Here is a 71,225-nt window from a genome sequence, read left to right on the forward strand (position 1 = left end):
CACCAAGTAAGACCTCCAGTGCCAGGAATGGGGGTTACATCTTATTGAGTTGTGTTGGCCAAAGGGGTCCCATAGACCTCTCCCCAAATACCACAGGCTACTGCCAAGACTACTGGTTGTTCTATACAACCTAATGGTATGGCCATTTTAGCAAAAGACATCATTGACTTGTGTCTTTGAACGTGAAGAAACCAAACTGGAGCTCAGCTGGAAGCTTCACCCCTACAGACTAATATTCATGTTTCTCTTCATGCTACTGGAGGGAAAAGCCATCATCCATATCACCCAGCTACAAATCCTGAGATCTACAACAGAGACCTACTACAAGGTATACTAGTGGAACAGTGGTACAACTGTTAGGGAAGTTACCAACCACTTCACTACTTGATTTTAGGTCCGGTCCATGAGATGGAATCCATTCAAAACATTACTAAAGTAGTCAAGAACGAAGACTATATAAGTCATGGACGCTAGGGAAAAACCTACTATTATTCTGCTAAAGGACTCCTAATGATGTATTGCAATACCTACAGATCAGCACATTGCTGGACCCCCATCAGAGAAGCTTTTTCTTAAGTAGATGGTGACTAACACAGAGACCCACAACTGGACAATGTGTAGAGCGTGATAGATTTTAGAACACTGGGTCCTAGATATAATGTCTTTATCAAACCCCTCCCATTAAGGCTCTGGGATCTAAGAGGAAGAGGAGGCAGAAAGATTCTAAGAACCAGAATTGATAGCTGACTCCAAGGAATCATTATCTTTCAGACACTACTGGACTGATGCACATAGGAACTCAGAGAAACTCTGAGAGCATGCACAAGACCTGCCCTGATTCAAACCAGACAAAAATTCCAGAACTGAGAAAAAGATGCAGACACAAAGCCCTATCCTTAACCAAATAAATAAATAAATAAATAAATAAATAAATAAATAAATAAAAATTTAAAAAAATTGCAACTCATACCTGCTGGGAAAGGGAAAAAATCGGTTTTCTGCACTGGAGTGTCACTGGATCTGTTAACCTCACATCAGGGTAGGCCCCCCTGTCCAGGACCAACACAAAATTGACCAACACAAAACAGATGCCATGTTTTTTCTGTGGTTTTTGGTTTGCTTTTTTGTTGTTGTTGTCATTTGTTTGTTTGTTTTCTGGTTTTACTGGCTTTGTTTATTTGTTTTGATTTTCATTTTTTTGTTTTTGTTTTCAGAGAGAAATCATGACGTTGAGTGGGTAGAGAGGCTGGGGGAGGATCTGGGAGGAGTTGAGAGAAAAGAAGAATATGCTCAAAATGTATGAAAAAAAAAATAGTCTGAAGCCTCTTCTGGAATGCAAAACAATCTCTAAATTTTGAACTCCAGAGAAAAGATTCCCTCTCCAAAGGGAAAGAGTGAGGGCAAAGCAAGGAAAGACAGGACACAAGCAAGACTGGAACCAAGGGGAGCAAACATTAAATCCTGAAGCTTCACGTCAAGTGGCTGAGGCTCATGATGGAACCATCTGGGCTCCAGATCATCCTAATCCGTCCAGTTCTGCTTCTTGTAGCACCTACAGCCTGTCTCTCGGTGCCACCCCACTTAGGTCTTACAGACTTTTCTCACCTGACAACCATGTTCTTAACATTCCCAGCACCCTGGGATTTTGTTGTAGCTTGGACTCCTTCTTCCTGGCCTTAAGCCTATCAGGTCATCCTTGCTGGAGTTTAACATTGTCTTGTCCCGTTGGCCTTCTGAACCTTGGTGTAGGCCACTATAACCCTCTTACTTTGTATGTTGCTTGCATGCAAAAGAAAAACTATGTAAATGACATTGCCCAGATCTGCTACCAGCTTGAGATGTGGCCTGCCCTACCCCTTGGACCACAGCTGCTGTGCCAGTTGTATGCCATTCTGGCTTGTTCTGGGGAAACAAACTACTAGGTAAACATTTAGGAGCTGGGAAGTGCTATGGTGACTATCTAAGTACAGATTCTCTTTGATAAGTCATCTCTATGCAGGTGAAATGAGCCAATTCAAGCCAAATTAAAGCACATAGACACAAGTTTATTAGGAACTGCTCTCGGGCAGGAACAGGGCCAGGGAAGTTGCTAAGGGGAGGGAAACAGAGGAGGAGGGGAAAAGAAAGAAAGAGTGTGTGCACGAAAGAAAGAGAAAAAGCAGGGGTGGGGGTGGGGGGATCAAAATGTCTGGATTATATAGGAAAAAGCCTCTGGGGGAGAGGAAATCCAACCCCTGGGGTAGGAAGTTCAGGATAGAGGGTGGGGTATGAGGAAGTTCAGGTAGAGACTGAGGGATGCTGGGAGAACCTGGAGGCCAGGTCCACCTTAGTCTGTTAAATATGCACCTCAACTGTTTGTCCTGGTTCTGAACCCCAACACTCTTCTTTCTACTAATCTACATTTTCTCAAGTTGGAGCCTTTGGTGATTAATGTGGTCTTGCCACAGGGCAGTCTTCCTAGAATGTGGGTTTCTTTTTAAAGTTGCTAATCTCATTAACAGCTACAGATGTGTTGTCTTCTGGTTCACAACCTTCTGGTTCACAACTTCAAATCTCGCAGGAGCTTTTCCTCACCAAACTGCATACTTTTTATATCGCTCCGCACTCACCGTGGAACTGAATCCAAGCGGCGACACAGCTTGACTGCTTCGCTGTCTTGAAACTTCTTCAGCCAAACATTAGTCTGCTGCTTTTGAATTCAGCCTAATATAAACCTGAAGGGATGGGCAGAGTGAAGCCAAACTGTTGTTGGAGTAGAACACCAATGGCCCCTAGCCCAGGTCCTGAGAGCCTTTGTTCCCTCTGAAACATGATTTTTCTCGGCATTCTCCCACAAGCCTGGCCCATGGAGCTCAGCTTACAACATTCCAGAGATTCTGGATTTTTTTTTTTTTTTTTTTTTTTTTTTTTAAAGTTCCAAACTCTTCCACATGTCTCCTTCAAAGTTTCAAAGACCTTCAAGGTCAAGTTATAATTACAGCAATAACCACACTTTTGGTACCACTTTTCTGCAACATAGACTTAACTTGTTGCTGTGACAAAAGACTCATGTGGTGGTGCAGAGGGGTGGGTGTGGGGGGGGACCTGGCAGGCCCATACCAAGGTGCCCCTCTGAGAAATCAGGCTACATCACACACTTGGTATAAAGGAGGCTTATTTGGAGGAAGGGGAGAGAGTGAGGGCCTAGAGAAGGGAGAGAGGCAGACAGATGGGAGCAGAGCCATGAGGGCTGAGAATGGGGATGCAGAGAAGAACAGAAAGGGGAACAAAAAGAAAGGAGGGAGCAAGGGGGCAAAGGGGAGAAAGGGAGAGGGGAAGAAGGGGGAGAGGAGGAGAAGGTGAAGAGAGGGAGGGGAGGGAGGAGGGGAAGAGGGAGAAGAAGGGAGGAAGGGGGAGGGAGGAGGGGGAGAGGGAGAAGAAGGGAGGGAGGAAGGAGAGAAGGAGAAGAAGGGAGGGAGGAAGGAGAGAGAGAGAGAGAGAGAGAGAGAGAGAGAGAGAGAGAGAGAGAGAGAGAACTGGGGTGGGAGCAGTCCTTTTATAGGATGTCACTGCACTTGGCAGAAGAGGTGATGGCGGCTACATGACGAAACCATGTAAGCTATTGCTAGGTCCCTGGAAGGAGCCTAGAGGAATCTCAGTATCCTAACACTAACAAGGGCGACTTAAGGCATGAAGGGCTTCCTGTGCCTCAGTTTGAGGGTACTGTGTGTTTTATATATATGGGAAATAATAATGTTAGCTGTATGGGGCGGCTAGTCTTACCAGACCTGCAGACAAGATGCAGAGAAAGACTCATTTTATTATTTGGCTTGGGTTCTCTCTTTTTAATTTATTTTGGGATCCTAGTCCAAGGGTGGTACCACTCACATTCAGTGAAGCCACTACCTTTAGTTAAACCTTTCTGGAAACACATCATGGGCATACCCAGGGGTGTGTTTGCTCTGTGATTCTAAAACCAATCAACTAAAAAAAAAAGTAATAATCAGGAGAACGGATTAAAAATTATTGCAACGATTTTGTGATGTTTGGCGTGTCCTTCAGAGTGATATACTAGAAGAGAAGGGAAGTGGTTGTCAACCTAAAATTGACAGCCATGTGCTAATTATTCTTTCTTTTTTAAGTTTTTAAAAAATTTATTTATTATATTTATATGCACTGTATATATTATGTACACTGTAGCTGTCTTCAGACACCCATATGAAGGTATCAGATCTCATTATGGATGGTTGTGAGTCACCATGTGGTTGCTTGGATTTGAACTCATGACCTCGGGAAGAGCAGTCAGCGCTCTTAACAGCTGAGCCATCTCACCAGCCCATGCTGGTCACTCTTGAATCTAAGTTAGGAGTGTGGAGAGCTTCATTCCATTAGCTTCTCTACTCTGAGAACTATTTGAGTATTTCTGTACTAAAAAGATTAAAAGGCGATGATCTCTCTGTTCTTTCCCTTCCAAAAATAAGTGTTGAGGATAAGTCCTGTCAGCTCTTCTACAGAAGGGGAAGTGGAGTGGTACCTGAAGTCAGGATACAAGAAGGTTTCAGAAGTGTGAGTCAGTGGAAAGCCATCTGGGGCTTGGTTTGATGATCAAAAAATTCAAAACCCAACAGGAGGTTGTGGCACACACCTTTAATCCCAGCACTCAGGAGGCAGAGGCAAGAAGATCTCTGAGTTCAAGCCCAGCCTGGTCTACAGAGTAAGTTCTAGGACAGCCTGGGCTATAACAGAGAAACCCTGTTTGTTGGGGGGTGTGGCAGGGATAAAAGAAAAGGAGAGGAAGGGAAAGAAAAGAAAGAGTAAAAACCAAGAAGTTGTGCAGGGTCTAAGAGCTCAAAAGCATCAAGGGCTGCCCCATTAGTCCTTTGGACTTTTCTGAGAGACTGGTTAATTAATCATGAGTTCTGTACCTCGGAATAGTAAAAGGCCACTTTATTCATATAACAAGCTCAACATACTGCTAGTTGAAGTAGGCATGTGAAAAGAGCAACAGAGAAATCCTGGCCCTTATGAAGGCCCCAAACCCTATTTGGAAATCAGTATCAGTTGCATGAAATTAATGTGTGTACATATTATGCACAAGTGACATGGGAAGCAGAGATTCCGTTAGCCTAAGGTCAGCCAAAACAGGTTTTACAGAAGAAACAGCTGAGGGGTTAACGTTTTAAGACCAACGTAGTGTTTGCCAGAACAAGAAGCAGAAGGAAGAGGTCATTTCAGGAAGAAGGAAATAATGTGTCTGACTGCAAGAAGCCACAGCGATGTGTTCTGGGAACTATGAGTATTTGCATTGTTGAAGCACAGTGCCACGGGTTCTCAGGATTGTTTCTCAGGCCTAAACACACCATCTTATTCTGGGTCTAAAACAGGGCAAAGGCCTTAATCTGGCCTTTAAAAAGTGCTTGACTGAGGGTGGGTGGATGGGTCAGTGGTTAAGAACCTAGGATAGATTCTAAGCACCCATATGGTGGCTTGCAATAATCTATAACTCCAGTTTCAGGGATATTCAAGGGGCACCAACCATACATGGTGCACAGACATATATGCAGGCAAAGCACTCACATACATAAAATAAAAAATAAATTACTTTAGTAATGGGCGTGGGAGAAGAGGTTTAACTTCAAAGCTTCTCCTGGCTGGAACCTGGGCTGTGTCTCATACCACAGATACAATCCAAAAGACAAAGAGAAACAGGTCCAACCTAAAACATATAGTCTGAGCAGCAAGAACCTACTTCCTGTAATTACAGACCCTTGTACAAAGAAGGAAGACCAGTGAATCGATCAGAAATCAAAGCCCTAAACTTCATTTCCATCTCCTTAGTGGTATGCTTGGTGGAAGTAAGTGAATGAAATATGATTTCACGAATCACACAGTTTATTGCCACACAAAGGGAACTTTTGCCTTTTGCTCACACTGATTAAAGAGGGGGAAACAACATGAACAAACCTAACAGGGAACATGGTTTGTAGATGTGGCACAACCTCATAGTGAGTAAATTTTGAAATCATGAGTTCAGTTGCTCCATTGGGATAGAAGCAGGCCTCTGCTGAAAGTCCAGTATAATTAAAGACTTGGTGTACCTTTATATAAGTGGTTCTCAGGAGAAACTGGTTTGACCAATACAGCAGAGATCTGTGAGGTGACCTGAGGCCCCTCAGATATAGAGGATAATGTAAGTCAGGCTTAGGGATGAGTTGAAGATCTGTCACAGCATATGCCTGTGTGTGCATGTCTTCAGAATAGTGCCTGGCAATGCACAGCTATGCTATAAGCTCTTAAGTGACTAGTTCTTAGGCTTAAAAGTATATTTTGATATTCGGTAACTCATATATGAAAAGGTATTTTAAATGTATTTCCATATTTGGTAACTCGTGTGTAATGTCTCCTCAGCGTTCAGGAGAGATCTATGTTTATTGGGGTCTAGTAAGACTTCATATTCTTCAAAAGAAATACCTTTCAAGTTCTCAGGGATGTAGAGTATCTCAAATCTCAGCTCAACCCAAGTTTTTATACATGTATTGAACTATGTTTAGTGTGTTCAGGATCTTTTAATGGTACACAGAAAGTATCCACCCACAGTGTTATTCTAGGACTATCAGCCGGCATTTATTTCCAAACAAAATTTCCCCCTTTTTTTCTTTTGATTAACGTAGCACCTTCGTCTTCGTCCAAACAGAGGCCTACGCGTCACAATAAACTAAGGAAAAAGGTCAAAGCGAACCATTGAGAAAAGAGCAACAAAGAATCAAATCTAATTACAAAGTTGGTAACAAAAGGCATCCAGACAGCTTGACTTTGTTTTTGTTTTTTTTTAAGTGGTTTAAGCAGCCAGGGCTTTGCCGCGTGCCTAACAAAGCCAACTCCACCCTCTGAGAGATTTTACACAACCGCAGTCCCACGCTTGCCAGCCTGGAGCGCACAAACTTCCCCAGACTTGGGGACTCTGGCAGCGAGGTTGCACAATGCACAGCAACATCTCCAAGTTCCTGCTCCGCCGCCCACAGCCCTGCAGCACAGACCCTCGCGCCTGCGCACTCCTCACGCCCGCGGGCAGGGCCCCACCCCTTCCATCGCCACGCCCCAGTCACGCCCCTCCAGGTGCGCGTGCGCCCCGGGCCCGCCCCCGCCGCTCTCGGTGGTCTCTCGCGAGCCGCGGCCGCGTCCTCAGAGCTATTGGCCGGCCTGGAGCGAGCGGCCTCGCTCTGCCTCGCGCTCTTCTTCCTCAGCAGCCCGGCCGTGCGGCCATGGCGGCGCGGCGGCGGCGGCCCGCGGGTGGCGTGGGAGCCCGGGACGCGCTCGCAGTGTTGGCGCTGGCCTTGTGTGCTCCCGGGGTGGGCGGCGGGGCGCTCGAGTGGTACTCGGCCATAGTGAGCATCGAGTACGTAGACCCGCAGTCGAACCTCACGGTGTTGAGCGAGTCCGAGAGCGGCCGCTTCGGCGACAGCTCGCTCAGGGAGGACAGGCAGGGCCTGGTGGGCGTCCCGCGCGCGCCCGCGGACGCGGAGGGCTGCGCGCCCGACACGCGCTTCGTGGCGCCCGGCGCCCTTGGCAACGCGCCTTGGGTGGCGCTGGTGGCGCGAGGCCGCTGCACCTTCAAGGACAAGGTGCTGGCGGCGGCGCGGAGGAACGCCTCGGCCGTGGTGGTCTACAACCTGGAGAGCTATGGAAACGCCACCGAGCCCATGTCGCACGCAGGTGAGCAGGCAGGGCGCTGGGCCGCTGTCCACGGCGGGGGCGAGCCTGGTGGTTTCCCGGGTGGTGTGGAGAGGGAAGTGCGTGCACACGCTGGATCGGAGCTTCACCTCGGGAGGGTGCGAAGGCAGGGAAGGGCCCTCGGTCCGGGAGTAGCAAACTCACTGGAGGAAGGTCCCACCGAGTGCAGTAAGTTTCCAGATTCCCGATCACGGGTCGCTTTATAAGGTCGGCTCGCTGTCTTCCCAAAGTTGGTTGAGTGGAGAGTGTGTAGGAGTGGACGGGCTAGCGCACGCCAGACTCGCATTGTCTTTTCACCAACCTAAAGTGATGGCTTCGTGGATCCTCATTTTGATTTCTTTCTCTCGACGAAGGTTCAACCTCCCCCCCACCCCCACCCCACCGAAAACCTGGGTTTTCTTGCTAGTTTCTCTGAACGACGCAAGTAGGGTGATCGCACATTGTTTGGACAGTTCTGCATTCAGATGAAATCTTTTTACTGTTTTCATTGAAGAAAAGAAAGGCCTTGCTACCTCTGTCAGGAGGCCGCTCCTAAACTCGCTATTCCAGGGACAAACAGGGATGAGTTGGCAAAATGTCATCCTTGGGACACAGCTCTCTCCGGGGACCCAGAATTTGATTGTGCCTTCAAAGATCACATTAGCTTTAAGGCTAATTCGGTTGACTGATTCTGAATTTCCTGTGATTACGGTTTTTGTTAAGTTTCTGCCGCTAGCTAAGACATCCTTTTTCCTGACCTGCATTTTTGTTCTCGTTCTGTTTTGGTGTGCTTGCGACACAGAATTTATAAAGACAGAAAGGGGACATTGGATGTGACCATTTTTATACACGGTTGGGAATGATGACCATTTGATGGCAAGGAAGTGAGCTACGCTTTACAGATCAACTCTTTTTTTCAAGGTTGACTCCAGATTAGGAGAGAAATGGGTATAAATTGCAGAAGCATAGTAGGGTGGAGTAGGAGAAGGTAAGGAACATTTGAATTGGTGTGAAAGTAATCTGCTAGAATGGAGAAATGCCCAGAGAAGTTGGATGTCTTTGAGAACACAAGAGCTGGATGGCTTCGGACAACAGTGGTGGATAAGAATAGACCAATGTCCCCACGGTGGTGTTGAGTCAGACAGTTAGTCTAGTGATTGCAAGTCAACCTAATTGTCAGTGTCCACACGCCCTCTTTCCATAAGGCTCCTGAGAGATCCTAGCATTCCAGATATATGTTCCCAAGTTCAGTTCTGTCAGGGAAGAGAGGCTGGGGTGCTGCAGCTGACTCCTCATGTTGGGTGTGTACATGTGTGGATGCACACACATCTAATATAGATGGTTTTCTTTTCAATGACAGGCTCATTACCCTACAATTTTCAAACTCTACCCTTCTGCATTTTTTGATAATGACCTTGACATCCTCCCAAGCAGACACCTCTTGTTCTAAACATGGCTCAGCAATCTTTCTTGTTTATATTGTTGACATACTGTTTATCTGGACCCAGGAAAACACCTCAGTCATGTTAATTAGAATCTTCTGTGGAGGTACACTTCTTTCCCCATTATCTGCTTCCTTTTTAGCCGTTCTAGCATGATAATAATTCTATGTTGTTGTTTGTTTTTTGTTTCTTTAAGAGAGGATTATCACCTTTTGGTAAATGTGTGAAAGTACCCATGCAAGTGACTGAATCTTCCTGAGGGCCCTTTAAGTTAGATCCCTAAAGAAACATACTCAAAAGCATTTTAAAATTTGGTCAAGGTCACTTGGGGACCTATAGGATGTTTAGCTACATTCCTGTCTTCCCACACATTCTAGAAGTTTTCCCCACAATTGTAACAACCAGAAATGCCTTGAGATTTTTGCCAGAACTTCAGGAAGCAACAGATTATCTGGCATTTTGAACCACTGACCAAAGGAAAATTAATTTGGTAGCAGTATGATTGAGAAACAGGAAAAGCTGGAAAGAAATAAAGTTAGACCCTAGGTCTTAGCTGTAGACACTGTAGACCCTTGGTCTTTAGCTGTGACACTGTAGAGATGGAAAAGTTAACTCTCCTAGAACTTAGTCCATTTGGGGAAGAATTAAGAAGATGGGAGAAGCCAGCTTTGACAGACTTTATTTATATTTGGCTGAAGGTTTTATTTTTGTTTGTTTGTTTTTTTTTTTTGTTTTTGTTTTTTTTTTGTTTTGTTTTTTAGAGCCACTGAGGCTGTTTAGACTTAGGTTAGTTTCCTCTGTTAAGTCAACATGTAGCTAAAGCCAGGAAAACCCACGGATTGAGCTGTTCTTAGTGCTGATGTGTAACACTGAATTTCTATGAAACAGGTAGATATTTGCTTCTGAAATTGAATACTGATAACTTTCCCAAGTTGTGGGGAGAAGTTTTCCAGTTCTGAAACTCATTGCTTCTCTCACTGGAATCTAGCACTAGATAGCTTTTACATTTTAAGTCATTATTGAAGTTAAGGGTTTTAAAGAATCAATATTTTAAGATCACACTCTCAGAACAGCAGCATTACTTCCAGTTACACCTTGCATTCTAGCTTTAGCAGACCTAGGTTTAGCAGCCCCTTTGGGCTAAGCATTGTACCTGCTTGTTGGAAATACCTAAGACAAGTGTCTGCCTGTCATTGGTTTATGGTCTGTCAGGAGTGATAAACATAACTTCACAGGACAGAAAAGTTTATACTGAACTGAATTATAAGCATGGGTGCTTAGACAGCCTATCGAGTGGCTGGGTGTTGGTGCCCAAGATAAGTTGTAGAAATTATCTTGACCAAGATAGGTGAAAGAAGATAAAAGCCAAGTCATTAAAGTCTTAGAGTTGGTCTTACTGTAGTTCTTTTAGGTTAATAAGTAACATGCTCCTCCAGCTGAAATTTTGCCATGACTTTTTAGGTATGACATTTTACATCCTTGACTCTTATTTACTAAGTGCTAAACAATTGGCAGAGGGGTGGAGAAAGGGCTTGAATTGCAATAAGTCAAAGGGCGTTTCAGAGATGTAGAAGAATACCCAACTTAGCCAGCCCCTTAATCTGCTTACCCGAATGCTGGCAATTTACCATGGCCAAATTACAAACCTTAAGGACTACTCAGGTCTTTTAAGACCACTGAAAAATGGCCACGATAGTGCAATGATGGGAAGCATATGACTTTTAATTAAAATTTCACTGTGACTAGTTCCAAGAATGTAGTTTTGGAAGAAAAAAAAAAAAAAAAACAACCAACTTTAGAGAGGCCGTATATTAAAAGATATTTATTTTGTACTGGCAGTGCATATTAAATGGTCTTTTATGCATAGGTAATCAATTATTGATTATGCATAATGCTATCCTCTCAAATGATCTACAACTTCACATTTGAATTTAAAAATGTATCTTGGTGCCATAAGGAGCCAGAAATGGTACCTTAACAGCCTTATAGAAGATGGGGCCAGCTAAGACAGCTGCCCAGAAAGATTTTGACTGACAGGTTCAGGATAGGAAGTTATGTGTGTGTGTGGTAGGTGGGCTTGGACTTATATGTAGCAGAAGTAGTGTTGTAAAAGGTTAACAGGTCTAAAATGAACTCACATGGAAAAGCTGCAAAAGAGTTCTCTGAGTAAGAGTGTTCTGTACTATTTACCAGAAATCCATTTTTCGGGAGGAGGTAGAGGTAAAGGGTTTTGTGTTTTTACGTTTACTTGTGATGAGCTCTTGATAAATAGCTCATGCTGGACCTTAACTCGTAGTCTCCTTATTAACTTATTATTTTACATGTATGAGTATTTTGTCTATATGTAAGTGTACCACATGCATGGCTGATGCCTGTGAAGTCTAGATGAGGGCACTTGGAATTGGAGTTATATCCTGGGAATCACCAGACCTTCTGTTAAAGAGCAAGTGTTCTTAACCACAGAGCCATTGCTACAATAGCGCCCCCCTCCTAAATTTTTGACAAAACCAAATTAAACAAAATATTTATAATTATATAGCGTCCCATTGTGAATTTTGTCCTCCTCATTCACCCTAGCTCAACCATCCAAAAATTTCCATTTTGTATAACAAGACATTCACATTCCAGATTATTTCCTCTACCGAAATTCGTCTTACTAGGTCATTTCAGTTATAGTCCTGGAAGATAAGCCAGTTTTTCAAGTACATTCATTCATAAAGAAAACTTCCATGGGCCATCCCTACTGGATGCCTCAAAAACCTGATAAATTGAACAGGTAGTACTTGTCTAGTGAGGAGAGACCTGTAAAGATATTAGACAAGGTGTGTGGAAGGAGGCCTGTCTGATGCTGGGGAGACCAGTGGTTTACAGAGAGTATTACTTTTGCAGAGGCCCGAAGTTCAATTCCCAGCTCCATATCAGATGACTCACAGTGCCTGTAATTCCAGCTCCAGGGGATCTGAGTCCCTCCTCTGGTCTTTTGGGCACCTCACTTGAATACATGTGTGTGTACTCAGCACACAATTTAAAAAATGGATGACTGTCTACAGGTAGAGCAGGATTCACTGTAGAGTTTCATTGAGTTTGTGCTATACCTTGGTTTTGTTGAGGATTCTCTGGGGGGAATAGAAGTGGCTAGAATGCGGCAGTTTATTTATTTAAAAAAAAAAAAAAAAACCTGAAAGCTTAGGAGATTCTTTTACTAGAAACTTAAGATCAATCAATTATTGCTGATAAATTAGTTTTCTCCACCAGAAATTTAACCTACTACTTAAATATTCCAGTAGTTCTTATCTTCTAAAAGACAATACTGAAATAGACTTTAGTTTCCTTGGGGGGAAAAATGTTACATTACATTCATATGTCTTGATACTAAAATTTAAAGCTATTGTATAAGTACAAATCCTTTACCGGTGTGTTTGTTTAGTTTTTGACAAGATAGCGAGGAGAGCACAAAGTTCTGAGACAGAAACGGTTACCATCTTATTTTTGGAATAAAAAAAAAAAAATAACTTGAAATTCTGTTACTACTAATTTGGCCTGATAAAAATACTGTTCTGTATCTGTTACTCAAAGAGGTTTATGAAGCTACTATGTGCAGTGACTCTGTGCTCAGCCTTAGACAGAAATAAAACAGAAACTCCCCTCAGGGGCCTGTCTGCCTCAGGTAAGGTGTAGAGATTACTTTGTGGGTGAGATTTCAAGATGACCTTTTTTAGTCAAGCAAGAATGATAACAACACTAAGCCCTCTGGGAACAAAGAATTCCAAAGGCTTGTTCTGTTTCAAGTCTCTGAGCCTTTTGTGAAGAAATTCACCTGTTTAGCTGAGATTTTTCTCTCTTGTACCAATGTAGGCACAATTGTACAAAACTACCGGAGCAGATTAGCTCTTTCAGATTGGACCAGAGAGCCAGTTCGTGAGAGAAAGTAGACTTATTTATGGTGATCTGGGAGGTGTGCTCTGTGTCCCTTAGCTTATAGATGAGCTAGCACTTTTTTTACCCTTTTGCTTTGATGCTTGTTGGCTGCCTGGCCTGCTTTGAGAATTGTTCTGGGTATATTGATCAGGCTGGCTTTGAAAACTCCTCTGCCTTAGCCTCCTGAGCAGCTGTGATTACAGATGTTGGGGCATCTGAAAATGTTTGTGAAAAAGCGGATCCATCACGGCAAATCCATTGACCTTTACCAATTTACAGTAGGTTCTGGAAACAGTCTTGCTGTTGGAACTGTTTCACAAGAAGCCAGCCCCAGTCCTAGCTACTGCCTCTACAGGCCACAACTTTAAAAAAAAATTCTGGTTTTTTTCACTCAGTGAGCTAAGTATACTGTTTTCTCATCTTGGTTAACTTTTCACTTTCTTTTTCATTCAACAAAATGGCCTGTTTTTTAAGTAACTGGCCAAGGTAGACTCATCACCATCTCAAATATAAATTTTTTAAAAGATTTATTTTCTCTTATTTGAGTTTCTTTTCTGCATGCTGTATTTGTGTGCTATATGTGTGCAGTGTCCACAGAAGCTGGAAGAGGACATTGAAACTCCTGAAACCGTAGTTATATAGATGGTTGTAAGTTCCATATGGGTGCTGAGATTTGAACCTGGGTCCTCTGGAATAAGAGCCAGTGGGGTTTTTTTTGTTTTTTGTTTTTTTTTAAATATTTATTTATTTATTATATTCATATGAGTACACTGTTACTATTTTCAGACACACCAGAAGAGGACATCAGATTCCATTACAGATGATTATGAGCCACCATGTGGTTGCTGGGAATTGAACTCAGGACCTCTGGAAGAACAGTCAGTGCTCTTAACCGCTGAGCCATCTCTCCAGCCCCAAGAGCCAGTGTTCTTAACCACTGAGCCATCTCTCTAGTCCCTCAAATACTATTCTAAGATGGTTTTATGACCTAGAAAAATTCCTATCCTTTGGTTCATAAAACTTTCTCTATTCTTGAAGATAAAATATATAAATGTGCCTCTCAGGGAAAGATTTCCCTCTACTCTGAACAAGTTTATTCCTCATATCTATAGTTCTTTGTGTTCTAATTGGTTGTTAATAAGTAAGTGGCAGTCCAAAGAAGAATCATCTTCAAACTAATTTAAAACAAACAGACAAACTGAAAAACATTCTCAGAGAGCAGTTTGTCCAGGAACACACACCTTCCCTTTGTCAGTGCATGAGGTGAGATTTGAACACAACTCCAGCTTCTGTAGCTACACACCCTATGGAGAAGATTCAAGAAATGGATACTGACTTGGACTTGAGCTTGCTGACCCTGAGACTAGCATTTCCAGATGGTGTGTAACACTGAATAACTCCCTGAGGGTTTCTGAGCCCTCAGCTGTAGAATGACAATATGGCAGCTTTCCTCTTTAAGTGAAATGTTCAGTAATGGAGGTTGTATGTACACACACACACTCACACACATACTCACACTCACCCTTCCACCCACATCATCACAATATGAATGTGATATTAGCACCAGAAATTGTATCATCTGGCAATTATGGAATAGAAGTCACTCGGGATTCTGTATAAAAACCTTTTACCAAGATGGCAGCATTGTACCTTTTTTTTTTTTTTTTTAAATGTTCATCAAGTTTCTTTTTTTATTAAAAAGGGTTTTAGCAGCCCAGGTGGTGGTGGCAATCATGTTGGGAGGCAGAGGCAGGTGATCTCTCTGAGTTCAAGGCCAGTCTGGTCCACAGTGCAGCCAGTACTGTTACATAGAGAAACCCTGTCTTCAAAAACAACAACAACAAAAAAGGCTTTTAGCTTGTACTTGTTGTAATTTTAGGTGTGTTATAGCTATGTCTTAGTTGTTTCTAGACTGCTGAACTCTTATTTTCCTAGAGTTAGTTAGTACTTGCTTCCAGGTATGTCTTCCCATACATTAATGCTGAGGAAACTACAGTTTCCTCTGGTTAGGCTCAGACTGGTTCCAGTATCACCTTGCAGACAGAGGTTACCTTAGAAGGGTACCCTTCTGGCATTTCAGTGACAAAGTTCCTGTGGCGAAGATCACAGTGGAAATGCTACGATCTGTATGTCCCACTAAGATAACATAGTCTATGCTCTGTTTTCACCAGATGAAAGAATAAAAAAAGAACATAATGCTCAAGGTGTGGTTGAGGAAAAGGTTTATTGTAGATGTGAGGATGAGCACAGCCTGACTGAACCTAGATGTGAGGGTGAGCACAGCCTGACTGAACCTAGATGTGAGGGTGAGCACAGCCTGACTGAACCGAGCCTGAGAGAAGAGAGAGGCGGGGAGAGTAAGAGGGCAGAGGAACCTGGAGTAAGCCAGGAGACCAAGAGCAGCACCTAGAAGACCAGAACCACAGTAGCTAGGCTTTATAGGAAGAGGACTTGGGGAAAGGGAAGCAAACCTCAGGGTCTGGAGAGGTCTCGGTGGGGTCGGGGTATGCTAGCCCGGGTGACTGGAACAGGTTTTTATGAGTAGGGAGCGACTTTGGCCAGAGTCTACTTGTTAAATATGCACCTCAGCCATTTGTCCCAAGTTTCTTTGAGACCAAACACATTACACTATTCATCGTAGGACTTTCAGCTCAGCAAAGTGAGACTTCTCCATCCAGAAGCTTCTAACTCATCTTAGAGCCAGTCACAGCCTTCCGCTCTTCAGCAGCCTTCCGTGGGTCCTCTGTTGGTACAATTAAGGAAGCACTTGGAGATTTTTAAGGATAGCAACTCTACCTGTTTTGTTCTTTGCTTCACCCTGTGCACATATGTATTCTGTATAGCCCTGTCATTTTGATGTACGTTTAGATTGTCATAGCAGGCCCTTGGTAGGGGAGGGGAAATTGACAGGTCAAGGAGAGACAAATCAAGGGGGAAATGGCAGATCAAAGATTTGTTTCAGTGACCAAACAATTCCCCTCATTTACATATGGCCATCAGTGTTGTCAGGGAAAGATCTGATTTTTTTAAGGAATTATTTATTATTTTTATGTGTACATGTTGTGCTTGCACTTGTTTATGTGTGCCATATGTGTACAAGTGCCCACAGAGGCCAGAGGGCATCAGATCTCCTAGAACTAGAGTTACAGTACCTCGAATGGCTACAAACGCTTTTCTGCTGAGTCATCTCAACTAGTCCCCAAGGTGTATGATCTAAAACTTGTTACACTGAGGCTAGAGCTAGAGAATGGTTTTTGAGAAGCATTCCTGCAAGTGTGGAAGTGTCACGGCCCAAGCTGCCCCATGCTTGGGGGCCCAAAATGTTGTGGACGGCTCTATCAATGTTGGGACCCGAACTGCCAAAAGCCTTGGGGACTAACTTGTTACTGCCCCAAGCAGCTCCGGTCTGCCGTTCAGGGTTCAGCAAGAGAGAGAGTGAGGACGGATTCGAAGAATGGAGACCAGACAGTATGATTCAATCCCGTTTGTTCTTCAGTCTCTCTTCCTAGTCCAAGTCCCAAGTCTTGAGTTCCGAGTCCCTAGTTCCTAGTCCCTAGTGCCTCCAAGTTCCAAGTTACTTCTTCCAAGTGCTAAGTACCTAATGTCTAATTCCAAGCTCTTCCTCCAAGTGCCAAGACTCAAGTACCTACTACTTAATAATAATTTCTTCTGTCTGCCTCTTGCCTTTTATATGTCTCACTTCTAAGTCACACCCTTAAGTCACACCCTTAGGTCTGATCTCTAAGTCACGCCCTTAAGTCACACACCTTTAAGTCTCACACACCCAAGGGAAAATTCTGGGTATCTAAAACAAGATGTTATCAGAGTGTGCTCAGCTGTTGTAGGCTATTGTAATCAAATCTCTTATCAGGGTATATGGCTCAAGATGGCTGCAAGGATGATAGCCGCCTTTTGTCGGCTCCCCACATGGAAGAAACAGCTTTTAGTACTACTTGAAAGTTGTACCTCCAAGTGGTCTCTGGAGTAATATCTGGAGAGTCTGGTTAAATATTTTTACACCATTTAACCTACAGTAGAACTTCATTGTTGCTTACCAGGAAAATGATGTTTATGCTGTCCCCAAACCTAGGCTTCTGAATTCTTTTATCTCTATCAGTATGACCATTAGCAAAGCACAGCCTTGTTCTGGTGTTGTCTGCAGCACGGTCAGTGAGGGAGCCTAAGTGTGTTTGAGATCTGGGCACATTTAGATTGGTTTACTGTCAGCTCCTTCAAAATTAACTGAAGGAGACAGTTCAGTATACTGATTGGTATGGATAAGTGGATTTAAACTTCTTTTCATGGTCTTGAAGATAGAAGTCAGCCTTCTTTCTGCCTAGTAGGTGAGCACTCAGGCTGAGCCATCCCTCCATTCCTCCATCCCACTCTAAACTTTTAAAAAGCAACAGTGGTAAGTACAGAGTACAGTTATACTTTCCAAGTCATGTCACCTTATTGTGGTTTCTGTGCTTGAGAAGAGATAGTGAAAAATTCACAAGTTAATGCGAATTTAATTCTAGCATTTTTTAGAGTCAGAGGCAGGAGAAATCCAGGGCCCACTATGAGGTACAAAAAAAAAAAAAAAAAAAAAAAAAATCAGCACTAAAAGGAGCCTCGTGGCTTTATTAGTGGAGGAAAGGGACAGAAAGACTGCCTTTGAATTTGTTCTTCCTTCATGTCCAGTCACTATCCTGAACACACTCAGATACCTGATTTTATTCGTGTTGAATTCTGTCTTACTGTCAAAGGGGCTGATCTCATTGAAAGATTCTGGAGTCTGAAATTATCAGGACATCTGTTAAGGTGTCTGGACAGTAAGAATCCTTTGTCTTTTAACAGGTGATTTTTTTTTTTTTAAATTGTTGAAGGCGCTGTAGAGACACCTTCAGGACATTTGTCTAGTCTTTCAGAGGACCCATATTTGATTATGTTTGATTCCCAGCACTCTTGTGGCAGCTCACAATTGTTTGTAACTCCAGTTATAGGGCATCTGACATTTGACACCCTGCCTTCCATAGTCACCAGGCACACATGTGATACGCAAACATGCATGCAGACAAAACACTAACATGTATAAAATAAACATTTTAATTATATTTTAAATCACTGAATAAAATATCTTTACAAGTATTCTATCATGTTTATATGTGGTTACATCTTAAGTTTCTAAATACAGACATGCTGGAACAAACCAATTGAATTTCAGGTTTTTTGGTACCCATGGTCTCCCATACAAGAGTAATTCATATCTCCCCTCCCCCCCACCCCATCTCTCTAATCCCCCCTTGCACACACACAAAGTATACAAACATGCTGACTTGTGCATCTTGGCAGTAGAATATGTGAAACTTAGATCTTTGCTGATTTTACAGATAGTTGAAACACATTTTCATATATTTAAAACTCACTCACTGGGAGTTGACTGCTGATGGATGGACTCGGGGTTCCTTCAGGTGATGGAATGGGACAGAATTAGACTGTGGTACTTATCAGGCTTTAAGCCACCCAATTGTGCTGTAAAGTTGGTGGGGGGTTTTGTTTGTTTGTTTTTTGTTTTGTTTGTTTGTTTGGTGTGGTGTTTGAATTATTTTCTCAGTAAAACAACCATTTTTAAAACTTAGAGTTCTCTGAAAATTAGTTAACACCAAGTTGTTCTTTCTCGTATAAATGTACTTTGTTGTATGAACTATTCTTCCCAAGTTGGCCATTTGTTACTTTAACTTTGACTTTGAAAAACATTTTATTTTTCTATTATTCTCTCCCTCTTTTTCCCCATGTCCATCATGGCTATTTAAGAACCTCTAGGTGGATTTTTATAATTGAATTTTTTTTCTCTAATAGTACAAATTGTCATTCTCTTCTTCCAATTTATTTTTGCATGCATTGTGAGGAAAACACACAGATTTTTCCCCAGCAGAATATCCATTTGCCTTCATTTGGTTTTTAAAAATAGTTCATTTTCCTTACTGATTTCTGATATCACTTGCTATGTGCTTTTTTGTGTATTTGTGTTTATTTCTGGACTTTCTGTTCCATCTCATTCTGTGGACATTCTTATCTGCCACCACCATACTGTTTTAATGCTTTACCTGTAAAGCATTGTCTGGGGTTCATTGTTTAAAAAGTATTCCTGATCATTTCTTAGCCCCTTTGTGACTTTAGAGGGAGTATTTCTGTTTATCTGTTGATATGTTGTGGTTGCTGTATTTATAGCTAGAGTCACAATAAACTGAAAGTTTCTGCCTCTCTTCTCTCAGGTCTGCTTGTCTTCAAAGCAGTGCTAAGCAGTAGTGAACATAAGCCAAGCAGGGTCGTGCACACCTTGAATCCTAGCTCTGGGGCTCCGGGAGCCTGACCTACAGAGTGAGTGCCGGGCCAGCCAAGCTTACATAGTGAGTTCCAGGACAGCCTGGTCTTCATAGTGAGTCCCAGGATAGCCTGGTCTTCATAGTGAGTCCCAGGACAGCCTGGTCTTCATAGTGAGTTCCAGGACAGCCTGGTCTTCATAGTGAGTCCCAGGATAGCCTGGTCTTCATAGTGAGTCCCAGGACAGCCTGGTTTACACAGTGAGTTCCAGGACAGCCAGGGCTAAAAAGTGAGTTTCAAGACAGCCTGGTCTACATAGTTAGCCACTGGCTCAGGGAAAAAAAATGGTAGTGATCACAGAAGAGCTCTCTCAGTCCCTCTTTTCTTCTCCTGAGACTGGGTTTCTCTCTGCAGCCCTGGTTGTCCTAGGGCTCACTCTATAGACATGTTCCCTAATTCTGATGGGCATGTTTGAAGCATTGTATATTCATATTCATAAGTGAAATTAATCTGTGTGATTCTTTTGCTTTTTATTACCGTTTGATTTTATAATCCTAGATAGACGTCTTTATAGTTCTAGAGTTCAGCAAGTACTCTCCCGTTGACCCCCAGCCCCAGCCCCAGCCCCAGCCCCAGCCCCAGCCCCAGCCCCAGCCCCAGCCCCAGCCCCAGCCCCAGCCCCAGCCCCAGCCCCAGCCCCAGCCCCAGCCCCAGCCCCAGCCCCAGCCCCAGCCCCAGCCCCAGCCCCAGCCCCAGCCCCAGCTCTTGGGTTTTGGTTTGGGGACAGGGTCTTGCTGTGTAGCTGGGCTGGCCTTCATTGACTGTACAGCCCAGGCTTAGCTTAAAGCTGAGAGGCTGCTGTTTCCACCTCCAGGTTAGACTTTGACCACATACCTGGAGTGTTGTTTTCTTATTTTTAATTAGCTGTGGAACTGTTTAAATATGCTAGTATTTTGTGCTTCTTAAAGGTCTGATGATAGAACCATCTGCGAATCTTCAGTGTCATAGTTTGGGGAGAATAGTTAATGGTGATTTTCTCTCTTCAGCCAGACTGTGTTCTCTTTTGGAGTCAGTTTTGGCAGTTGATGATTTTCTGAAAATTATTCGTTTTTATTGAAGTTTTCAAATGTACATGTTAATGAACATACTCAACTTTACCTAACTTTGTCTTTATTCATTTCTTTGTTTTTTTGTCCAGGAACAGGAAAGATAGTCGTCATTATGATTAGCTACCCAAAAGGACGAGAAATTTTTGATCTGGTGCAGAAAGGAATTCCAGTAAAAATGAGCATAGAGATTGGTACCCGTCACATGCAGGAGTTCATCAGCGGTCAGTCTGTGGTGTTTGTGGCCATTGCCTTCATCACGATGATGATTATCTCATTAGCATGGCTCATATTCTATTATATACAGCGTTTCCTATATACTGGCTCACAGTTTGGAAGTCAGGTAGTTATGGATAACTTCATTTTGATTTTTTTAAATGGTTGCTCATAAATGTAGTCTGTATACTGCTTGAAGTTACGTTTAACCACACTAATTTCAGTTTACTTATTGAGGTCATATGACTTTGATACAACTTTTAATTGGGTTATTACTCTTTGTATATTTGGTTTCTGCAGGTACATGTACCTTCTGTCTTTATGTAGGCAGAGGGGACTAGCAAAAGGACATGTGACAGCATGAACATGTGTGTCCCTGGGGAGAATAGTTAACTGACAAAACTGACTCCAAAAGAGAACACAGTCTGGCTGAAGAGAGAGAATCACCATTAACTATTCTCCCCATTTTTGCTCGGAATAAGGCCAAGGGCTGCTTTGTGTCCACTACAGTGGCTGACAAGCCATTTGAAGGCAGGCCCTTTCTCCATAACAGCACAGAGAAGAACCAGAGGCTTCCAGTGGCACACTAGGTCCTAATGCACAATGTGGTTCCTGGCCTGATAACCAGGCAGGACTCTTTCCTCTTGAGCATCATTAGTGGAAAGGGAATGATACCTTCTTCCTGGACATCATTACTTGTTTGCCAATATTTAAGTGTAGGAATTGTTTTCTAAAACTTGAAAAGTGTGGCTAAGTTCTCCCAGTCTGCTCCCTATGTGTAGATGAAACCCAGCCCATCAACTTACAGCTTCTACTGTCATGCAGACCCCACCATGATCGGCTCTGCTCTTCTGGAAGTATGAGCCAAAATAAACTTTCTTCTCAAAGTTTAAAAAAGAAAGAAAGAAAGGAAGGAAGGAAGGAAGGAAGGAAGGAAGGAAGGAAGGAAGGAAGGAAGGAAGAAAGAGTGAGTGGCTAAATGACAGTTCATGTTTAGAGTGCTAGAGTTGCTGACTTCCATTTCAGTGTCTCACACACACACAAAAGGATGGGTGTTCTTTTTCAGATATGGAATTAGAAGGAACTATCCCTGGGCTGGGGATATAGCCTTGTGGTTGGGTACTTGCTTAGCATTTGTGAGGCCTTAGATTTAAACTTACTATTGCACATCAGCAAGTAAGTAAATAAATATATTCTTAGCTGCGCATGGTAATCCTGGATTGCTTCAAGCTCAAAGCCAGTCAGGGCTTTAAAGTGAATAATAATAATAATAATAATAATAATAATAATAATAATAATAATAATAATTCTTATCAAGTAGCTTATAAGTTTATATGGCTCCTTTATATATTAAAAGTTAAGGTTTTCTTCTAAGTTATTTTCATGCATTGTAGTGTGTGGGTTGCTTTGAAAAGACTATTTAATAATACTGTTCTTCTCTCCAAGAATCATAGAAAGGAAACTAAGAAGGTTATTGGCCAGCTTCCACTACACACTGTGAAGCATGGAGAGAAGGTAATCCTTTCCTGTGCTTTCTCTGTTTCAGACTGGAGGACGTTTATGTGTGTGAGAAGTACTTTCTTCTCAGGCTACTGTTCAGCACTAACAAGCTATGATGCTTCATCAGGCCTTCATGCATGTGTGTCAGATCATAAGGAGCGTTAACAGTGTAATGAATGAAGGGCCACCGTGGCAGCCCTCAGTTATATGCAAATGAGCTACAGTCACAGGCCAACTGGGTAGCTCAATGGTAGAGCTCATGCTTAGCACGCATGGAGTCCTGGATGGCTCCAGCACCCCCTTCCCGAAAAGGTTAAATGAGCTAAATTTGATTTAAAAGACAGCTCCTACATTGTATGTGTTTACTAATGTCAGTGTGCCAGTAGTCCTGTCATTGAAAGTCCCTGTGGGCCAAGGGGAAGACTGTAAAGATACTATGCATTTAAAAAGTACTTACGCACCTGAATCCTGTAACTGTGTTCCGTTGAATCTGAGTCTGTATGTGCATTCTCTCCAAGACCCTCAGTTCCTTCAAGGACATACTGAGAGAAAGGAGATTTCTTAAAACTACACATTAAAAGAGGGGCCATTTTTACTGGTGTGGAAGTATTCTTGTAGCGGGCGTCGTTTGCAGTGCCATGCTGCCTTGTGTGCGGGCTCACTCAGGTGCTCCCATACTACTCAATGCTCTCAGTAAGCTTTGAGACTCAATCTGTTTCACCTTCTAGTCTTCACTTCCCTTCATGAAAGGAAGACTAGAAAAAGGAAACTACTTCAATTCTTCCCCTGCCTACATAAAGGACTTTTCTTAAAAGACATTACATTTTAGACCTTTGAGTTTAAAAAAATTAAAATCTGTTATAAATGGCTTCTGCGGTATATTTAGGATTAAGATGTGCTTGGGACTGTGTGGTGGGTCATTCCTTCCCCAATAACCCCAATAACTTTTGTTGTTGTTTTTTTAGGACAGGATTTCTCTATGTATCCTGTCTGTCCTGGAACTCTGTAGACCAGGCTGGCCCAGATCTCATATAGATCTGCCTGCCTCTGCTTCCCAAGTATTGGGAGTAAAAACCCCCAATAATGTTTACACTGTAACAGTGGAATTTTAATAGTTGATGCAAGGTACTGAATTCTTACTCTGCAAATCACCAAGTGAGTTTCCAGTTAATAACTAGTCATGCAGAGTATGTATAGAATTTTTCATAGGAATTAATAGAAAAAGATTCTTCTAGTAATTTATAAATTAGATGCTGATCCTAGGCTGTGAGAATTGATTTCTAAAAATTTATTTGTTCTTCATTTCATTTGCAGGAAGGAAATTAGTACTTCGTACAAATTATTAAACTCTATTTTACTTGCTACTGTTCTCTCCTCCTTAGCAGGAAATCTCACACCTTGCATGTGAGGAGACATATTCATATGTGTGACTTACTGACCAAGCCATTGAGAGGACAAGTAAATTGATACTGTTCTCTTCTGTACCTGACATTTGTTAAATATTTCCTATATAAAACATTTGTATGAAACAAAGAACTTGTTTTAAAACTGTCAAAATAATGTTTAACAAGGCCTGGTCTGTGAAGTCTGCACCTGGATTAGGAGCATTTTTATACTGTGAACTGACACAGGAACAGGATTGTTTGCAGTCAGCATCTTACCGAGTCCTGAAGACAAGTGATTATTCTTTTTTAATTTTTTGTGGATTTATTTATAATGTATAAGCTTGTAAATTATTAAAATTTTAAATGGCTTATTGTATAATATATGATATATAAGTGAAAGTATTTTGTCACAGCATATATTTAAAAAAAAAAAGGTTTATGTATACAAGTATACTATCACTTTCTTCAGACACACCAGAAGAAGGCATCAGATCCCATTACAGATGGTTGTGAGCCACCATGTGGTTGCTGGGAATTGAACTCAGGACCTCTGGAAGAGCAGTCACTGCTCTTAACCACTCCAGCCCACAACATATAGTTTAAGGGGCTGGAGAGATGGTTCAGAGGTCAGGAGTGCTAACTGTTCTTGCAGAGGTCTGGCTTTGATCTATTGCACCTAGATCAGCTCAGAACCACCCCAACTGCCTCTGCCTCTGAGGAGCTTCTGCTTCAGGCCTGTAAAGCGTCATACATGCAGACAGTGTGCATAAACTCATACAAGGGTTCTATATATAAAAATGAATTCCTGTTTCAGAACCTCAGTTGTCCCAGCTCCACTGACCGTGCTAACTCACAGAAAGCCTATGGCCTGTAAACTCTTAGATGTAGAAGTGTTGCCAACTCTCCCACCCTACCACTAGCAATGTCTGTTTCTTTATATGTTTGTTCATTTTTTAGGCAAAGGTTAGGGTTAACTTGTTCTAATTTGGGACAGGGAGTTAACAATAATGAAGTAAAATTTCAGCTTTGTAGCCATTGTACTCTCTCCAAGTTGTAGATGTTCTTTCAGAGATACAAATTTCTTTTTAAATAATTCCAGAAGCCAAATGGCTTATTTGAATATTCATTCTCTTTATGTTGTATACTTGTAAATATTTCTTTTTTTTTTCATAACAGCTGGCATGTCTGGAATGTAGTTAGCTTCGTAGAGTGTTATTTAGCATTGATAAAGTCCTAAATCCAGTATCCAGCCCCGTATACATTAGGCCTGGTGAGTCCCGAGTATAATTCAGATTTTTGGAAGATGGAGGCAGGAACATGAGAAAATCAAGGTTGCCATTGGCTCTACAGTGAGCCTGAGGCCAGCCTGGGAAGAAGACCTCTAAAAACAGAGTGATTTGCATTTCTGTAGCCCTTAAGCATCTAATATTTCTTCAAACACTATTTAAAACGCTGTTAATGCCTGGGTTAGGCAGACAGTGGTTTTCTTTCCCCCTTTCATTCAGTTTCTTCATATAACTGCTTGATAGTGGTAATAAGGAAATGTGTTGTAGGTTGGGGTTGTTCCAGCATAGACTTGTAGGATCCATTGTTCTCTAACTTATTGTTGCTGTGTATGCAATGTGTGTACATGTCACTCTCCCTCTCTCTGCAGGGAATTGATGTTGATGCTGAGAATTGTGCAGTGTGTATTGAAAACTTTAAAGTCAAAGATGTTATCAGAATCCTGCCATGCAAGTATGAATACTTTTTTCCTACTAAGATATTGAAAATTATTTAACAAGTTTCACTGTTCTGACAAAGAGTTCCATGTACTCTGACAGGAAGTTCTTGTGATCTTGGATTGCCTCATCTTTCCTACTTACTGTCTTCAGAGACCTGAGAGTGACCACTAAAGACTGCTGTGCGTCTTTGTCTTGCATTGGCTTTTAGTCTTACCAAGGCTCACTTAGACTCCTTTATGTACTCAGTAATGCAGACTACATGCTAGCTGGAAAGAAGCAAGAACATCTGGCTGAGAGCCTTCAAGTGACCCAGAAGCAGGTTCAGACCCACTGCAGTTTGCCATTACTTACATGCTGGGTGTGGGTTCCTTTCGAAGCCTTATGAAGTGAGTGTCCTCCCTTTGCTGAGATTTCTGTAGCACACGTGCACTTAAAACTGGAAAGTAGCCATTTCATTTTTAATAATATGCTACTTTAATTGACTTGAAAATTTTGTTTTAAAAAGTTGCTGATTAGCCAGGGGGTGGTACACTCACACCTTTAATCCTAACACTTGGGAGACAGATATAGGAGAATCTCTGAATTTGAGGCTAGCCTGGTCTACAGAGTGAGTTCCAGGACAGCTAAGGCTACACAAAGAAATCCTATCTTAAAAACACACCCCCATAAAAGAATTGCTGATTAGCAAAAGGGTTTGTTTTATGTATAGAAATTAGATTTTTTTTTAAAAAAGTCTAATAAATGTCAATTATACTTTACATATTTTTAAATCAAGTTACAAAGTGTTATATTAGGTTTTTCTTTATGTATATGGTACTTTTTAGTAGATTGAATTCTTGGTACTTCTGTTGAGGAAATAAAATGAGTACCACAATAATAACAGTTCCTTGAGGAGTACCTGGCTAAAGTCTGTCAATATTTATACACAATCAGCACAGTAGATACTTAATGAACTGAGGTCAGTATAGGTTGATCATGCTCTGCACACGAACATTGAAAGTTTTAGGCTAGTTTTAGAACAGGTCTTTCTGACTTCAGAGTGATGTTCTCGATTGCACAGAAGAGAGGTAGAGGTGTGTGCTTACTGCTGCACTGAGCTCGCACATGGCCTCTGCAGATGTGTTACGTGTGCACATTCCTTGCTCTCCTTATTGGGGTTTTTATTTTGTCCACTTTTCTCCTGAGCAGCAAGTTAAAACATCCCCCAACAAAACTGATGTTTCTTTCTTGTTTTTGGACAGTTTTTTCTGGGTCAGTGAGTTTTAATTTGTGGTTGAATGACAAACTGGACTAGAGTGTTTCACAGTTAAGAAATACTGTTTTTAATGGCACTGGCAGCTTTTTGTGTTAAGAAAGTCTTCAGCAGAGTAATAGTAACGTAGTGGATGTAGACACTGAACAACTGATGGTGTAGGTGTAGAGATGAGGAGACACACAGCTCCCTGTGGTCGGCTGTCTAGTTACACGGCTGGAGTTTGAGCCCTGTCTGTCTGGTTTCAAAGCCTATAGTTCACACATTATGTGGGAGGGGCAGGAAACCAAGATAAACCAACAGAAAAAGAAAGTATATGTGCCTTTCTGGTAGCACAGATGTTTATTCAAGAAGAGGCTTATAAAATGTGCAAGTGGAAATAACTATTCTTTCTGCCACCCGGATGATTAGTATGCACTTCCACTTGAGTCAACTTTATAGTCTTGAAGATTCTATCAGCTTGAAATTAGTTTATTACTGATACCTTATTTATGGGCTTTACTAGCCTAAATGGTTTATAAGTATTCTACTGTGGCACATAAAAATTATTGGGCATAGTGCATAACTTGCACTTGGGAGGCAGAGGTATGAGGATTCTGAGTTCAAGCCAATCCTGGACTACCTAGCACATTTGAGGCCAGCTTGGATAGCATAGCAAGAATCTAATCTCAGCCGGGCAGTGGTGGTGCACGCCTTTAATCCCAGCACTTGGGAGGCAGAGGCAGTCGGATTTCTGAGTTTGAGGCCAGTCTGGTCTACAGAGTCAGTTCCAGGACAACCAGGACTATACTGAGAAACCCTGTCTTGAAAAACAAACAAACAAACAAACAAACAAACAAAAAAGAACCTTATCTCAAAAGCATAGACTCACATGCACATGTATGACTCCACCATATTTTTATTTAATGGGGAACTTTCACTTTTTAAAAAAAAAAATCACTACTAAGTCCAAAGTCTAAGTGTGAAATAGACTGGAAAATAGCTTAGACAAGTGGGTAGACTTGAGTGTTGATGTATGGTCGGCTCACTTTATAGAGGGTGTGTTGGTAAAATGCATTATTTCCTTTATAAGATATGCAAACATTTATATTAAGACATTAATACATACTTAATTTTTTTAGGCATATTTTTCATAGAATATGCATTGACCCATGGCTTTTGGATCACCGAACGTGTCCAATGTGTAAACTTGATGTCATCAAAGCCCTGGGATATTGGGTTTGTTACGTTTTTGTTTATATTCAATCTCTACCCCAGTTCTTCCTGAGTATCTCACTTTTATTACTGGCCAGAGGCAAGACGAACAGATGAAATGTTCCTTCTGATATCCTTACTGTTATTTAAGAAGTTTTCAGTATTAAAAGTGAATTTGTAGAGTGGTCCACATAAATCAGTGAACTGAGTTTATGACAGAATACTATAACATGAAGGTTCCCCAATTTGTAACTACTAAGTATAGTTCTATATACTCTAGTATCCTCTTTGTGTGTGTCTGTGTGTGTGTGTGTTTGCTTGTGCATGCATGTGTTTGTGCATGTGCAGACGCTTGCATGTTTGATTCTATGTAAATTGAATCACAGAATGTATGAAATAGAGTGCCTCCTATACCTTCAGGCTTCAGAGACACATGTTCCACGTACTGTACCCAGTGGTTTCTGACATCTGCTCTCACTGTTTCTGGCCTCCACAGTTTTTTGTTTGTTTTTTAGATTTGCATATACTCTATTATGCCTCAACATACTATTGATAAAATCATAGCGTATTTTAGCTAACAACATAGGAATGACTGGGAATGCAGCCCAGGATGCTAGAAGACCTTGCACTAAAATCCTGGACTCAGTCTCCCTAGCACATAAACTGGGTGGACATTATATACAACTTAAAACTATAATAGCCATGTATGTGTCTATAATGGTGTCTCTAATAGCTGCACATAGAACAGGGCTGGCTTCATGGGCTTCAGGTCTGACATCATCCTTTATCTTGCTGTGTTTGTCATTTCTGAGCTGTGGCCCCTAAGGGAGAAACTGTTTCACCAAAGGACTGCTATGCTACGGCCTCGTCCTGCTTTGTCCTGAAACATTTCTTCCTTATAGAACTCCTAAAGTTCCTTTATTGGCAGCCTTTAATTATCTGTCCCTTTCTTTAGCCTAGGATAGCACTCCCTCATGGGCTTAGTTCAGGCCCTCTATGTAGAAACTGCAGTTCAATGAGAGGCTGAGCCTTTGTGGTTCAGAACTTTAAATGAGAAAACACAGAGGTTGATGAATTGTTTTCTTGACAAAGTCTTAAATTCCCTTCCTTAGGTGCACTGTAAGCTTATGCTTAAGTTGTCTTTGTCGAGTGATCCTAAACCAGCTTTTCTGCTCTTGACATTTATGTGAGACTGATTTCTGTTCTTAGCTAAGCAAAGGCTTGCATCCTTGTACATTTTTTTTCAGAGAATATAGGCCCACTTATACTCATGTATTAGAGATGAGTATTTTATATGAGGTTGAATTATTTTCTTACTAGAATACAGAGAATGTGCATGTGACATGTGTCCTTTGTGAAGGTCAGGAAGCTATTGTAACTTCAGCGCTAAGGGTGTGTCTTGCTTTTAGTGTCACAGTTTTAAAGGGTCCACTTCCCTATCACCAGTAGAGTCCCAGTGACCCTTACACAGACTTGAAAGCAGTCCTTTGGTTTGCAACCATGTCCACAGCATTCATTGGGCAAAAACAGATCAGACACATGCTGTCTAAAATGTTACTTGGCTTAGAGACAAATCAGATGTAGGATTCTTGAGGATTTCACTTTCAGGCCAACTGAGGCCAGTATATATCCGGAGATATGGCATAGCAAGGAACACGGTAGATGTCATCTGGGTCAGAAAAGGAAATGGAGGAGTGTATTTTAGTGGGACTGCTGAGGGACTGTCACCTCAGTACATCGTAGGTGGATGGTGCATGCACAGGGATGGGAACTCAGGTAGAGCTTGGTGGAGAGCTAGGTTTGGCAGGTTTGTTGAGAAATAGGTTGGGATGAGGCTAAACAGGAGTTGGCTTTGTGACATTACAAAGGGAATTTTGCTTGATGTGTCTAGAATGTCTAGTTACTGGTGAGGGAGGAGGGGGTGGTTTTAAAATGCTCCTAGAACAGAGCAGAGACATCTGAGTGCCAGTGAATCCCACGCTCACAGCCAAAAACCCTTAGTCACTTTCCGGGAGTTTCATCCGCCTACGTGCATCTGTGGCTCTTAGGCTAACCAAAAAGAATGTCTGAGACACCTACCCACTGATGTTGAGGCTTAATGGAGTGTGACTAAAGGAGTCTCTGGTCATGCTTTCATTATCTTTCTTCAGCGCAACAAAGAGAAGGGGGTGAGGGAGTTGGAGACAAACCACAGTGGAGAAACGATACATAAGAAAGGACACAGAACAGTTTTTTAAAACAGAAATATGAAGCCTTCAGCTGTTCAGAGCCTTTTTGTGTCCGACACCCTGGTACTGTGCTATGAAATGGCCCAGGGCTGTCACTGGGACTGAGGGAGCTACAGTGAGGCTGGACAGGTTCACAGACTCCGCAAGAAGACAGTTTCAGGGAGTAGCCTCTTTGTTTAAATACTTTAAAAGGTGAGACACAACTTCCATCAAGTAGGGAAACTCTTTAGAGGAAAACAAGCCAAACTTTATAGGTCTTAGTGACTGGACACAGGAGGTGGTGTGCTTCCCACCAGGTTCCCTGTAGAGAGTCAAGGAGATGAATTTACTAGCAAAATGACCCCACACTGGTCATGTCACTGAGAAAGCCATTGCCTCTTGTCTACCTCTCAAGGGGGACCCTGAGGATGCACAGGAGCTACCTATCCCGGAAGCTGCCCCAGGAAGTGTTTCTGTTGGGAATCTGAGTGTGACATCCCATGATGAGGAGAGAAGTGAAAGCAACCTTCCGTCATCTTCCTCAAGCGAGTCTGGGCCACACCGCCCCTGTCTTAAAGAAGATGCTGGAGAGGACACAGCATTACTAGGTATGTGGCTGCAGGTGTAATCCCATGATGTTACCAGTGACGGAGTGATATGGAAAGCAGGAAGATACTGAAGCATAAATGAAAACCTGTAATCCACTTAGAGATGCCATTTTAAACTTTTGATACATACATTCTCAAGAATGGGGGAGTATCACACAAATGCTGTTTGGTAAACTATTCTTTTAATATATGATGTTCTTTCTGTACCATTTGGTAGATAAATTTTTATGACTATGTTGTGTTTAAGTTTTTAAATTTTCTTTTGAGTTGCTCAATTTATGTCTGTTTCCGGTGGTTTCTGTAGTCTCGTCATATTGTATAGCATGCCGTCATTGGTCATGGTCTTCTTGCCACTGCTTCTCAATTCAACTGCTTTTTCTTACTAATTCTTAGTTCAAGCTCTTAGTTACTTTTCTGATGCCGTGGCAAAACGCCATGACCAAGGCAACTTAAAAGGGAACATTTATTGGAGCTCACTGCTCCAGAAGATTAGAATCTGTGGCCCTCATGGTGGGGAGCGTGGCAGCAGGCAGGCATGCACTGGAGCAGTAGGTGAGAGCTCAAAGCTTACCCACAGTGAGAAGAAGGGAGGGACAGAGACTGGGCCTGCTGTGTTAGCTTACTGCAGCCCCTCATCCCCAGTGTCTTTCCTCCAACAAGGCCACACCACTAATTCTTCCCAAACCACAATCCAGAGGCAGGAGACCAAGTGGTGGAGTACTTGAGCCTGTGGGGCCATTCTCATTCAAACACCAGGTTGTAGAATTTTTTTTTTTTAAGTGGGCCCAAGTGAAGCCTAGGGCTTGCCTGACAAGGTGTACCTCTAGCTCTTTCGTAGAACTTTTAAAATTATAAGACCTTTGTCATATATTGTGTCTCCTCTCCCTCAGTTTCTTTATTTCTTCATTTCTTCTTTGTGTCTGGGAATGCTAAGCACAGACGCTGCCACTTGGCCATATTGCAGCGCCTGACTTCTGGATTCTTAGCCTCTTTGTACTTTTTCTGTCTTCTAGTGTCTTGGGGCTTTTATGGCATGCTAAATAGGAAAGATGTTTTCTTCTTGGTTGGTTGTGGTTTGTTAGAGAATTATTGACCTATGTTTTGGCAATATTTGTGGGGTTTCTAACCCCCCCCCCTCCATATTCATTTTGAAACTATGTCTTATGTATGCCAGGCTAGCCTCACATTCCCTGGATAGCTGAAGATGACCTTGAATTTGATCTTCCGACCCCACCTCCGAAGTGTGAGGCTATAGTATGCATTGCCACATTGCTTTGATGCACTGCTGGGATCAAACTCAGGGCTGTGTGCAGCCAAGTGGGCACTCTACCAACTGAGCTACATCCCCATATCTCCCCTTTTTAATTAATATAGTCACTCATTTATTTATCGGGATACCCATGTATGTCATCACGTAAGTGTAGAAGTTGGAGGATGACTTTGAGTAGTCAGTACTCTCCTACCATAGGTCCCAGGGATAAAACTGATGATTAGCTGCAAGAACCCTTTACTTACGAACCATCTTGCTAGTCCCCTCTTCTGTATTCTTTAAAGATTAAGTTATTTTGGGCCTAGTGTGATAGTGTGTGCCTTTAATCCCATCACTTTAGAGGCGGAGGCAAGAAGATCTTTTGAGTTTGAGGCTAGCCTGGTCTATATAGGGAGTTCCAGACTAGCCAGGGTTACATAGTAAGACCCTCTTCTAAACAAAAGAGTGGGCTTAGAGGTTGCTCTGTGTTTAAGAGCACTGGGTGCTCTTCCAGGGGGCTTGAGATCCATTCCATCACTAGCACTCACATGGTGGCTCACAATTATCTATAACTCTAGTTCCTGGGGATTTGATACCCTCTTTGGCCTCCACAGGCACCAGGCATACATATGATATATGTATTAGAATTAAAATAATTTATAGATAAATTATAGATAAAATAATCTGTAGATTATTTTAATTGAGAGTAATTGATGCTTCTAATTTTGAATTTGGCTATTCTGAAAAAGATTTCCAAGACAGCAGGATTCAAATTGAATCAGACTGTTTTAACCTGTTTTGGAAAACTTACAGGAATGGTTAGAACTTTTGTTTTTATTGTGTATGTGTGTGTCAGGAGGGTGGGCTGCATGTGTGTATGCAGGTGTAAGTGCTATGTGCACATGTGTGTGCAGGTCAGAGGTCAAACTCAAGCTTCATTCTTCAAGACATCATCCACTGTATTTTTTGAGACAAGATCTTCTGCCAGTCTGGACTTGTCTAGTAAAGCTAGGCTGGCTGACTCAGCGATGGATCCATCCCTCTCCGCTCCTTTTAGCTCTAGGATTATAAGCACACTATTACATGCAACTTTGTTTATGAGTTCTGGAGATCGGGCTGAGGTGGAAGGCACTTTATGCGCTTAACTAGCTTGCAAGCTTAAGTTTTAAACCAATTACTAGTGGGAAGAGGATAAGGAATATATTATGGTGGCACTCGGGAATGGATTTCATAGGATCATAAAGCTGGGGCTTGACCTCATCGGTTCTCTGACTAACCACATTACAAAGCAACATATTCAGCATAGTAAGGAGTTTTGCTTTTATGAATCCTTTTGAGTCAAAGTGCATATATACTACTGTGATTTGAGTCCAGAAAGAAAACTAAATTTCTTTTTCCAAGAACATGACCCCACTTGAGATGTGTAAACAGAGAAGTCCTTAAAAGGTAGTCACCAGATGAATGTTGGCTCAGATAACACTACAAGGCCTGTCTGTCATACTTAATGAAAAGATATTTCTGTATTTCTCTTACTGGCTCTGTTTGAAATAGGTTATCATTTTTATATATAAGTTTTATTTAAATGTTTTTATCATTTGTTTCTTGAATAATTATGTCTACATGCATACCTGAGGCTGGACAAACTGACCTGGGGTGGCTTTTGATGCTTTGTTGTAGGACCCGGCAGGAGTGACCCTCAGCATGGAGGATCCATATGCTAGCACCATCCTCACTGACAGCCTCACCGACAGAGCCTTGGCTTGAATACAGGACATTCAGTTTTTTACTCTAAGGCATAGTTTGTATACTTGAAAACAGTGGATTTTATTTTACTTTACCTTTCAGATTCAGGTTTGATATACAAAGGGCTGAGATATTTTATTCCTAAAAGACGTTTAATTAGCCTTCATCTATTTATCTACTAAAGTATGATGTCTATCATAGATTTTGTTGTATCAAACTGTCACAGATGTATATGGAGGGTTTGTTTTTGAGTATTAGACTAGCTTCTGTGGTACTATAAAACAAGAATCTGTTTCTCGGGCTTTTTAGACAAAGCTCACTAAGTTGAATTGTGAAATGTAGTTCCTTATTGGTCACATGAAGTTTCCCTGAAGCAGAGACTGTAGAACTTGTAAATGAGAAAGCTTGCCATGCGCAGTGGTAGTGCAGACCTGCAAACTCAGGAGCCTGAGGCAAGAGGATCTTGAGTTCAAGTCTACCTTGGGCTATGTAGCAAGACTGCTACAGAGGGGTTAAGGGGAGAGAGAGAGAAGTCAGCTGTCTTGCACTGTATTGTCTATAGAGACTTTAGAAACACGCATACCTTTTTATTATGTGGAATTGTGAAAGGAACACTAGATGATTTTATGATTTACATCTTTACCTTTATAAAATCTTTATGATTTTTACCTTTATTGCCTAATTTCACTTGGAAGGAAAAGGGAATTTATCCATGTTTTTCTACAAATTAAAAAATACTGGCAAAAATGCCATTTTGCATGTTAAAAAAAGCATTAAAATATTGATTCATTAAGAAAATCAAGTAGGCACTCTGTAATGTTTTTAAATGATTAGTATATTTCAGTGAGTTTAATCTTTACAATTAAAAATATTTAATTAAAATTTTTATTTTGTTGTTAGACTAAAGTAACATTTTCCTAATGAGATTTTAAGCCGATTCAATACTGTGACCTTTTATCCTTCTTTCCTGCTTGTTGTTTCTTACTTGTGAAATCTTTGAAGACTGTTATCTGAGTTCTATATAGTGCTTAGATACACACTTTCAAGAGCGAGGAGTCTTGTTGTTGATTCTAAACTTGTGTTGTATGTCTACTTTGTAGACAAAAATAAATGCTTATTGACAAAAATTTTTCTATGTAACAAACTTTATTTAACATAATCAGCCCCAACATTCAGCCATAAAAAGTTTACAGAGGATAGAAAGTGCATTCGTTAATAAAAGCTAGTCTTTATGCAAAGGAAAGAAAATACGTTCTTGATCAAAATATTTTACACTTCAGTGATAAACTGAGAATGCTTTTTTTTTTAAAGTTGACTTTATGTATATGGGTACTTTCCTGTATGTACATCTGTGTGTCGTCATCTACATGCCTAATGCCAAGGGAGGCCAGAAGAGGCTATCAGATCTGCTGCAACTGGAGATACAGAGGGTTGTGAACTGCCTTGTGGGTACTAGATATTGAACCTGAGTTCTCTAGGAAAGCTGCCAGTGCTTTAGCCACTAAACCATCTCTCCGGCCTAAAAAAGAATACTTTAAGAAATTGGTCTCTGGCTGACAGCAGATGTCAGTAGGGGTCACTGATCCATGGTCTGTGTTGCCATTAATGCCCTAATCTGGAACTGCCTACAGGACAGGAGACAGACATGAGTCAGGAACACATCCAGGTCTGTTACTCTACCCATGAAGGCTTCTGCCAAGTAAAAGATACATGTCTTCATAGCAGGAAGTTAGGAATAACTTCGTCATTCTCAGATCTACCTTCCATCTTCTCCAGGGCAAAACTTGGTCTTTTGTCTTTCTTCACAAGTTCTGTTTTTATGTCAGCTACTTCTTGATCTAAATGGAACCATTCCTTCTAGTTTAACTAGCTATGATCCATCTGACTGCTGAGGGGTGCTCAGATAGTGTCCTCACTGATAGTTTTGTCACCTCTGGGACCAACAGTAGTTACAGGAGCCTTGAAAAGGTACTGGGAACTTGTGACAGTGTGTGTACTAGCTGGTGTAAGGACAGCTGGGGTAACCACTGGGGTTTGGGAAGAAGGAATCCAGACAGGTATACAGATTCCACTTGGCACACCCAGCATATGGGAGGTCTTTGGTGCTCCTGCTTTCAGGGACAAAGGCCAGGATGTAGAAATGACGAGATGGCGAACCCTGAGAAAGGTCCTTCTCCAACTACTACAGCTGTGACCCAAATAAACTCCAAAAATCTGACAGGTGTTTCTGTTCATGTGGTTTGGTTCCCTGGAACTGCTATCATTAAAAGAAACCAGTCCAGTACAATTTTGAGGGTTTTGTATAGAGTAATAAGGGCAGTTTCATGTCATGTGTCTCTGTATGTAGACAGCACCATGGCACCATACACCATCTTCACCGGCAGAACATCTGCACCAAGGGCTTGTTCCCAGGTCTCCAGAAAATTGCAGAAGCTGTCCCAACAGGAAGCCAGCACCAAGAAAATACAACTTTAAAGGCTAAGTTTATCCTTAGAGCCATTTCTAAGACATAGTATTTTATAAAGTGTCTAACCTATTTTTCGCCAGTTTGATTTTTTAGCTACTCATAGTAAAATTCGAGTTGTATTGAAAAAAATGTATAACCAGATGAATATAATGAGGTGTTGGAAGTAGAAAATCTTACTTTGAACACTTTTTAGAGAGTCTCAAAGTTGGTTTTACGAGTTATCACCCAACCTCACTGTGTCCAGTGCAAATAGCAAAGCAAGAATTCAGTGCCAAGTAGATTAGTGTTGTGTTTTAAAAGACATATCAGGGGAAATGCTGTAATCATTCTAACAGCTAATGAAGGATCTTGTGATAGATCAAGGTAAAATGTTTTTAATCATTTAGTCATTACAGAAGACTTTTTCTAAGGCAGGGTCACTGTTTATTCTGAGTTTGAATTCACCATCCTTGTGCCTCAGCCTTCCCAGCAGTGAGATTGCCTCTGACTGAACAGTGATGTGAGGACTAGTGGCAGTGTCCCTGACACGGAAGATATTTCCTGTGGTTCCTGCTCTCCTGGCTTTCACTCAGCAGCGCTGACCTTGACTCTCCCAGCAGAAAACTGGAGCTGTGACCACGTGGTCTCACCTTGCAGGTAATTGTCTCTCACATGCTGAATTGACTGGGGTCTTGGACCTTTCTTCCCAGTGACTGCTCACTGTGGCTGCTGAGGAGTGATGACAGTAAAAGGCCGAATTGCAGTGTCTCCATCAACAGTTCGCTCTCTGTGGGCACACGATGACAAAACCCCCTGAAGCGAGTCACTGTCTGACCTCAGTCACACCAAAGTGGAAGCTTCCTGCCTGTGTTCAACTTGCAAGGGGAGGGTGGGGGGGGGAGTGGTTTTACATCTGTAAAGTTGCTTAATCAAATCAGTAATAAATGCTGTTAGTTATATAAGTGGTTGAACATTTTGGAATTCCAAAGTGTTTTTTTTTTTAAAGTTCTATTCTTAAAATGTTACTAATTAATGTTCTTTTCTTTGAACAGGTGATTTGAAGACTTAAGTTGAGGTTAAGTTGAAGAATCTCTTCCAAGCTTGTACCTTATTAGAGGGGACTGTTTGTCTTGACAGTTTCATTTTTTAAAATGAATGGACATATAAAGAATGACCATCTCCTGATGTAAGCCTAATGAGGCTGTGACAGGCTTCATGGACAAAATACATGTTAAATAAAGCTTCAGGAGTTCTTGTTCATGGATCCCATTTGTTGGCTGCAGGGTAAAGGTATTTTATTAAACTCATGGACATTTTGGCAGGATAATTGTCATCTATGAAATATATGCTCAAGAGCCACACAACCAACTTTTAGAAATAAATGCACACATATAACTTTCCCCTAAATAAGAAAATGCCATATTTTTCCTTTTTTAAAAATTTTATTTACATTCCAGCCATTGTTCCTCCAGACATCCCTCCCCACACACACTCTGTCTCCAAGACAGAGTCTTGCCACCACCCCTCCTTCCCTGAGGCCTCAAGTCCCTCGAGGATTGGGTGCATCTTCTTCCAGAGGCCAGACCAGGCAGCCCTCTACCATATATGTGCTGGGGGCCTCAGACTGGCCATATATGCTGCCTAATTGGTGGCTCAGTCTATGGGAGCTCCCAGTGGCCCGGGTTAGTTGAGACCACTGGTCTTCCTATGGGTTTGTCCTCCCCTTCAGCTCCTTCCTTTAATTCAACCATAGGGGTCCCCAACTTCAGTCCAGTGGTTGGGAGTATCTACATCTGTCTGACATTTTTTACGTTTTCGATTGTGTGTTGGACTGTGGCCATAGCTAATCTGGGCTACACGGCAGACATGCCTATCAGCTGTAGAGAACCTGTCATTCTAAAACAGTGGTTTGGTCATGGGCTGTCCTTCACCCAGTGCCATCTGCAAAATAATGGTGGCCACTTTGGGACACTGAAAAAAGTCACCTGTTTAGTTCAGAGGGGGTCACTCCTACAGGGCTCAAGGCTCATTTCTTATTCCTTCTCCACTGTTAGAAGACTGTAATTGTACAATAAAACAAAATCATCAAGCTTGGCTTCCTTTAAAAACTCTTGCCAGTTGTGGGAGAACAGATTCTGTCCCCATAAATCAGTTCTAGAGATACCACCATAAAAGGAATTCTTCATAATTTCTTCAAATAAAATGATATGTCAGGCAAAATTTAAAAAAAAAAAAAAAAAAAAAAAGGCTGGATTTGGTGGTATACACCTTTAATCACAGCATACTGAGGCAGAAGGATCTCTGATTTCAAGGCCAGCCTGCTCTGCACAGTGAGCTCCAGGATTACATAGATGGACCCTGTCTTAAAAAATATTAAGGCACACTGTACTGATTGTGTTCTGCCTCCTCACCAAACAGGCATCTAGGGTATACATTTCTAGTGTGCCAGCTCATATTTGTCCTTAAGACCACAAAAGCCATGCCCATCTTATAGTGTCACAGTATCGCAGCCGGGCAGAATGTTCCTGCCTAAGAGTGCCCATGCTTGTCAGTGGGCCAAGAACGTTGTCAAGTGTGCACCCTCATTTCACACTCTGCTTGGTAAGAGCCACACTCACCATAAATTCTCAGTGTCTGCGCTCACTCTTACTGAGCGTGCTTCACACTAGAAGCTACAAAAGCAAATTCCTGGTTTTTCAGAAACCTACAGTTTGTTTTCTAAAAGAAACAGGTACTGTGTTTTAAATTCAAGAGAGAAACGTCTATACCTCCTTTCTTGCAGTAACTATTTTTAGAATAACTATTCTTCATATGGATTGTCATCAGCAAGAGAACTAAAAGATACATTTTTCCAAGTTCTTACCAAAATTCACCCATGGGAAACATAGGAAAAAGGAAATTTTACTTTAAGTAAATAAAGTGTCATTTATATTTCTTAGATGAAGCAAGCAATCCACTCAAGAGTTACAACAGTTTAAAAACCAATCCAAATACAGCTGAACAATAGAAGGGGCAGTTCTGGTGAGGTATTATTTTGTTATTTTGGTCTCTGAAGGGGTTTCCCCAGTATCCAGTGTCTTCAGCAACCGGAATAGGCCTGCAGCTTCCCGTATCCTACTGAATTCAATGCAGAAGGCCTGCACTTCTATAAATAAGTCCTGCACATTAATAATTTTGTTACGGATCAAAGACTGTAGAAACACACACACAAGTCGCACCAAACGATTCTGGAAAAGAAAAAGGAACAAGTTTTAGAAACTTGTTTTCTTGGCAGATGACAATGTTAGAAACATTTATACTACTCACCTGCATATATTTATCCTTGATTTGTTCACAAGTAGAAATGCAATTGGATATGTATAGGTGAATAAACTCAGGAGGTAGGTCAACAGCTGTAGTTAGTCTATTTCACAAAAGAAAATTGAACTGTTAGCTGTGTTTGCTAGTACTGGGAAGTATTATAATCATGAAGTCAAGACTTCCCTGTGATCATCTATTAATAATTTATCTGACCCAGTTCTCTAGTTTTAAACTCAAGAGCCATAGCCTTGGGCTTAAACCTCTGATGCTTCTATTAAGTCTATATTACCAATTACTCTGTAATGACCCATTAAGCACTGAGTGTCCTATCCCTAGCGAGCCTGGCTGGATCACTGTCAGTCACAGTCTCCCTGCTTCTAAGCCTCAAATAACCAGCAGTTGTTGCCATCATTTAAAACTTAGAAAAGTCCTGTAAGTATAAGCACTCTGAGAGGCAATTTGGAGAAGCAAACATGAACCTGGTAAAGCCTTGAAAAGATGCTTCGTTGATATGGAACAAAAAGGCCTTCCTGAGAACTGAGTAAGGGAAGCAGGCTTGGAGTCAGCCGTTACACAGAAGCAGCAGCTATGTAACAAGCTTAGAGCCCTTAGAGCCAAGAGAGGTTTTCCCAAATGAGTAAATGAAGCACTAAGAAATGGAGTCAGGTAGGAATTCCACACTGAGTTCAAGTTCAGCCCAAGAAACATTACAACACTAGGCTGGCTACTGCAAACCTCTCACTACAAACTTTGAAAAGGTGAACAAATACACACCTTTCTAAATCTATACATCCTTAAACATAAGGCACTAAAGTAAGAAAGCTACAACCAGCCACTATGCCCACTGAGATTTGTGCATCGGCAAGGCTGCTTGATCCTTGGAAATAATAAATAATGAAGGTGCTAGGAAACAAGCAAAAGTAGGACTTGATTGACAGGTAGAGGCAGAATTACAGAAATGGAGTGAGGGGGATCCACGAACACTCAGATTTCTCCATCCAAAGGCAGAACTTTGCCAATGCAAAAACAGCAACTGCAACTATAGTAAAGGAGGTCCCAGCAAGGAGAGGTAGAAGCAAGCAGCACGTTCTCCACAAGTAGGCAGGCAGCTCTGCCAGTGAGAGTCTTACAAAGTAACTGGAAAGCTTCCTTTCATTTCCCAGCCCTTTCTGGTGCACAGAGCTACCAGCCAAGCTACTGTCTCCAGGTGACCAGTACATTCCTTAGTTCAAGTTCGAAACAACTGCCAACTTATACATGGATGCTCAAAAAATTGTAATCTGGTTCACACCCATGATTCCAGCATTCAGAGAATGAAGAGACAGACTGTTATGAATTTGAAGCCACCAGGATACTGAGATCCTATCTCAAGACAAACAAAGTACCTCAGAAAAATAATACCCCATCTACCTCATTATATTTAATTCACAATTTACCTAAACTATAAAAGGAAAATAAAAGGCGAAAACTATACAGAACACAACAACTGGAACATGCATTCTTTCCTTGATGTTCATTGAGCAAGAACTGGTCCACACCTTTGATCCCAGCACTTGGGGGTCAGAAGCAAGTGGATCTCCATGAGTTTGAGGCCAGCCTGGTCTACACAGTGAGTTCTAGGACAGTCAGGGCTGGAAGAATACTAATAACCAGGACAGCATGCCTAGAGGTCCAGTTCTAAGAGCCATACAGGGAACTAGCTATCAGGGAACATAAAGCCTGAGTCTGTAAGGGGCACCAGACAGTGAAGTAAATTCAACAACTGACTTCTTACATATTGAGATTAAATTCACATCCAGTGAACACTTAAGGATTAGTTCAAGGTAACAGAATCAGAAAAGGGAAGAGAAACTACTATAGCTTTTCAAACTTGTGGGTAATGTGATCAGGGTCTGTATGCCATGTCTGGTGGGACATAAGAACTTACCGGTTCACAACTTCCATTGAATGTAAGGACATGTCCATATTGACCAGGACAGAGAAATACTCCGTGATCTGGCTGGACTGCATTAGTTTCAGCAGCATTTCTATAGCGACTAACGGGTTGTTTTCCACTAGGTCTGGAAGTTTCGCTGGAGTAAGGCCAATGTGATAAACAAGCTTGGGATCTTTTTCCAACTCACCGAGGAGCTAAAAAAAAAACCAAGTTGAGAGGTCCTGAGTCACATTAGAAAATTTTCCTGCATACAAATAGAAGTAGTTTATATAAATTATAAAAACTATCTTTGTTAATTTGTTAAATTTCTTCCCTTATTATGTCTTCATATATTTTTAGATCTGAATTGCAATGATACAAAAAATAAGGACAATTTAAAATCCATTAGTTCTCCTTCCTCTAGACAGGATGGCCTTGGTTTTATCTGGTAGTATACAATTACAATAGTGTCATTCTTAAACATTTTAGTTATTGACTTCTCCCAAAACACACAACCAACCTGAGTGTGCTGTCACATGTGTAACATAAGCGCCGAGGCAGGAGGGAGCCAGCCTGGGCTACACAGTGAGTTCAAGGATATCTGAGGTATACAGCAAGACCTTGTTTCTGCCACACAGGACTCCATAGACTAGAATAATTCAGAACAAGACCCATGCTCTGTCTTACCCAGAAAGAGAAGAGAAATACCCTAGAAAGGGACAGAACAGGAAACACTTCCGACTTCCACCTGTAGTACTTTATAGCTCAAATCATACCCACACCTTGCAAATACAAGAGATGGAAAAACACTTTTTTTCTCTGTCCAAATACATACTTTTTCTTTCTTTTACAAATTCATTTATTTTGAGCCTAGGTCCCCTGTGCCCAGGCTGGCTTCAAGCTCCCTGTCTCATGGAACATGGCCTGTAACTGCTAAGTCTCAATCTCTGCCTTCCACATGCTAGGGTTATAGGTGTGCACCACACCCATCCCTCTAACTCTGCCTGTATCTTCTCTTACCTATTTGTGTATTCTACACTGGTCTGTTTCATGATAACCTAAGAGCAAAGTGAAACTACAAATAATTGTTATTACATCACTTAAAATATTTGGGGGGAGGCTGGGAAATGGTTTAGTGATCAGGCACACTTGTTACTCTCTAGAGAACCAGGGTTTGGTTCCCAGCACCCATGTGGAGGAGGCTCATAACATCTGAAAGTACAGTTCCAGAGAATCTGATGCCCTCTGGCATCTGTGGGCACTGCGTGCACATGGTACACAGATATACAGCAGACAAAACCCCCATACACATAAAACAAATCTTTTTAAAAATGTCTATTTTAAATGAAAAACTAGGTTGGAGGTAACAGTATCTTCCTACCAGTTCTAACTTGAAAGTGTGCGAATCTAATAAAATCTAAAACCACTGGGCATCTTTGCTCTTCTTCCTCAGGGGATCCACCTAGTTGTAACCTTGCATAGAGAGATAACCTCAGTCTGCCACTAAACACTAGCTAAAGTCTAGAGCATTCCCTGAACCTCATTTTTTATAAAACATTAATAACTCCATACACCTCTAGAGTTGCTGTCCAGCCTGATGCAGCAATGCAGATGACTTGCCTGACTGGTGTGCACCGGAGCAGTGCTCCTGACTGACCTGCTCTAGCCTACCCCTCTCAGACAAAACTGAAGAGTCTAAATCTGTTCAGTCATTAGACCTCTTGTCTCCTCAGAACAAAACTGTCAAACAAGGAAAGGCTAGAACATACGGCTGGGATTGTAAAGACCTCTGATGCTCCTTCCCCTGGCTCACATTAACAACTGACTGCTCACTTACTACTTCATGGGAAGAACACCCTGTGATGGGCACAGATGGGACCGAGTAATACACACATACTTGCGTCTGTTGGGGAGAAGATAGAGGGCTTTTGAAGGCTTTCGCCATGATCCGCTTGATCTCCACCCCAGTGCTGTTCTTCACACACATTGATCTGTCCCACTGAATGGCATGTTCGGGTTCTGTAGGATTTAGCCAGGCCAGTTCATCCTCACAGATGTGGAGGGGTGGTGGTGGGCGGATAAACTCTGGCCGAAAATGGCCTATAATGAGAGTAAGACGTGACTATCAGCGAGCTAACATTTGCACACACCCTATATGCATTTAATGAAGTACAAGGGTGCCTTTAATAAGGACACATGATAAAACATGCTTCAAACAGTAATGATGTAAAATCAGAGTTCTGCTCCAATAATAACCAAGCACATGCACATGCACGCGAGTGCATACACACACCATCAGCATGATGCCAGATACCAAGTCTGTTCTTTAGAAAGAAGCCAGCATGAGCATGAACTGAGTTTTAATGCAAGCATATCCACTTAGGCTAAGGATGCAGAGGTCAAACTGGCAGATGATGATGATTTTGATTCTTATCTTAAAAGTCTCATGTCCTGGAATTTATTATGTAGACCAGGCTACCCTCAAACTCACAGAGATCTGCCTGCCTCTGCTTTCTGAGTGCTGGGATTAAAGGCATTTGTCACCGCATCTAACATATAACTAAAATTTTATTAATTTTTCCCTTTTCTTTTGTTTGGCCCCGAAGACCTCAGAATGCTATACAGAGTGTTTGGGGCTATCCCCACAACTCAAGGTTGATGTGTAAGTTATCAGTTATTGACACACTAGTTAAGGATAAACTAGTTAGTACTTCTGAACTAACATCATACTTCATTTGGTTGCTACACAGATGAAAAGCCAGAAGGAAAAGCTAAAGCCTCTACCATGACAACCAAGCGCACAGCTTGCCCCCAGTGCTTATTACGCTCTTATATAAGCACTTGAACCCTAACTCCAGTGACCCACAGTGCTATATATACCCAACTATTTGACCACTCTCAAGAAAGACAACTTAGACTATAAACCTCAGTACTTAACAAGACAGACACCCAGCTATCTATCCAGCTGTGGGTCCTGCTGGCCTGCATAGCTCCACAAAAGGCTCAGGAGATAGAAACAGAAATTTCCACTCCCTTTCTGTTTCTTCTAGTGTACAGTCTCTCCTTTTGTCCTGAGGGTAGATTTTACCCAGTCCCCTCACCAGCCTTCCAGAGAGTATTTTCCACATAGGACAGAAGGTGGTTTGTTGTATTATGAATTCTACTCTCAGGCAAATTGGGGATTTGTCTTTTTCCTGGCAAAGAATCACCAAGTAAACATCTCCAGGGTCCCCTCACCAGCATCACCAGAGTAAATTCCTGGGTCTCTCCTCACACACTTACAGAGACAGCCTTCAGCACAAGGAAGCACTTCTCCTGTGAGGTACAGATGTTGAGGTGCAGCTACTCAGTTATGCACATAGCTGACTAATGGTCTGTGCAATCAAACCCAGAGGCAGGTGGATTTCTGAGTTCCAGGCCAGCCTGGTCTACAGAGTGAGTTCTACGACAGCCAGGGCTACTTAGAGAAATCCTGTCTTCAGAAAACCAAAACCACCACATAACTGTAGACAGGCTTGTAACAAGCTGAAACTCCAAACAGTAAATCCTCTTATACCACAGAGATTAAACCAGATGGAAGTCACGTTTGCTGTAAGCTTCAAAATCCTGGAAGTCCTGAGATTAGGGGATGATACTCTTACCCCTATTCATCACTCAAACCACCCAGAAGCTGCTAAAACCAAATGGTACCCATGGGTTTCAGTTTGGTTTTAGTTTGTTTCCAGTTAAAGCAGAACAACTGTCAAGTCATTGAATGTAAGACAGAAGGTGTGATAAGATCACTAAAGTATACAATGACCTCCACTGGATAGAAGTTAGGGAGACTCACCTAAGGGGCTGGAGACATTGCTTAGCTGTGGGGTACTTTCCTTTTACACAAAGTGTTTGGGTTTGAGCCCAAACACTGTAAACAAACGAAGCTGGACATGGCACACCTCAGTAAACGCAGCACTTGGGAGACAGAAGTGTAAGGATGAGGACTTTAAGGTTGTCCTCAACTACACACGAATCTTCAAGGCTACTCAGTGCTACACAAGACTCTCATTAAAACAGAAACATTCATTTTTGTAAAATCTGAATTTCTATCTGCAGGCCAGCATATGTGTGTGTGTATGTTTATCAAACAAGCAATAAACATCCTAGTGTATAATTGGCTGGTGTCTGCTATATTCTAGAAAGTAAAGCAGGAAGTCTGTCATCAGTGAAAACAGATACTGCAAAAACCTTACAATTCAAGAGTGCTGCTAGAATATAAACCTGACAGCATAAAACTAGTTCACATATACCTACTTTCAATAGGCGGTTTTGGTCCACTGACTAAAGACTCTGTGATCCGAGAAGCAACTGAGCTGTCAAATCCAGAGTTAGAGGAGTCCGGGTCTGGGTCACTGAGGATGCTTGGGAAGCTGGCTTTGCTCTGGGTTGGCAGTTCAGACTGACGTTCTGGAACAGAGCCAGACAACAAGCATTTAGAGCATTTAAGCCAGACCTGTAACCCCAGCATCTGGAAAGTGGAGACAAGAGTCGAGAATCCAAGGGCAGCCTTGCTATTTGAATCTGGGAGTGGGGTGGGGGTGAGGAGGCGGGACAGGGCACACAGAACATTTTAAAATTGAGAACACCATGAACAGAGTGGGGTACAAAATAAGTATCTTTAGCTCCTATAAACCAATAATAATATTAAAATAACCCCAAAAGAAAAGATGGAGCAGATGGATGGCAGGGAGGTGCAGGGCTTTGGTGGGGCTGGGTGTCAATCAGAAGCACACAAGAAGGAAATAGAAAGGAGAGGTAAAGATGGCACTGGGGTTCAAGGTTGTGACCAGGGATGGGAGCCAGCCTGGGGCTGCACACCTGTATGCCAAGTACTCGGGAATCGGCCAGCAAGCACTCAGTTAGAGACCAGCATGGTCTACACAGCAGATTCCAGGACAGCCAAGGCTGCACAAAAAAGCCTGGTCTCAAAACAAAGCAACTAACAAAAGAGGGGGTGACAGACAGAAAGACAGGGAAAGGAGGACAGGGTGGGATGGGAGAGATCAAACAAAAACAAGCAAAAGTATAAATTAAACAAAAATCTTGATTTTAAGTAGAGGATGTCAACAACAGACAGAATGTTCAAATCACTGGCCCTTCCTTACCTGCCAGGGCTAACTGAAGGCCGCTAATGTCCACAGACTGTCCCATGTTTCCAACGTCCATCAACGCAATCTGGCGAGGTGTCTTTTTGAACAGTTCCCTTGGGGGTGCCAGCATGAGCTGGGAAAGAAAAAACTTTTCTGGTGGAGTTATAGGAGGCAAAAACCCTGCAAATAAAAATGCATACCGATTTCTCTCCAATGGTTACTTTTCAATTTTTAAAATTTAACTTTGAAAGTTAACTTGAAACTCAGCATTTGCTACTTGCCACATCAAACCATTTTCATGAACTAAATGTAACTGAATTCCAGTTAATCAAATATATACATTTAGTATACATAGTAGTCCATAAACAAATATATCACTTGACAGTCTGTGATCTATGGAAATGTCAATGAAACGTATGGTTTAATAACTGTTAAGAATTTTCTGTTGTCAAATATTTCGATTCCTGCAAAGGCTAAAGTTTACATTGTTGGGAGCCGACTCTTAGCAGAAAGCGGCTATCATCTTCGTAGCCATCTCGGAACAGACTGATGGCTTTTGTATAACAGATAGACGCTATTTAAATGAAACCCATACAGGTCTGCTATTATAGGCTGGAAGTAGGGGACTCTAAAACCTCTGTCATCAAGACTGACAAGGATTAACCCCTAACTTATGCGCTAAGCCGGATAATCAATGACGGGTAAGAGAACACCTCAAGACCCTTGCCCTAACTAGGAGGCCTCACCATCTTAAGACAAGAGCTCAACCAAATGGCTGAGTATTCAAAGACTGGAAAGGGAAGCTACGGTCTTTTGTTCCCGACCTACAGCAGGCATGGTTTCCGTAAGTTTTCCCAGCCTTCTCTTTTAAAAAAAATTTAAAAAGAGGGACCTGTTGGGAAGCTCCTAGCAGAAAGCAGCTATCATCCTTGCAGCCATCTTGAGCCATATACCCTGACAAGAGACTTGTTTTCAACAGCCTACAACAGCTGAGCACACTCTGATAAACATCTTGTTTATCCCACATATCTTGTTTTGCTGTTTAATGCCCATAGCTGCAAGGCACACGTTATATCCACGCCTACAAAGCATGTGACAAAGCATATAAATACCCTGGATTTCCTTTCAATAAAGGAGACTTGTCTCCATTCTTCGAGTCTCTTCCCCTCCATCCCCACTTTCTCTCTCTTGCTATCCTCTCGGACCAAAGCACTTAGCCCCAAAGCGTGGGGCAGTGCGGTCTTCAACATTACATATGGTGGCATTCAAAAATGATTTCTAGGGCTTGGTATACAGGCCAGTTTAAAAATACTTAAAAAAAAAAAAATCTAAAATGCAGCCTGTGACTGGAGTACAACTGTCTGAGAGTCCTGGGCTAAGCTCATGGTATAGAGGACGCGACCCTGGTTTCCATCCTCGGCACCAAAGTTGGGTGAGCATCCTCAGATGTAACCTATGCCTGATCTTAGCAGGGCTGCAAAAGTAAACATCCCACAATACTGCCCAGGACACATGCATCTTCCAACGGTTAATGAGTAACGACTTCATCCTCTGCTCACATAGTATTACAGTAGACCAAGGAAGGTAGCGGTTGCAAAAATTTTAGATGTTGTGTAATGTGGATTTCAACTTGCCACTTCTTTGGGTTCTAAATATCGACTTCTTAAAAGGCTTAAAAAAGGGGTTGACTCTGCCATTGGCTGTAACTTCGCATACCTCGGGACCTTACAATAATAAGTGAACCATATCTGACATACTAAAATATGCCCAGCCCTTGATTGGGTTGTGCGACGTGTTGGCTTTTTTGATTGGAAGGGATCGTCCGGAGTGCAGTGAATCTGAAAAAAAAGCTTGCAACTTCTGCAAACTTCTGCAAACTTCTGCCTACCCCTCTCCTATTTTAGTGAAAGAAAATATGGAAACGGAGCGGAGGGAGGGTCGATCCTCTCCAAGGAGGCTCAATGTTCCTAGCCGACGAGCTCCCGTAGAACAGCTGGCTGTGCCCGCACAGCTGGCTGCGGGACGTACCTGAGAGCGGGGGCCGATCGGGCTCTTGTCCGCCACGGGCGGGCGGCGCCGGGTTGAGCAGGTGCGCGAAGCTGGCCGCGAACGGGTTGGCGGCGAGCGGCTCGGTGCGGTACATCTCCCAGAGCAGGTAGAGCGCCGTGAGGCGCTGCGCCGCGCTGGGCAGCAGGTCCGGCTGCTGCAGCAGCATCACCAGCACCGAGCCCAGGCGGAAGTGGTCGGCCTTGCTGAAGTAGTGGTGGAAGGCGGTGGACAGGCCCTCGAAGGTGCTGCCGCCGCCCGCCTCCTCGGAGATGATGCTCAGCAGGCTCGAGAGCTCCTTCGGGGTCAGGCTCATCTTGCCCGCGGGGCCTCCAATCCCTGGCCCGGGGCCTCCTGCTCCGCCTCGGCCTCCGCTCGAGCCCGCCGGGCTGCTCCGGAACGCCGCAGCCTCCCGCGCCCCTCTGGGATCCGCTGAGGAGAGAAGCCGGCCAGACGCCGTGCTCGTCCCGCCGCCGGGCATCAACCTCCGCCGCCTACCCTGCTTCCCGGCCGAGAGGCCCTGGCGCCGGCTCGCTGCGTCCCCCCGCGGCCGTAAAGCGCACCCTTCTGCGACACCGTCGCAAACAAAACAGCGCGTAAGTCAGACGCGGAACAGAGAACCAGAGCAGATCAACCGAGCCCCGCCAAGCCGAGGTTCCGGAGACACGGGTGGGCCGGGCGCTGTGTCCGGAAGTGGGCGGGGCGCCGAGGAGGGCGGGGCCCCGTGAGCCCAGAGCTGTCGGTCTAGTCTTGTCCTGAGTAATGTAGGTTGCGGTAAAGTGCTATTAAAGCCCTCGGGAATGATCCTTGGGTGGCCGGTGGCGTCAGCCCAGTCAGTCCCTGGGTTAGAGAAGATTAGGGTAAGGGGTGTGCCAGCCAGGAGGACCCTATAGCCAGTAGGGACTGAGGGATATTGGGAGAGTCTGGCAGCCAGAGTCTCCTTTGATATGTTAATTGGAACCTCAGCCCTTTGTTGAGGTGTAAAACCTAACACTATGTACTTTCTGTTGCTGTGATAAAATATCAATCAAAACCAACTTGTCAAAAAAAAAAAAAGTTTATTTAGACTGACAGGTTACAATCCTGGCAAGGCAGGAATTGAAGCAGAGATCATTCAGAAACGTCTTTCTGGCTGCTTCCCCATGGCTTGCTCAGCTGCTTGCTTTCTCATCCAACCCAGGACTACCTGCCTGGGTTGGCGCTGTCCACAATTGGTTGGACCCTCCCCATCAATCACCAATCAAAAACATGGCCCCCTAGACATGCCCCCACGGGCCAGTCTGATGGAAGCAGTTCCTCAATGGAGGTTTGAAGTGGAAATTTGTCATTTCTTTGGAAAGTCAGTTATGTCAAATGATGGTTGGCTGGGGCACACAAATGAAAGAATGTTTTCCTGAAGCAGACACAGGTGAAAGAATATTTTGCTATAGTAGACACATGAAAGGACACGTGATAAAGGAATATAAATGCCGGGCGGTGGGGGCGCATGCCTTTAATCCCAGCACTCAGGAGGCAGAGGCAGGCGGATTTCTGAGTTCGAGGCCAGCCTGGTCTACAGAATGAGTTCCAGGACAGCCAAGGCTATACAGAGAAACCCTGTCTCGAAAAAAAAAAAAAAAAAAAAAAAAAAAAAAGAATATAAATATGATCCCACAGTCAGTGGAAGCTAGAGCACCAATCTGCTTTGCTCTGCCTTTCTTTTCTTCGCTAGTGATACACGTCTTGGTTTGTCTTACATTCCGTTATTGAGCTCTGCTTGTGGTAATGCCAACATTGAGAGAAACTTGCCAAAAAAACTGCTCATGAAGTTCCTGCGGCTTCTTGTCGAACGGCCCAAGGCTGCTGAAGTGGCAAGTCTTGCAAGGGTTTCTTCCGAATTGAACTACAGCTGCTGGTGTCTGCCTCCCTAGAGGTCTGCAGCTGCTGAGTTGTATTTGGTGTTTGCCACAGGACTGAACTTCTGACAAAGAAGACTGAGCTTGCCCCTAAAGAACTATTGCTAAATAGGTCCACTTTCCCCATATCTTAATAACTTTTCTCTTCCACTACCTCTGCTGAGTGGTGGGCTAGAGGAGAGGTTGAACGTTTATTAAAACAGGCTGCAAAAAAAAAAAAAAAAATCTATTTCTACAGAAGTTCCCGATTCCTGGACGATATGGTTTGAGTCAAATTGTGTCCCGGCCCAAGCTGCTGCTCCGGTCCTTGGGTCAGTGTCTAGCAAGAGAGAGTGGGGAATGGAGGGGAAGACGACAAGACAGAGGGTCTGATTAAGTCTCCTTTATTGAAAGGAAATCCTGGGTATTTATACACTTTGCCACGTGCCTTGCAGCCGTGGACAAGCAGGGGAACACAACTGAAGACACTTTACCACGTGTGCCTTGCAGCTGGGGGCATTAAGCAGCAAAACAGGATGTTTATCAGAGTGTGCTCAGCTGTTGTAGGCTGTTGAACAAGTCTCTTGTCAGGGTATATGGCTCGAGATGGCTGCAAAGATGATAGCTTCTTTCTGCTAGGAGTCGGCTCCCAACACAATTGTCAAAAAGTTAAGCAGCCCAAGTAAGCCATGGCAGATACCTTCCCAAAGTCAGTGTACAAGTTCACCCCTCCCCCAGCAGTACAGGAGAATACCTGGGCCACAGAATTTCCTTTGTAGCCATCCCTGCTGGTGAGCAGTAAGATCCAGGAGGCTTTTAATTTTTACTTCCCAACCAGGCATGGTAGCTCACCCCATTGGCCTCAGCACTTTGGAGACAGAGACAGATTGATTGGGTGGCTCTCTTTGAGTTCAAGGCCATCCTGGACTATATAGCTAGTTCCAGGACAGCCAGAGTTATGTAATAGACCCTGCCTCAATATATATATATATATATCCTTAATGTCTTTCTTAGGATTTCTATTGCTGTGAAGACACATCATGACCAAGGCAACTCTTATAAAGGAAAACATTTAACTGGGCCGGCTTATAGGTTCAGACATTTAGTCTGTTATCATCATGGTAGGAAGCATGGTGGCATGCAGGCAGGCATGGTGCTGGAGGAGCTAAGAGTTCTACATCTTGATTCAGGAGGATACTGTGTTGCCCTCCGGTCAGACCTGAGCTCATAAGCCTGCCTTCACAGTGACACACTTCCTCCAACAAGGCCACACCTCCTAATAATGCCACTCCCTGGGCCAAGCACTCAAACATGAGTCTGTGGGGTGGGGTGTGGGGGGATGGTCGGGAGAAGGGCCAAACATATTCAAACCACCGTACCTAATGACTAATGAAGGGAAGCATTATTTATATGGTGCTGGGCATGTGGTAATCTCTGCAGGGTTCTCATTGCAGCCTTCAGCCTGTTCTTACACTTGTCTTCTTTCTTATTGACTGGTATGATTTTTAAAACTTTAGGTATGACTCCTCTGTAAGATTTATGTATTGATAATGTCCTCTCCCAGTGTAGTTTTTTGGTTTGTTTTGTTTGTTTTTGTACCCTGCCAATGGCTTCCTAGAGTTGTATTCCTGATTCCCTGTGGCCAAATCTGGTATACCAACGGATACAGATGTTTACAACATGCTGTGAAAGCCAGCCACTTTAAAGGGACTAAGGCTGCCTCAGTTTGAGGTGGCTCAAAGCAGTGGTAACCGCATCTGGGTGCCGGCTTTTACAGCTCCCATGTCAGCAGCAGTGGCTCTGAGGGCAAAGGAACTGGGTAGGCTGGTGAGCTCACCCATCTTACTGATAACCTTTGCTCACAGGTCTCCACTGCAGCACATTGCAGTGATGGCCAACCCAGCGGAGGACCCTACCTACTTGTTTCTGATAGCAACTGGTACTTTGTTGTTGTTTTTATTATTTTATTTGTTATGTGTATGGTGTTTTGTCTTCATGCTCGTCTGCATACCATCCATATACATGCAGTACCAATGGACACCAGAAGAGGGTGTCAAATCCCCTAGAATTAGAGTTGTATGCTTCCATGTGGGTGCTGGGAGTTGAACTGGGATCCTAGGAAGAGCAGCCAGTGCTCTTAACATGTAAGCCATCTCTCCTGCCTATCCATCTCGGTTCTCTGCTGAGAAAACACTTATTCATCCAAGAAAAGATGTCTTCTTAGTACATTTTTCATTGAATGCCACAGACCAGATATATTATGGCTTGATTATAAACTTCCCCATTCCCCCCCCCACACACACACACCCAAAAATGGGTTGTGGTTTTTTGTTTGTTTGTTTGTTTGGGTTTTGTTTTTGTTTTTGTTTTGGTTTTGGTTTTGGTTTTGGTTTTTCGAGACAGGGTTTCTCTGTGTAGCCCTGGCTGTCCTGGAACTCACTCTGTAGACCAGGCTAGCCTCGAACTCAGAAATCCGCCTGCCTCTGCCTCCCAAGTGCTGGGATTAAAGGCGTGTGCCACCACTGCCCGGCGGGTTGTGTTTTAAAAGCTGATGGCAGTGTTTGGGAAATTCTAGCATCTTTAGGAGATGGAGCCTAGCTAGAAGAAGCAAGCCAGTGGTGGTAAGAATATTTATCCTTGAATCTTTCCTGTCTGCTCTTCTGCTCTGCCATGCCCTCCTTGCTCTAGTGGAATGCTGTCTGTGAAACCATGAACCATTTATTCTGCTCCTACCTTGAGATTTATGTATCTGGTGGGCTGAGATATTTGCCTTTTTTTTTTTTTTTGAATGGCTTTCTTCTGAAGATGTGCCTTGGGGTATCAGCTTGTAACACAAGGTATGGCTACAAAACCAGTGATATAGTATCATCTCTCTGTAGCTTTGTGATTAGTGACATTGCCAATAGCAATGAATCTGGGAAAGCCCACTGCCTTTGTGACCAATGAAACCATCAGGATAGTCTAGCTAGCTGTCCGGGCAGCTATGGTATAAACAGGAAAGTGTGCCAGGGTATTCCTGAGAAGTCACTGCCCCTACTCAGTGATAAGAGCTACAAGCAGTAGTGGTGGCAGGGCCACCATGCTCTTTGGGTGGCAGTAAGTAAGACTCTAGCATCCCCATCTAGACCTACTTTGGCTGTTCATTCTCAGAGCAGGGTAACATCATGGGACACTGTCAGGGCAGCTGAGGGACCAGATGGTCTTCTGTCACCCTGTCAGCAGAAGGTACTTGTACATTCATTAGTGTGGTGGGTGGGAGCTGTATGGGAGGCCTCTATCAGTCCTGGTACAGTGTGAGGCACAGTTCCTCAGGGTGACACCAGTTCCCTAGGCTAGTGCTCCTTCCATGTCGCTCCATGAGCTACATGCCTACAGTACAGAACACCAGTGAGTTTAAGTAACTTGCTGGACAAATTGGGTTTTCAAATTGGGGGAAGACACCTTAGCTGTGGATGGGGAGAGCTATCTAGAGATCTCTCTCTTACTAAGCTGTAGCCCTCAGTCACTCTGGATCTTACAAGCTCCCAGTATCTCCCTGATGCAGTGATACACTTGTGAGGGGGGCGGGGGCATCCTAGAGCCCTTCCTAACTTTGAACTCACCATATAGCCAAGATTCACCTTGAACTTCCTCTCCTTTTACCTCTAGCTCCTAAGAGCTGAGATCACGGGCATGCTACACTACACCAAGTTTAGGCAGTGCTGAGGATCGAACCCAGGGCTTTGTGTATGCTAGACAAGCCCTCTAGCACCCAAGCCCTGTTCCTTTTCTGTTTTCAAGAGGGCTCAGCACCTGCAATCATCTTGAAAGTCTTGTATATCACACTGAAACAGCATCTTTTTAAAGGTTGGAGGTAGAAGACAGGTGATGTGGGGATGCTGGAGGTAGGGAGATAGGTCTGACCAACCGTAAAGGCTTCACATAAGGGAGCATCATGGGAACAGAACAAGTCTGTGCCCTGTGGCTTCAGGGTTGTGTCCACGAGTGTGCTAAGTTCTCAGGCAATTATGCACACACATTGTGACTCTGCGGGTTCCCTAGTTGTGACTGTATGCTGCACTTCTAGAAGGTGTTGCCATTAAGGGGAAGCGGGAGAAGGGTGGTCTACACTTTATCCCCTGCTTTCAGTAAATTTGGGATTATTTGAAAACAAACATTAAAACAATCTGGAAGCATTACTCCTCCTCCTCCTAGCATAATGCTAACTAGGAACAATAAAATAAATACATATATTAGTATTATATGACTATGTGGGTATGTTTGTTGTTGAGGAAGACATTCGAAATGAGGTCACCATGCTGTGGAGCACTTGAATCCAGGCTGGAGGCCACTGTTAGTCAGGTCTGACACATCCACAGCTGAACTTTTGAACTGGGCCAAACCACAGTTTCCTGAAACATTGTTTCCCAACTGCTGCTGACCTTCTCAATTACAGGGCTCTTTCCCAAACCACCCAGAGACTATGAACACCCATCCCCTTACTTACCACTGGCTTAACTGTTGCCACACCGATTAGGACTCCTATAGTAGGTGGATTAGGTAATTAGCAGCCACACCCCATGCAGTTTTAAAACTATAAATACAGCTACCATTGTATACAACCACAGATTCTCCCTCTCCCTCTCCCTCTCCCTCTCCCTCTCCCTCTCCCTCTCCCTCTCCCTCTCCCTCTCCCTCTCCCTCTCCCTCTCCCTCTCCCTCTCCCTCTCCCTCTCCCTCTCCCTCTCCCTCTCCCTCTCCCTCTCCCTCTCCCTCTCCCTCTCCCTCTCCCTCTCCCTCCCTCCCCTCCCCCTCCCCCTCCCCCCCTCCCCCTCCCCCTCCCCCTCCCCCTCCCCCTCCCTTTCCTGTCCCTCTTTCTCAGTGTGGATCCCCTGGAACTTGAGTTACAAATGTCAGTAAACGTTAAACCACTAAGTGGGTGCTGGGAATCAAACTCAGATTCTCAGCAAGTAGCCAGAGCCACCTTTCCAGTGCTAAGATGTGCATACTTGTGCATGCGCAGAGATCATAATCCAAGAAAGAAAGGAGATGGGGATGCTTCTGTGCATGCTTGACTTCCTTCCCAAGAAAAGTTTTAGTTGTAGTCAGAAGAGAGAACACTTTGAAGGTGCATTGGTAACGGACTTTCCCCTAAGGGCTCCAGCCCCATTCAGCAACTAGTGCATCTTCTATAGTATGAACTGCATTTCCTGAAAAAGTTGCATCTGTGTTGAAGATTCTACAGACTGATTAGAACCCCATGGCTATGGGACTGTTGTAGGTAGTCAAAATAATCTCAGGCTATCTTTTGTTCCTAAAATAGCTATTTATCATCCCCTTCTGTGTCTGATCTAACAAACTCCTCACTTTCAGATACACTTGCAATGTCTTCCTAAGCTCAGTGTGCCTCCAGGAACCCAAGACTAGCAGTAATACCAGATAACACCTGGAACTTAGCTCCAGGATTTTCCCACTTTGCCTCTAGCTGCCTACGTGAAATCCACACCAAAGTGTTTTCTTTTTTCTTTTTTTTCTTTTTTCTTTTTTAAGATTTATTTATTTTATTTACATGAGTACACTGTAGCTGCCTTCAGACACACCAGAAGAGGGCATTGGATCCCATCACAGATGGTTGTGAGCCACCATGTGGTTGCTGGGAATTGAGCTCAGGACCTTTGGAAGAGCAATCAGTGCTCTTATCCGCTGAGCCATCTCTCCAGCCCCAAAGTGTTTTCTTTTAATTTGGTTTTGAAGTTTTGAGGATTGAATTCAGGGCCTTGAGCATGCTGGGTGATGCTCTACCACTGAGCCACACATGAAACATTGTATTGGTCAATGTGTTGCTTGTGTCTGCCTTCTGTTTTGAGACTATACTGTATCAGAACATATCATTCAGGTCAGTCTGAATCCATACTCTTTTTTTTTTTTTTTTTTTTTTGGTTTTTCAAGACAGTGTTTCTCTGTGTAGTCCTGGCTGTCCTGGAACTCACTCTGTAGACCAGGCTGGCCTCGAACTCAGAAATCCGCCTGCCTCTGCCTCCCAAGTGCTAGGATTAAAGGCGTGCGCCACCACCGCCCGGCTGAATCCATACTCTTAAATTATGAATGCTCAAATTTGGCTCAAAATAGACTACTTTTTTTTTGAGACAGGGTCTCATTCTGTAGCCCAGGCTAGCCTCTTACATGCTAACACTATACTATGTTCCACCATACCCAGCTTATTTGCTCTTATTTGCTTTAAATGATCTCATATTTGGAGCAAGAGCTGTGTTTGTTTTAATACCAACATTTATGGCTGTTTTCTTGGTAAAACATGTTCTGACTGTGGGTGAGATGGAGTCTCACCATAGTTTGTACTTCTCTGGTAGCTAAAGATATTGAACATTTTCATGTGTTTCACATGATGGCCTGTGCCCTCCCCCAAACCTTGAACAGGCCTGAAAGACCTTGTTTACCACAATAAACCAAATAATAGGACCCAGGTGGAGTTACCCACCTTGGCTGCACGTACATCCTGCTACAAGAACTTAGAAGAATAAACTGCCCGCTGAGCTTGCCTTGAGACATCTGCAGCTGTGACCAAGGATGGGTTCCCCAATTTATCTCCAGCAGTGACCAAGGATGGGTTCCCCCACCCATCTCTGGCTGAAACAAGAAGGGGTTCAGTGGGGCTTTCCCTCTAAATTAAGAGCTGAACATTAAAACTTTGAGCCTTGATCAGAGAACAGGGGTAAATTTGGGATTCAGTCTCAGTCTTGCTGGGATGGACATCGATTCCCGCATCTTTTCTCTGCGTGGTCCCAGTGCTGTTGCTGAGAATCTGATGACCAGAGCTCTCTGTTTCTAGATCCTCTGCTCTATTCATGGATCTGCACAATCAATACATTCCATTCCAACACTGCTTCTGTGATCAATACCTTTTCAAGATTGCTTCCATTCAAATCTTTCACCAAATAAAGCCTGTTTTGCATCCACTGCCCCACCCCCAGCCTGCTAATCACAGAAACTTCAAGTTTTACAGAAGAAAAACTCATTCAGCACACTCCAATCCTTAGGAGGGAACTAAGGTTTACTGGGTTTTTACAAAGGTATATCACATCAGAGCCAGGCAGTGATAGCATACACCTTTAATCACAGCACTGAGGCAGAGGGGCAGAGGGGCAGAGGATGTCTGAGGATGTCTGAGGATGTCTGAGGATGTCTGAGGATGTCTGAGGATGTCTGAGGATGTCTGAGGATGTCTGAGGATGTCTGAGGATGTCTGAGGATGTCTGAGGATGTCTGTCTGAGGATGTCTGAGGATGACCTGGTCTACATAGCAAGTTCCAGGACAGCCAGGGCTACACAGAGATACCATGTCTCAACAAACAAACAAACAAACAAACAAACAAACAAACAAACGGATTATCTTAAGAGCTTTTTGGAGAAAACACCCCAAGATTATTATATCAAACTGGAGGGAGTCCGGGATGGTTCAGGGTTGGTGTTTCCAAGGTCTGTACGTGTTCTCACCACTAGATGGCAGGAGAAACTGGTCCAACTTCACCAACCTATTCTTAAGGCCAACAGCAAGCCCGTTATTACTCTTTTATTTTGAAATTGGGCAAAATCATCAGCTACCACTGATGGCTGTATGGCCACTACCGACACACAAAGCCGACCCCACACCCTCTCCTGGAGGCCGAGAACACAAATCCGGGGTGTAGGAAATGCTTTTGAATAAAGTTCAGTCCCTCCCAACCCCTTTCCTTAAACTTTTAGAAATACAAAACACCACAAAGGTAAGTGTCTCCAGGTGAGAACAGAGAATGGACGATGCATGCGCCCTCGTGGGCATGCCCCCTCAGGCTTCTCTTTCTTCCTGACTCCCTTCCTTCTGAGAACCATAAAACTCCGTCTTCCATTAGGAGCCTGCACTGACAGCGCAGATGCCAAAAAGCTCAAAAGCTTGGGAGCCTTAGTCACATTGGTTTCTCTGATACTAACTAGATAAATTAAATTAAAATGATAAATATGTACATTTTAAAATGTAAACCTGTACCAGGAGCGGTGGAATCGCAGTACTTTAATCCCAGTACTCTAGGAGTAGAGAACTCTGTGAGTTTAAGGCCATCCTGGTCTACATAGCAAGTTATAGGCTAGCCAGGGCTACACAGTGAGACTCTGTTTAAAAAAAAAAAAAAAAAAAAAAAAGAGTAGTAAGCTTCTGTCTGGTGGGAGAGGCTGGCTAAATCTCCTTTCCTGATTAATGTTGGAAGACCTGAAGTGGAAACCTGGGGTCTCAAGTCAGCATGGCCACTTGAGTGCACTGTTCAGGACCAGGCTGATTTTATTACTACAGCTCCTCAGAGTTGGGAGTTCACAGTTCAGTAGAGAAGCCTGCTTCCCATGTTCAAGTTACATAAGGCTCAATAATGTCTTCAGAAAAAATATCAGAGGAATCCCATTATCCCTAACTATTCTCTCGAAACCGAGGAAGGTCACGGTCATTCCTGTGTTCCTTCCTACATTTGTTGGCATTCCAAATTCCCTTCTTAAATATCGAGGGCTGGAGAGATGGCTCAGCAGTTAAGAGCACTGACTGCTTTCACAGAGGTCCTGAGTTCAATTCCCAGCCAGCACATCATGGCTCACAACTATCTGTAACGGTGTGTCTGAAGACAGCAGCAGTGTACTCAAATATATAAAATAAATAAATATTTTTTTTAAAAAAGAAATATTGATTTCCCAAATGTCTTAGCTAGGGTTTTACTGCTGTGAACAGACATCATGACCAAGGCAACTCTCATAAGGACAACATTTAATTGGAGCTGGATTACAGGTTCAGAGATTCAGTCCATTATCATCTTAGCAGCATCCAAGCAGGCATGGTGCAGGAGGAGCTGAGAGTTCTACATCTTCATCTAGAGGCTGCTAGCAAAGTACTGGCTTCCAGGCAGCTACGATGAGGGTCTTAGAGCCCACGCCCACAGTGACACACCTACTCCAACAAGGCCAAACCTCCAAATAGTGCCATCCCTGGGTTAAGCATATACAAACCATGACATAAATATGTTCCCATGCCCATGTCACTAATCCATATCCTCACGTAACCTTAATTCAGACTCCAACAATCTGGATTCTAAAAGACTATCTCTTTTCTTATCTTAAAACAGCAGCAACAACAACAACAAAACACCTCAAATACCCAGCTTAATTTTAGCCCCCAGGAGACTGAGGCAGGAAAGTAGGGTGTTTGAGGCCAGGCTGGCTACACAGTATAAAGTTTTGCCTCAGTAAACAAGCAAACAAACAGGTTAACTAGATCCCCTTGATCCTGTGGCTTGAGAGCTAACTCTCTTCTATGGCCCAAGGTCAAGAGGCCCCAGCTAACTCAACCTCTGTTAACTGCCTGCTTGTGCACACCTCCCCCTGGAGTTGCCAAGTAAAATACTTGGCAGATGTCATTGTTGCCTTTAAAAATCCTTTACCATAAATGCTCAGGGCTACACTTGGGTCTCAAATAACTGAGTATAGTCCCAGCTATCTGGAATAAAGACTTTTTTGTTTTGTTTTGGTTTTTTGTTTTTTGTTTTTTGAGACAGGGTTTCTCTATATAGCCCTGGCTATCCTGGAACTCACTCTGTAGACCAGGCTGGCCTCGAACTCAGAAATCCGCTTGCCTCTGCCTCCCAAGTGCTGGGATTAAAGTCGAGCGCCACCACCACCCGGCAGACTTTTAATTGGCTATAAACTGTGTCTGACTGGCCATATCTGGTGGGTTCCCTGTAACAAAAGAGAGGGGGGTCATATTCCTGAAAGAGAAATATGAATCTCACTGGGTGGTGTACCCATGCACACAGGCTTCTATGTTTGATATATGTCCCCCCCACAGGCTTTGCTCTAATTTTATGCAGTGTTCTCAGATCCCCACCCCTTGTGTTTTGAGAGCCACCTGTCACATAAGTGGGATGTGCAATTATCCACCTGTGGAATCATGTCACTCCTTAAAACTTTTAGGTTCTGAAGCATTTTGAATTTCAGATTTTGGGGCCAGGGATATTTCACAGGTAAGACACAGCAGATGATATCAACTCCCTGGTCATCACCTCGGAGGGGAAGCACAGAAGTGGCTGCAGCCTCTCTGACTTTGCCTCTAGGAAAGCCCTCAATCCTTCCCACAGGAATGCGTGGGGTTCTGGGTGCTCCATTAGGAAGGCGGCGAGTCTGGAGAATGCTGCTCTGTTTTGATGCTTGTTTCCCTGGGGACATCTGTGATGGGTCACCTTACATATTAGCCTGATGCATCTTCATGAATCCTGGTCAGAGGGAGGGTACCAGGTCACAGATGAGAGATGGCTGATTAACCAGTCTCAACCCCAGTAGCAACCAGAGGAGCAGGAGCATTTGGGTCCTATTGCCAGTATGCAGAGGGTAGGCAACACTGGCAATGTTGTGTGCCCCAGTCCGGATTTGGGGAGCACACTTTGCTTACACTAAGTGATAGGCTTGTCTCATACCTGTCCTGGAGTAACAGGATGCACACACAGGTCAGCATCCATTTCTTACTGAACCACAATTCCCAGAACAGAGGGCAGAAAGACCTGCCTCTCGGCACACCCTAGTTGTTAAGAAGAAACCCACCACTGGTATTTTGTGAACTGTGTGAGATATTGAATGGGATCTTTCCCAGGATGTAGCTCACATAAAATTCTACTTTTTTATTTAACAGTTATCCTCAATACAAAGTCAAAAGTGGATGTCTCTTTAGGGTTAAACTTTCCTGAGATATTTCATCTGGACTGAGAATTCATCAGGGAGAGACATAGTATTAAATTGCATTATCCTAACCAAGCAAACAACAAGAAGAAATTCTATACTATACTATCTAATACTATAACAACTATTAAAGATGAATTTAGGTAAGCAGGATGTACTATAATCCTAGCTACTCGAAAGGCTGAGTCAGGAGTATGAGTTTGAGTTCTAGATGAATTATATTTGTGTGTGACCCTACCTCTGTGGTCAGTTTCTCCTCTTTTGCTTTCTTGGGCTGTACCCTGAGGTGGAAGCTTTGTTATTCTGAGCAATATATGTTGGAGGGGTAGGGAATGTTTAGTGAGGTCAACATGAAAGGCTTAGAGCTTCTTCCTGGAGCTGAAAGCTCCTTGGCCTTCTGTGTTGTCTTTCCATCTACCTTGAATAGGCCCAGGCTTCTCTAGAATGAGGACTTCCTGACCTACTATCATACAAGATGGATCTTTATCATACTATCATACAGAGTGGTGTCTTTATTTATGGCTGGTGTCTTAGGGTTACTATTGCTGTGATGAAACACCATGATCAAAGCAACTTGGGGAGGAAAGGGTTTGTTTGGCTTACACCTCCACATCACTGAAGAAAGTCAGGACAGGAGCTCAAACATGGCAGAAACCTGGAGGCAGGAGCTGATGCAGATACCATGGAGGGATGCTGCTTACTGGCTCGCTCATCCTGCTTTGTTATAGAACCCAGGACCACCAGCCTAGGGGTGGCCCCACTCACAATGGGCTTGGCCTCCCCCCATCAATCACTAATTAAGAAAATGCTCAATGGGCTTGTGTACAGCCCCAGTTTATGGAGGCATGTTCTCAGTTAAGGTTCCCTCCTCTCAGATGACTCTAGCTTCTGTCCAGTTGACGTAAACCAGTCAGCACAAAGGGCTAGTGAGCTCCTACACAGAAAAGTGAGGCAGTGTGGGGTTTCTGGGTCTTATAACTGCCTTCTCTTTTGTCTCTCTTTAAGAAAGGTCTCACTCTGTAGCCCAGGCTGGTATCAAACTTGGGATCCTCTAGCCTCTGGCTCCGAGAAGTGCCAGCCAGGATTACAGGTGTGCATGGCTTTACCTGTGAAGCTCTGGTGAAGAGGATTTTAGTTTCTATGGCACATGGTGAATGGGGAGCAAGGGAAGACTGGACAGATTTTGCTTCTTAGTCCACTTTGGCTTCTCTCAAAAACGCTCAGCACATTAAAGCCGCACACTCTAGGACCATCCTTTCCTGAACAACACACCTAGAATGAAGAGCTATTTGTGAACTTTTTGTTCAGAGGAGAGCATCCGGATGGTCTTCTCCCCATCTCCCCAGGCAGAGTGTTTCTTCTGTAGAAAGCAAGTGCCTCCCACAGATCATAACCCCAGTGCATTCCCAGCCCTCCTCCCCCTCTTTTAGAAGATGAAGCACATGGTCTCCACCTCTCCTGTCATCATCTTTGAAATTTTCTCCTGCATTAGCTGGATCACCACTTATATAATGATCACATAGCGAAACCAAAAGTTTTTCTGTTAAGTCTTTGACACTGTTAAATACCTGGTACCCAAGTTCTGCAGAACAGCTCAGCGGTTGAAAGCCAGAGCTGCCATTTTAGTTTCAGCTCCAATTGGCTCAGGCTATGGTTTGCAAGTGTGGTGCTATCAAAAGACAGAGATGGAGCCCACTGAGGACACTTTTCCTGGATTAAGGCAGTTCTGGGTCCCTGATTTAGTTCTGTAGAGACGAGTCATAAAGGATCAAGCTCAGACCAGTGGATCTTCTCATGTGTGCTCCCACGACTTCAGCTGCGAGCTCCCAGGTGCCTCAGTTAATGCTAAGGGCAGAGTTCCACGGGATGCTTTTCAGTGGGTGGCACTATTAGGAATGGGTGGTACCTTCGAGAAGAGGAGATCAATGGGAAGTTCAAGTCATTAGGAGTGTGCCATGAAGGGAAACATGGGACCCTGGTTTCCTTGTATTCTCGTTCTTGCTTCCCGGCCATGGAGGGGGATGGTAGCATTCAGGGGTGTGTTCCTATAGCGCAAGGCTATCCTGAACAAAGCTGTAAACTAGAAGGCCAACTGACCACAGACTAGAATCTTGAAAATGTGAATCAAAACAATCCTTTCTTCTCTTTTTTTTTTTCCCAAAAAATTATTTTATGTACATGAGTGTCTTAGGGTTTCATTGCTGTGGAAGGACACCATGATCAAAATAATTCTTATAAAGGCAAACATGTAAATGGGGCTGGCTTAGAGCATCAAAGGTTCAATCCATTATCATCATGGTGGGAAGCATGGTAGCATATGGGCAGATGCGGTACTGGAAAAGAAGCTCAGAGTTCTACATCTGATCCTAAGCCAGCTGTGAGAAGATTGGTTTTTTTGCAGAAAGATAGGAGGAAGCTCTCTTCCACATTGGGTGGAGCTTGGACACAGGACCTCAAAGCCCACCTACCCTGTGACACACTTCCTCAAACAAGGCCACACCCACTCCAAGGCTACACCTCCTAAAAGTGCCACTTCCCATGGGCCAAGCATATTCAAACCACCACAATGAGTATTGTGCCTGTCTGTATATGCATGTACTGTGTACATGCATAGCCTACAGGGACCAGAAGAGGATGTTTGGATCCCCTGGAACTGGAGTTACAGGTGGTTGTGAGCTCCCATGTAGGTACTGGGAATAAAACCCAGCCAGTTCTCTTAACAACTGCCAGCCATCTATCTCTCCAACCCCCCTTTTTTCTTCTTTATGAGTTAGTTGATTATCATAGTTTTTTGTTATGATGATAGAAAGCTAACTACCATAGGTGGTTACCAACATGAAGCCAGTTCTAGTGCCATGATCTTGAGTCTCCAAAACTAGGGACAAACACACACCCCTTCTTATAATGTACCCAGTTCTCTCTCTGTCTCTCTCTCTCTCTCTGTGCATGTGTCTCTCTGTATCTGTTTGTGTCTTTGTGTCTGTGTCTGTCTGTCTGAATCTATGTTCATGTCTGTCTGTATGATTAACAGGTTGGAGCAGCCTCCACTCTATAAAAGACAGAACGTTCTCAGGAGACTGTGGAAGAACAGTAGGGTTTATATGTCAGGAACAGAGACACCAGACAATGGAAGGAGTAATGGTTGATGAATATCACATTACTTCAGACTTTTTCTTTAAGGGTAAAGCAAAGGACTTCCATATTAGGCTAACTTGGGTAAATGGGAATCTCCAGTTTTCTGGAAAACTGATATTTTTTTTTCTTTTATTGAAAATAGATTTTTTTTTTTTTTCGAGACAGGGTTTCTCTGTGTAGCCCTGGCTGTCCTGGAACTCACTCTGTAGACCAGGCTGGCCTCGAACTCAGAAATCCACCTGCCTCTGCCTCCCAAGTGCTGGGATTAAAGGCGTGCGCCACCACCGCCCGGCTAGATTTTTTTCATGCAATATATTCTGATTATGGTTTCCCCTCCCCATATTCCTGCCAGTTCCCCCACATCCCATTCTTGTCCAGCTCCCCACCCTTTCTGTCTCTCCTTAGGAAACAAACAAACAAAAAAGGAATAATAATATAATAAAACGAGACAAAGAAAAGGCAAAAAAAAAAAAAATCAGAATATGACAAGACAACCAAACAAGAAAAAGAAAGGAGCCAAAGAAAAATCACAGGAAACGCACAGAGACACAAGGACACACACGTTCACATGGTCAGGAACCCTATAAACATTCAAACCAGAAACCATAATATATACAAAAGGAGCTGTACGCTAGAAAAGAGCAGCAGCAGCAACAACAACAATAACAGCAACTCACCCTGACTAAATGTTAGGAGACAAAATAATCACCAAAGGTGCCACTGAGTTTGCTTTCTGTTGGCTCTCTACCGATGGGCATGCAGCCTGCCCCCAAGAGTACTGTGTTTCCCCAGCGAGACTCCTTTGGAGAAAACGAACTTTTCATTTGCAGGTAGCTATCAATTTGAAATTGCTTCTGAATTAAAGATGGGGAATGTGTCTTCTTCTTTCAACTCTAGGACCCCAACTGGTGCAGACCCGTGCAGGCCCTGAGCATGCTCCGTCTCTGTGAGTTCATGTGTGTCAGCCCTGTTGTGTCTGGAAGGCCTTGATTCCCTGGTGTCCTCCATCCCCTCTGGCTCTTACACTCTTTCTGCCTTCTCTTCTGCACTTTTCTGACCCCTGAGGGGAGAGACGTGATGGAGGCATCTATTTAGTCCTGAGTGTTCCAAGGTCACTCATTCTGAGTATTGTCTGGCTGTGGGTCTCTGTGTCTGTTTCCATCTGCTGCAAGAGGAAGCTTCTTTGATGATGGCTGGGCAAGGCACGATCTATGAGTGCAGCAGAATGTCATTAGGAGTCATTTTATTACTGTTTCTTTAGCAGAATAGTGATATTAGGATTTCCCCCTGTGTCCCTGGCCTTTCTAGTCTCAGGTTCTTGGTCACCCAAGCAGCATTGGGTGTGTAGTTCTGTCTCATGGAGTAAGCTTTAAATCTAATCAGAGAGTGGTTGGTCACTTCCACAAGCTTTGTGACACAATCACACCAGCACATCTTGCAGGCAGGATTAGATTACTCTTGTATAAGTACAAATACAAAGGGTTTGTACCTGGCTTGGTGTTTACCCTTTTCCTTTGGTAGGTTCAGAGTACCTGCCATGAACATAAATCCTTAGAGACAAAGGCTCCAGGTGGGCACCAGCTCAACTTCTTTGTGTTCAATGAACTGTGTTAAGTGTTGCTTTATTGCCAGTTTATGGAGAGTCTTGGCAACAGCTTGGATTGTTTGGGGGTTCCCATGGGACTCCTTTGGCCAATAACTCGATTAGATGTAACCTATTCCCAGGACTGGATGCTTTGTTTGGTGACAAGAAATGCCTAGTTGGGGCTCCATGTCCCCCACTGCTTGACAGTTTTATTCAGATCTCCTTCATGTTTTATACATCATAGGAAGCGGCCACTGTTTTAAGGTTCCATATCTCAAATGACCCTTAGTCTCTTATCTGTCCCTCCCCACATTCCCTTCCCTGTTCCTCCTCTTCCCTCCCTGTCCCTGTCCTTCCCTCCCATCTCAGACCCCACTCCTCCATCCCCACCCCCACCCCTAATAGTCTCATTCTGCACCCTACTACTTTGTCTAAATGATGGTGTCCTTGTCTGCATAGAAACTTTTCTGGAAAACTGATCTATTTTTGGACCCGCTTCCTTGACCGTTCAGCTTGATGGAGTGGAAGTTAGCATGAGCAGCTCCATGTCGGCTTGGTCTGACGTGACAGGGCTCAGCACAAGGGCTCAGTCTGCAACAATGGCTTCCTGTAGCTTCTGATGTTCTTCTCCTGGGTAACAAGGAACAGAGCGGTAGGAAGAGATGGGGTGCTGAGAATACTGGCAGCCAGCCAGCAGGGAACAGCTCCTATCCTGGGATCATGCTCTCTTCTGGAGGATCCTGAGAGTGGTGTTAGGGTAGCCTCCAGGTTATCATGGAGGAAGGAAGCCTGGCTGGGAGGGAACATGACTTGTGCAAGGCTAGGTGCCTTCATGTCTGCCTAGATGCTATGATCTGGCTCTGCCTTAGGGCAGCTCTGTTGACAGCCACCTTTAACAAGCAGAATCCAGGCCACTTGCAGCTGTGCAGCTCAGGTTAGATGGCAGGAGCCTGTTGGAGAGGCATACAAACCACAGGCAAGCAGGCTGAGCTTGTGCCTGGCTGGCCCAGGCTCATTTCATACTGGCAGACCTTTCCAAAGCCCTCTGGTTCCAGGCACACACATGGTCCTCTCTATTTTTATCCCTTATTTCTCCCTTTCTTCTTTGCCGCTCCATGCCCAGTAGCAGGCACCACGTTAGCCAATCCCACTTGATGCTTAAAGGCTTTAAATACACTATAATGAAACATAATAGCAATCAGGTGCTCTCAGCCGGGAGCTATCGATTTTCCTGTGTAAAATATTAACATCTTTCAGTGCTATTTGCAGATGTCATTAGAGCATGGATCACGTGCCATCTCCTGAGGTACCAACCGCATAAAGATCTATGTATCTTTCTGGGAAAACATCAAGATTTACCACTAGCGTTACCTTTTCCTCTGTGTTTTTACTACATGTCCAGACAGTGACCGATAATATATTCAGGCTGGACCTGTGACTGCATCAGCTGTTTCCATTTTTCTGGGCTTTGTCTGGTCCATGTGTGCACAAAGCCTCTCTTTTACATTTCTGTCCCACTGACCTGATTTTCAGTGGTCAGTTAGAGCGATGCCCTCTTGCTCCACTCTGATTCTGTCTGGGTTGTGATTGTTACACTTTCTCATCAGAGTCCACCATTGAAGGAAGTCAGGTCAGGAACAGGAGAGGAGCTGACACAGAGGTCATGGAGCGGCGCTGGCCTTGCTTCTTTCTCACAGCTTGCTCTGCCTGCTTGCCTTTTTTTTTTAATGAAATTCATGGCTGCCTCCCCATGGGTGTCCCAACCTTCAATGGCTGGTTTCTCCTCCACCAATTAATAATATAATTAGGAAAATGTCCTACAAGGTTGCCTATAGCTTGATCTTATTCTTTGTAGAAAATTTTAAATCCTGCAACATGGCTGTTCTGGCAAGGGATCACATCCAAAGACCTTCTAGGTCTATGTGATCTGGTTGGAATATAGACAAGCCCTTAGTACACACCTTTAATCTCTAACAATGAAGGTAAAGTTAGTTTGTAGAAGGAGGCAGCCATCTTTGAAAGTGATGTCTAATTGAGGGGCTGACAACAAGACGAATCAGAGAAAGACCTGACAGAATGAGTCAGAGATAGGATATGTCCAACTCTCACGAGAACAGCACTTAATGAGAGGTTGCTTAAGAGCAGCATAGGGAGACAAAGGTGGTGTGGTGCGTGTGAGGCGGTTTTACCAGGACAGTTTTACAGAGATAGGGTGCAGAGAGAACAAGATAGACACAGGTAATGACAGAACGAGCCAGAGAATAAAAAGGAGCCAGAAGATTAGAACAGATTGCCAAAGTTAGTACAAAGCCAGGCAGTGCCATTTAGTCAGAAGCTGAGAGAAGCCAGATTGAATCAGTCAGCTTGGAATATTAGATTATACAGAGGCTAGAAGCTTCCAGGCTTAGGCCTAGAGATGGTTAGAACAGAGAAGGAAAGGCTCTGGGCTCAGCCCAAGCTGGGTATTTGTACAGCTTGAGTACAGCTCTCATTTCATCACTTCATCTGAGGAAATAAAAGCGACATTTACCATTCTTTCTTTTGTTTGTTTTCAAAACAGGATCTTACGATGTGTTAGGACCTGTATTAAGGCCAAGGTGAAATGTTAGAGCCTAGGTAAAATGTTAAGGCCTAGGTTACTGTTACCTGGCTGGTGTGCCATTATAAGGAAATGTTCTTATATGTTTCTGCTGTCGCTAGGAAACTTTCTTTTTTTTTCTATTGGATATTATATTTACATTTCAGGTTTTATCCCCTAATCCCCCTTCCCCCCACCACCCAGGAACCTCCTATCCCATCTCCCCTCCTCATGCTTCTATGAGGACGTGCCCCCACGTACCCCCCACTCCCACCTCCCCACCCTCGAATTCCACCCCCACTCGGTGTTCATCCTTCATGGGACCAAGAATCTCCTCTCCCATCTATGCCATCCTCCCCTTCATGTACAGATGGAGTCATGGGTCCCTCCCTATGTGCTCCCAGGCTGGTGGTTTAGACCTTGGGGAGCTCTGGTTGGTTGGTATTGTTGCTCTCCTCATGGGGCCACAAACCCTTTCTGCTCCTTCAGTCTTCTCTCTAACTTCTCCATTGGGAAACCCTCGATCAGTGGTTAGCTGTGAGCATCGGCCTTTGACTGTGTCAGCCTTTGGCAGACCTCTAAGGAGACAGCTATATCAGGTTCTTGTCAGCATGCACTTCCTGCCATCCACATCAGTGTCTACCTTTGGTGACTGCACCTGGGATGGAGACCCAGGTGGAATAGTCTCCAGATGGCTGCTAGGAAACTTTCTAATGCCAAGATTGATTACATAGTCTGTTATGTTCTGTGTGCTTGGAAACCAGTCACGATAGAAGTCAGTTAGAAGCCCACAATAAACTTGGACCCAAACCAAGCACTCAGCAGCACATCCTATGCCTGTGTGTGAGCTTTCATGCCATAAGCTACCCCTGGGATGGACCTCAACATAAAAGAGACACCTGTACCTGTATAAGAAACTATTTGAAATAAGAATTCCATCTTGAGTAGTGGTTGAGTAAAGTTTAAGTTCCCAAGACCTCCCTGGGGAACTGACATCCTACTTGGCAGAAAGAGACACCTACATGGGTAATCGACGTCCTAATTGGCAAGTTAAGACATGAATGTTAGACAAGTCCCATCCTGGTAGACAAGTTAGGACATGAATATTAGACAAGGCAAGTCCCCTGCCACAGTTGAATTCCCCAACCAATGGGAGCAGGATAAATGTACAACAAAGACATGTTCCTAAGGAAATCCCCCATCCCTAAATCCTGATTGGCGGAATAACTTGGCACAGATGTTTATGAATTTTAGGCTTAAAAATGCTTTTAGAATCTTAACTCAGAGTCCTGGTTCAGTTTTCAAATCTGGACTATGGCCCTGGTCGCCAGTCCTGAGGTGTGTGTGCTCAATAAACTATCCCTGTCTGACTGAGATCAGTGTTCCTGTGGTTTGTGAGACAATTCCTGGGCCCCAATACTATGTATCTTTGGCTGTTCTGGAACTTACAGAGATTCCCCTGCCTCTGCCTCTCACAAGTGCTGAGACAAGAAGTATGTGTGTCACTACGCCCAGCATTTAGGCCTTTTTCCTAATTGAGATTCCCTCCCTCGGATGACTCTAGCTTATGTCAAGTTGATATAAATCTATCTGTCACAGCAGAAAATATCATCAATGAAATGTATCAAATCCACTCAGTTTACCAAGTACCCCAGTTTAGTGCCACAGATTAGGATAGTATCTGACACTTTTCCTGTGTGGTGACAAGATTGACAGGAAGCTGCCAGTGTCAGAGACCAGCCAAGTAAGAGGGGATCAGACTACATGTTGTTAGCTGAGGCCAAGGTCTCAGTTTAGAATCTGAAGTATGGCTCCTGTTGAATGCTTATCTCTTTTGCACCATTCAGAATAGAAAAATGCGGAAACCTTGTAATTTGGGGACTGATGTGTTTATAAAAAGATAAAGAGAAAGAATATGTTCTGTGGGTGTCTGGTGAGGTATGGGGGAAGGGGATGTCTCAGCAGGCCCATGCTGAAGCATCTCTTCCCCCTGAGGGACCAGCCACACATTGGTATAGTATAGAATGGAGTTTATTCAGGGCGGGGGGGGGGGCGGGTTAAGAGGGTAGTAGAGGCAGGGGGGAGGGAGGGACAGAGGAGAGGAGGGGAAAGGAGGGAAGGGGAGGGGAGGGAAGGGGAGGGGAGGGGAGGGGAGGGGAGGGGAGGAAAGGGAAGTAGAGGCCATCCATGACCACATGGAGAGAGGGGAAAGGGAAGGGGGAAGGGGCGAGGGGACAGAGGGACCAAGAGAGCAAGAGTACCAGAGAGCAAGAGAGAGCAAGAGAGAGAAAGAGAAAGAGAGAGAGAGAGAGAGAGAGAGAGAGAGAGAGAGAGGAGAGGAAGAAGAAGAAGGAGGAGGAGGAGGAAGAGGAGGAGGAGGAGGAGGAGGAGGAGGAGGAGGAGGAGGAGGAGGAGGAGGAGGAGGAGGAGGAGGAAGCAAGCAGCCCCTTTTATAATGGGCAAGGCCTACCTGGCTGTTGCCAGGTAACTGTGGGGGTGGAGTTTAGACAGAATGCTAACAGAGACAGTCCCAGCAGAGGGTGTGCAAGTGGGAGGTCTGGTTGTAGAGGCAACATACAGCTGTTACCTTAAAGGGAGGGAGAGTAGGCTAGCCTCCAGCCTCCCGCTGTGACTCTGGCTGGGAAACATGGATCCGGTTGCCCTAAATAACACGTTCAGCATGAAAACAGTTCCATGAAGTTTTCATAGTTACAAAACAAAAAGGAGCTGAAAATCAAAGCATTTTCTTTCAAATACATTAGCGGGAAAATCGGACAGGTCGGAGACAGCGAACACAACACCTGTGAGAGGTCTCCAATGCTAGACACGAAATTCTTATTCTTTGGTTTGTTTGTTTGTTTGTTTGTTTGTTTTTTGATTGATGGAAACTATTATTCTACTGAGTTGACACTTCCTGAAAAGGTGTTGCTTCATAGATACAGAG

The 71,225-nt window shown here is 43.5% G+C and overlaps 2 protein-coding genes, 1 long non-coding RNA gene and 1 other non-coding gene across 4 annotated transcripts; 3 read left to right on the forward strand and 1 right to left on the reverse strand.

Moving 5' to 3' along the window:
- The first annotated feature begins 6,944 nt into the window (after positions 1 to 6,944).
- On the forward strand, positions 6,945 to 34,666 carry Rnf149 (ring finger protein 149). Its single transcript, XM_034521860.2, has 7 exons — positions 6,945 to 7,692; positions 20,554 to 20,804; positions 22,124 to 22,192; positions 25,217 to 25,299; positions 27,660 to 27,756; positions 30,355 to 30,547; positions 33,474 to 34,666. Exons 1-7 carry the CDS (start codon positions 6,960 to 6,962, stop codon positions 33,515 to 33,517), a joined length of 1,470 nt encoding a protein of 489 aa, XP_034377751.2. The 5' UTR covers positions 6,945 to 6,959; the 3' UTR covers positions 33,518 to 34,666.
- A 1,833-nt stretch (positions 34,667 to 36,499) lies between these two features.
- Positions 36,500 to 37,243, forward strand: LOC143434840 (uncharacterized). Its single transcript, XR_013104647.1, has 2 exons — positions 36,500 to 36,642; positions 37,038 to 37,243. It is a non-coding gene; the product is annotated as an uncharacterized LOC143434840 (long non-coding RNA).
- On the forward strand, positions 36,714 to 36,826 carry LOC117722796 (small nucleolar RNA SNORD89). The gene has a single exon (XR_004608569.1). It is a non-coding gene; the product is annotated as a small nucleolar RNA SNORD89 (small nucleolar RNA).
- Positions 37,244 to 38,690: 1,447 nt separating the features above from the next.
- Cnot11 (CCR4-NOT transcription complex subunit 11) lies at positions 38,691 to 48,937 on the reverse strand. The gene is made up of 7 exons (XM_034521933.2): positions 48,355 to 48,937; positions 46,342 to 46,506; positions 45,491 to 45,643; positions 43,098 to 43,300; positions 41,213 to 41,415; positions 39,292 to 39,388; positions 38,691 to 39,212 (listed from the first exon to the last, which is right to left on the reverse strand). The coding sequence occupies exons 1-7, from the start codon at positions 48,851 to 48,853 to the stop codon at positions 39,015 to 39,017; spliced, it is 1,518 nt and encodes a 505-aa protein (XP_034377824.1). The 5' UTR covers positions 48,854 to 48,937; the 3' UTR covers positions 38,691 to 39,014.
- Between the last annotated feature and the right edge of the window lie 22,288 nt (positions 48,938 to 71,225).

The sequence above is a fragment of the Arvicanthis niloticus genome, chromosome 17 (genome assembly GCF_011762505.2).
Source record: "Arvicanthis niloticus isolate mArvNil1 chromosome 17, mArvNil1.pat.X, whole genome shotgun sequence".
Classification (NCBI taxonomy): domain Eukaryota; kingdom Metazoa; phylum Chordata; class Mammalia; order Rodentia; family Muridae; genus Arvicanthis; species Arvicanthis niloticus.

Coding starts and splice junctions, on each gene's coding strand:
- Cnot11 (XM_034521933.2), bottom strand. CDS start 48,853: ATGCCCGGCGGCGGGACGAGCACGGCGTCTGGCCGGCTTCTCTCCTCA. Junction 43,301..45,490: donor ACCAAAACCGCCTATTGAAA/GTAGGTATATGT, acceptor CTCTCATTATAG/GCCATTTTCGGCCAGAGTTT. Junction 39,213..39,291: donor TCAAGGATAAATATATGCAG/GTGAGTAGTATA, acceptor TTTCTTTTCCAG/AATCGTTTGGTGCGACTTGT.
- Rnf149 (XM_034521860.2), top strand. CDS start 6,960: ATGCACAGCAACATCTCCAAGTTCCTGCTCCGCCGCCCACAGCCCTGC. Junction 7,693..20,553: donor CGAGCCCATGTCGCACGCAG/GTGAGCAGGCAG, acceptor TTTTTTGTCCAG/GAACAGGAAAGATAGTCGTC. Junction 22,193..25,216: donor CTGTGAAGCATGGAGAGAAG/GTAATCCTTTCC, acceptor CTCTCTCTGCAG/GGAATTGATGTTGATGCTGA.